The sequence below is a fragment of the Odocoileus virginianus genome, chromosome 5 (assembly GCF_023699985.2).
Source record: "Odocoileus virginianus isolate 20LAN1187 ecotype Illinois chromosome 5, Ovbor_1.2, whole genome shotgun sequence".
Lineage (NCBI taxonomy): Eukaryota > Metazoa > Chordata > Mammalia > Artiodactyla > Cervidae > Odocoileus > Odocoileus virginianus.
In genome coordinates this window covers 87,503,507-87,575,595 of record NC_069678.1, presented here as the reverse complement: position 1 = coordinate 87,575,595, position 72,089 = coordinate 87,503,507, and the positions used below count along the sequence as shown (strand labels likewise).

At 44.8% G+C, this 72,089-nt stretch overlaps 1 pseudogene; it reads right to left on the bottom strand.

Moving 5' to 3' along the window:
• Positions 1 to 60,464: 60,464 nt before the first annotated feature.
• Positions 60,465 to 61,397, bottom strand: LOC139035093 (RNA-binding protein FUS pseudogene; annotated as a pseudogene).
• Between the last annotated feature and the right edge of the window lie 10,692 nt (positions 61,398 to 72,089).

Below are 72,089 nucleotides of genomic sequence, written 5' to 3'. Positions count from 1 at the left end.
TTCTTTGGAGACTTCCTCTTTCAGTAGTTAGAGGTCAGGGGAGAAGGACTGGGGACACAGGAAACACAGCCTCACCAAGAGGGGTCAGTGGGCCCCAGCAGGTGGCTGTGTTTGGGAACAGAGAGCATCTCTCACACCAAGAGATAACATAATTAGCTCTCTACTGAGCACTGGCTATATGCCCAGTCCTGAGCTAATGCTTTACCTGCAGTTTCACACTTAATCCTCACAGCATCACTAGGAGGTGGGAACTATTATTATTCCTGTTTTACAGACACAGAAACCAAAGTTCAGGGAACTTGAGTATGTTGGCTGAGATCAAGATGCTGCTAGCAAGGTAAAACACAAGATACCATTACACAGCCATGGAACGGGACAATTAAAAAGACTCACCATACCAAATGTAGGTGAGGGTGTGGAGCCCTTGGCACTCTTGCACACTCTTGGTGAAAGTGTAAAATGGCACTACCACTTTAGAAGACTGGCAATTTCTAATAAATTGAAATATACACTTACCCTATGATCCATAATGCCACTTCTAGGTTTTTACCCAAGAGAAATGAATGCATATGTCCATAACAAGTGGACAAGAATGTTTATAGCATCTTTCCTCATTAGAGTTCCAAACTAGAAAAGTTCAGATGTCATCAACAGGTGAATGGATGAATACCTTGGGTATGAACTACAGGGAAAGGTGCTCTGTAATAAGAAGAAGCAACATACAAGTGACCACAATGTGGATGAATATGCTGAGCAAAAGAAGTCAGACACAGTGCAAATACTGTGAGATGACGGTGACAGAAGGGGCAGGGACCGATGGCAAAGGTGAACAAGGATGAGGGAAATGTCCTGTATCTTGATGGTAGCAGTAGTTGTGTGGGCATATACATTTGTCAAAACCCATCCAGCAAACACTTAAAATGGGCTTATTTTATTGCATATTTATTTTTATTTTATTTTATTTTTTTGCATATTAAAATCTCAGTGGGCTTCCTTGGTGGCTTAGATGGTAAAGAATCTGCCTGCAGCTCAGGAGATTTGGGTTTTATCCCTGGGTCAGGAAGATCCCCTGGAGAAGGGAATGGCTACCCACTCCAGTATTCTTGCCTAGTGAATTCCATGGACAGAGGGGCCAGGTAGGCTACAGTCTATGGGTTGCAAAGAATCAGACATGACTGAACGACTAACACTACTACCAAGGCTGCTTTTAAAAAATCCAAAGTGCTCATCATGCCTATACAATCTGACCCCACGTTTCTCTCCTCCATCTCTCCCACGTCTCTACCCCTTATCCTGCTGAGAAAAGACTTCTTGCTACTCTTCATGTCATTCAAGTGCATTCCCATCTTTAGGCCTTTGTCTTTGATGTCTCCACTGCCCACAGTGCTCTTCCTGCAGATATCCACATGACTCACTCCTTCGGATCTCTGTTCAAAACCTACCTATGATCATGGCCGATTCTGGACCCAGCACCACCACCCAACACACACACACATGAAATAATACCCACCCCATAATCCACTGGAAGGGCTGATGCTGAGGCTGAAGCTCCAGTACTTTGGCCACCTGATGCAGAGAGCCGACTCATTAGAAATGACCCTAATGCTGGGAAACATTGAAAGCAAAAGGAGAAGGGGGTGGCAGAGGATGAGATGGTTGGATAGCATCACTGACTCAATGGAGGTGAATCTGAGCAAACTCCCAGAGGTAGTGAAGGACAGGGGAGCCTGGTGTGCTGCAGTCCATGAGGTCACAGAGTCAGACACGATTGAGCAACTGAACAACAACAACATAATTCTCTAGGCCGTCAGCCTTTTTCTTTTCCATAGCACATATCACATCCTGACATGTTACACTTTTGTTGGTTTACTGTCTCCCTAACTAGAGTTAGCCCTGTGACACCTGGGCCTCCATCATGATTGACATTTCTCAGAGGTCTAGAACAGCGCTTGGTGTGTAGTAGACAATCATTCTTTATTGAATGAAAGAATTAGATCCTTCTAGCAAGATTTCCCCACTGTTCTTCCGCCCTAAAAAAGAGAAAAAAATCTGTTAATATCAAAAAGTTCTCTCCCAGAGCTGTACCCACTCTACCAGGGAAGTCTTTTCTTCTGAAAATTAATAATAATAATAGAATATTTTACTTCTGAGTTTCATCAGTTGCCTTTGGGTATTTCCCCCAAACTCAGTATTAATCCCCCCACCCCAAGACTACTGGATATTTGTCCTACATTTGTGTAACTAAAGAACCTCCATTATGGTTTATCATTATATTGGTTGGTTGTTGGTTGGCTTGGTTGCTAAGTCTTGTCCAACCTTTGTGACCCCATGAATTGTAGCCCCCCAGGCTCCTCTGTCCAAGGGATTACCCAGGCGATAATAGTGGAGTGAGTTGCCATTTCCTACTCCAGGGGATCTTCCCAACCCAGGGACCGAACGGGTCTCTGTATTGCAAGTATTTTCCTGCATTGCAGGCAGATTCTTTACTGACTGAGCTGCCAGGGAAGCCCTATATTATTGAATATAGTTCCCTGTGCTATATAGTAGGACTTTGTTTTTTATCCATCAGATATCCTGTGATAAACCATAATGGAAAAGAATATAAAAAAATAATATATGTATAACTGAATCACTTTGCTGAACAGAAGAAAATTGATACAACATTGTAAATAAGCTATATTTCAATTAAAAATGGAAATAAAACAGAAAAAAAGAACCTCAGAAAAACAGAAAAAAAAGAACCATTTTTCCAAGGTGACTTCTGTCTTTGACACCAGAGACTGGTAGAAACTTAAAACCTGCAGAATCTCTCTAAAGTATTTTTGTTCTGCCTCACTGATCACCCTTCTTTATGTATATTTACTTATTTACATAATTGGGGTTTTATAGCATGGGGACATAGAGTTCAGTACCCTGCATTTTCTCATTTAACATTAGAGAGTAAGTATTTTTCCATGTCATTAAAAATTCTTGAAAAATATAATTATTAAGGTTAGGGAATGTTGTATTATATATAGGTGTGCATGCTAAGTCACCTCAGTCGTGTACGACTCTTTGCGACCACGTGGACTGCAGCCCACCAGGCTTCTCTGTCCTTGGGATTCTCCAGGCAAGAATACTGGAGTGAGCTGAGCTGTCATGCCATCCTCCTGGGATCTTCACGACCCAGGTATGGAACCCAGGTCTCCTCCCTGCATTGGTAGGCAGGTTCTTCACCACGAGCACCACCACTCTCTTTATTTAACCACTCTCTTACTGTGGAATATTTAGGTTGCCTCCTTTTTTAAAAAAAAATTTCAGTTATAAATAATGAATGTCATTGTGTATAACTCTTGGCCTGAATTTCTGAGTATTTCCCAGAGACGAATCCTAGCCTGGAAAGGGGTTTCTTAAGGTTTTAATATAGTCCCAGTTTGTATTTTAAGGTCTCAATACCTAGTCCCAACTTGTTTTCCAGAAAAGAGATTCCAATTTAAATTACCTACAATAGAATATAAGAGTGCTGCGTTGCTTCATCCTTGCTGGCACTGGGCATTATCATTTCTTAAATCTTTGCTGATTTGGTAGGAAACAGTGCTATTTTATCTTAATTTCTATTTCTTTGATTACTGGTAAAGTGGAACATCTTTTCACATGGTTATTGACCATTTGTGTTTTAATCTTCTGTGAATTGCTTATTTTCCCATTTTGTAATTGAAATGGTAGAATTAACGACTCGTCACAGCTCTCTATAGATAATAGGGGTATTAATTTTTTAAGTTACACTTGGAAAGCTTTGTTTTTTAGTTTGTTTGCCTTTCAGTTCAGTTCAGTTCAGTTGCTCAGCTGTGTCCGACTCTTTGCGACCCCATGAACCACAGCACGCCAGGTCTCCCTGTTCATCACCAACTCACGGAGCCCACCCAAACCCATGTCCATCGAGTCTGTGATGCCATCCAAACATCTTATCCTCTGTTGTCCCCTTCTCCTCCTGCCCTCAATCTTTCCCAGCATCAGGGTTTTTTCAAATGAGTCAGCTCTCTGCATCAGGTGGCCAAAGTTTTGGAGTTTCAGCCTCAGCATCAGTCCTTCCAGTGAACACACAGGACTGATCTCCTTTAGGATGGACTGGTTGGATCTCCTTGCAGTCCAAGGGACTCTCAAGAGTCTTCTCCAACACCACAGTTCAAAAGCATCAATTCTTCAGCACTCAGCTATCTTTATAGTCCAGCTCTCACATCCATACATGACCAGTGGAAAAACCACAGCCTTGACTAGATGGATCTTTGTTGGCAAAGTAATGTCTCTGCTTTTTAATATGCTGTCTAGGTTGGTCATAACTTTCCTTCCAAGAAGTAAGCATCTTTTAATTTCATGGCTGCAATCACCATCTACAGTGATTTGGGAGCCCAGAAACATAAAGTCAGCCACTGTTTCCTCTGTTTCCCATCTATTTGCCATGAAGTGATGGGACCAGATGCCATGATCTTAGTTTTCTGAATGTTGAGCTATAAGCCAACTTTTTCACTCTCCTCTTTCACTTTCATCAAGAGGCTCTTTATTTTGTATTACATATTTATTTTTTTGGCCACACGACACAGCTTGTGCAATCTTAGTTTCTGGACCAGGGATTGAACCAGGGCCCCAGCAGTGAGAAGTGCTAATTCCTAACCACTGGACCACCAGGGAATTCCCCGTTGCTTCTTGAAATATATAAACCTTTAACTCTCTTCACTGTTGCAGATGTTGCTATGTTTTAGAAGTCCTTCCCTGTCCCAGGATGGCTTAAAACTCTGCTGAGTACCAGGAAGATTGCATAAACTATCTCCTGCCACCCTCACTCTGTTACTTTATATCATGAAAAGTTTTGAACATATACAGGATAAGAGAAAATAAGTATATTGATTTTAGGATTTGCTTCAAGTTAACCTGGGGTGGTTGTCATGTACGGATGTGAGAGCTGGACCAAAAAGAAGGCTTATCACCAAAGAATTGATACTTTCAAATTGTAGTGCTAGAGAAGATTCTTGAGAGTCCGTTGGATGGCAAGGAGATCAAACCAATCAATTCTAAAGGAAATCAACCCTGAATATTCATTGGAAGAACTGATGCTGAAGCCCCAATACCTTGGCCACCTGATTCAAAGAGCTGACTCATTGGAAATGACCCTAATGCTCAGAAATACTGAAGGCCAAAGGAGAAGGGGGGCAGATGAGGTGGTTAGATAGCATCACCGACTTAACGGACATGAGTTTGAGCAAACTCTGGGAGATAGTAGAGATTACACAAAGAGTTGGACACAGCTTAGTGAGTGAACAACAACAGCAATCTGGGGCGGGGGAGTACAGGGGAGATCACTGATCCAGTGAGAAGGGCCATGAGCTAACGACCATTGTCACTGGAGATCCTTTCTACTTTTCTAAGATGATATAACTTGGTTGACACCTTAGCAGGCCAAAGGGCAGACATTTCTTGGCCCCTTTCCTGAGAGGCACCACGTTCTGAGTCTTTATCAACCCATTGATCCCTACAACCACCCTTGGAGGAAGGACTCATTAGCCACATTTGACAGTTGAGGACATTGAGACTCAAATGAATGAATTATTCAAGGTCATGTGAGTTGGAAGTGCAGAAACAGGATCTGAACTCAGATCATCCAGACCCAAGTTTTGTGTTTTTCCTACTGGGCTATCCTATGTCCTTGTAGGCAGGTAATTAAATGGAAGGGAAGATGGACTTTTCTAATAGAGTTTGGCTTACTCCCAGGTTCCTCCTAAGCATACTTCCAGAAGAAGGGTTCAGATTGTAAATTAATCCAATTTTTTAAGAATAAATAGAGTTAGGGTCATTCTCCCCCGCCCCCTGCCCTTGCGGAGGGGCTATAGAGCACTTCCCCCATAATTTTTGTAGGTCTTGTGAGATAAACAAGACTAACAAAAAAAAAAGAATAAATGCACACAGCATGGTGACTATATTTAATAATATCATATATTTGAAAGTTGCAAAGCTCATCGCTAGAATGAATGAGGGAAGTGAGGTGGAAAGAGGGAGCTCATGGAAGGCCTTGAAGGCCTGGAGGAAGGGTTGGAAGTTTCCTCTGAGACCATCAGAAGACCCTACATGTTCCTCAGGGGAGTGTCATAATCTGAGCCCCTGTGGTCCAAGGGGTGCCAGCAGTTGGCACTTTCCTGCAGGAATTTCCCAGCTTCCATGGGCAATGGAAGTTGTGGTATTTGTTCTTCCAAGCAGCACTGGCTTGGAAGCCATACAATAATCTAAATCTACTTGTGTGTCTGTGTGATAGTCATTCAGTCATGTCTGACTCTTTGTGACCCCATGGACTGTAGCCCACTAGATTCCTCTGTCCATGAAATTCTCCAGGCAAGAATACTGGAGTGTGTTGCCATGCCCTCCTCCAGGGGATCTTCCTGACCTGGGCATCAAACCTGGGTCTCCTGCATTGCAGGCAGATTCTTTACCAACTGAGCCACCAAGGAAGCCAAGATCCACACGAGTGATCCCCAGTGATGACAGCAGTGGGCACTGGGGCTCCAGCTGGCGTGCCGGCTGCCCCAAAGCCATTGCCGGTGATTCTCCACCAGGCGAAATTCTTTGCAGCATCGCCACCGCTTGACAGCTCCTAAAGGGCTGTCCCTTGCCTCAGCCCCAGGAGGCAGCCAGGCCAAGGCCATCCATCCTCAGTCATGAGGGAGGAAACCAGGAGGCCACAGAGGGATGACGTTTGAGGCCAGAGTCACAAAGGCCTAGAGGACACCAGGAAAGGAGACTTCAGGCCACAAACCCTGTGTTGTCTGACCCCTTTCTCAGCTCCCATAGGAGACACCATCCCAGGGGAGCTTACCCCACACTAGGCACTGTCCTGAGAGCTTTATACATATTAACATAAAAATGAAGATTATCCTCATTTTACTGACACCTGGAGACAGTAAATGACTTGCTCAAGGTCACTCGGAGCTAGAAGGTGGCAGGCCTAGGTCTGGACCAGACCCTCTTCATCACTACGCTGTGCTGCATCTGACACTCGTTTGTGGGAGAGAGGGAGGGAAGAAGGGGAAGTGGGGGGAGACAGGGAGAGAGGGTGGAGGGATGGTAAATGGAGAGAGGGCTGGATGGACACAGCCGCAGCGCACTACATGATATTGGTGAATAGCTTGTGCGTAGCTTTGCACAGGCAGGCGCACCGGAGTGCATGGACACAGGTGGATGTGTGCGCGGATCTGCCTCGGCACGAGGTTTTCGCCGAGTGCCTGCGTCGCTGCTTTTTATGAACATAACCACACAGGAGCCTCTAGCTGTGGCATTCTATGTGTCCTCTCATAAGTGCAGGCGTGCACCTGGGCACCAATGTACTTACATGTGCCTGTGCATGTGGATGGGCTGGTTAGCGGAGCTGGGCCTCCCCACACCCACGTGTCAGGGGTAGACTGGTATGCTTTCTCACTATGTATGTGTGACCTCGAGCATTTGACCTTGTGGATGGAAGTGGTTTTCAGTGTGGGTGCACCAGCTCATTTACAGTGTCTGTGGCTGTGCTGGCGCCCAGGCATGCACAGGCCCGCAGGGTCCGTTCTTCTCCGTCCTCCTCCGGTCAGGGTTCTACTTGGAAGACCTAGGGAGCCCCGGAGTTAGCAGAGCTGCCCTGCAGGCTCGCATCCTGCGCCAGCATCCTCGGGAACTCAGCAGAAAAGCAGTTTGGGAAGTGGAAAAATGACATGTTTGTTGCCCAAACCCTAAATGATTTCTCCCTTTGTTTTGGTGGGTTTGGAAGCTACCCGCAGCAGCTTGGAGAGATGCTGTGTGCAACCCAGGGCAGCCTGCGTGTGAGCCGGTGCCAAGGTCAGGGGAAGGTCACTTCCAGGTGAGCCCCTCAGAGGTGCCAGTCTGTGCAGGCTGGGAACTAAGGCTGCCTCCACCGCTGCCTTGGCGCTGGCCCTACCCAGCCTGAACCCAACTCTGCTGGCGGGCTCCAGGGACAAGGGAGGCAGGAGCTGCAGGGTGTGGGCCCTGGGGACGGGGAAGGAGGGCTTCCCCTCCCGGGGCTGGGAGGCCAGGGCCACGGTGAGGGCACTGAACTCTCCTGATCTCTTTCCTTTATTTATCTTTTCATTTTTTATAGATAGTAATTCTATTCATTTATTTATTTATTGGCTGTGCCATGAAGCATGTGACATCTTCCCAATCGGGGATCAAGCGTGTGGCCCCTGCATTGGAAACATGGACTCTCAACCTCTGAATCACCAGAGGAGTCTCTCCTGTTCTGTTTCAGTGGGCCTTGGGTTTATAATTCCACACCTGTTCTGAGTATCTCCAAATAGGAAATCCAGGATCATGCTGTCTTCTGAAGAGACAGCTGGTTAGACGGTATCCCAGAGGTTGTTCTGCCTCAGCCTACATAAATCCAGGGATGGGCAACTCGCTACCTTCTGAAGTCACTGGTCCCTTTCGGACAACTGTTAAGAAGTGAGGACATTCAGCATTTCTTGACCTGTAGTGTGATGTGCCCAGCACAAGGCCAGGTGTTGGGGTACAAAGAAGTTTGGGGTGAGACCTGCAGCCTTTTGGACTCGGCACAGCAGGGGAGAGGTCTGGCCCTGTATACTCCCTCTCACCCTGCTCCTCCTTTCTCAGCAGCTGCTGAGGCTCACATTCCTGCATTCATTTTACTGCTTCTCAAAGGCTGGGACATAGAGTTTTGTCTCCATTTCCCAGCCTTCCCCCTTTCCTGCTCTCCATCCCTCTGCTTCTCAAGAGACCCCTGTAGGCAGAGGTATTCACCCCCACAGGTTTGGCAAGGTTTTGGAATATAGGCAGTTCTCAGGTTCAAGAGGCCAGATACTGAGAAGAGAGGAAAGAAAAGTTCCCTAGACACTTTCTCCATGTCAGGCAAGGCCCCTGGGGCAGGCTAGCCCTCTCAGACTCAGGAAAGCCCTGGACTCTTTGCCAAAGACAGGACTTGAAGTCCCTGTTGCTACCAGTGTGAAGGCCAGTTTACAACAACAGGGCTAAGGCTCTGGCTAAAAGGATGATGGTGGGAGATAGAGAAAAAGCAGAAGGTTCAGAGGGAAAGAGAGAAACCAACAGAAATAAGGACAGAAGAAAAAATGTGCACAGGATAGACTGAGAGAGAGATACAGAAGAGGAGGGAGAACCACAGAAGTAAGAGCCTCCGAGAGACAAAGATGAGAGGCACAGAGGTCAGGACAGATGAAGATGATTCTTGAGACAGGGAGAGATGCTCATGGATTGAGTGAGTAGCTACAGAAGCAGGAAGAGGTACCCAAGACCCAGAAAGCGAAGGAGACAGACAGGCATGATCATGAAACACCTCTACCTCCTACTGCTCTCTTGCCTAATTAAAACAGAGATTTGATTTGAGGTCACTTGCAGTAAAAATGGGGCTTCCCATGTAGTGCTAGTGGTAAAAAAACAAAAAACAAAAAACACCACCTGCCATTTCAGGAGACATAAGAGACACAGGTTCAATCCCTGGATGGGAAAGATCCTCTAGAGAAGGGCATAGCAACCTACTCCAGTATTCTTGCCTGGAGAATCCCCATGAACAGAGGAGCCTGGTGGGCTATACAGTCCATAGGGTTGCAAAGAGTTTGGCACAACTGAAGCAACCTAGCATGCACCCATGCAGTAAAGATCCATGTGCAATAAATGGTGAGCATAGAAGTAAAAATTCAAAGGCAAACTATTATGGAAGAAAGAAAAAGAAAAAAGAATGATACCAAAGACCTAGATGTATAAATTATTGGTTGAATGTTCTGCAATAAGCCACTCAGTTTAACACCCTTGTGAACCTACCTCCTCTTGATTCTGGGCTGGCCCCCTCACCTATTTGAACCAGTAGAATCAGTTTAAGTGCAAATTCAGAACCTAGGCAGAAGTCCTAGCAGCTTCTGTTTTGGGGCACTCAGGAGGATACCTGTCACTGAGTGAAATGTCTGAGTATACTGAGGCCAGCTTGCTACGGTGATGATGACCCAGCTGACCACGTGGAGGACAGAGGCACTCAGACCAGTCAGAACCAAGGATCATGAACAAACAGTTGTGTGTTAAGTAATTACATTTTAGAGTGGTCTATCATACAGCAGTGATAACTGAAATACTGGGTTAATACAGCACCACTAAGTCAATCCAGTGTGTTCCATCCTTCTCTGGCTGATGGATGATGTGAGAGACTTAGAATATCTCTTTCTGAAGAATCTATCTGAAGAATCACAAATGAAGCTCCCTGACGGTAAAATCAGCAAACTCAAAAGAATATAATCACATGCACTCACTTGCTGGAGGATGGAGCTGATGAGGATGCTACTGAGTGCTGATTGGTTGACGGGAGATACTGAATGTCAGAGCCACATTTTTTATGAGCACTTACCATGTGCCAGTTTATCCCATTTTAGAGACAAGAAGACTGAGGCTCAGCAATGTGAAATGACTGCTTGAAATTTTATAGCCAGCACTCATTAGTGCCAGGATTTGAGGCCAGACCCCACATTTGGGCTGTTAGTGTTCAACTAAATTAAGCAGAATAAACAAATCTGCACCCAGGAACACTGAATTCAGAGCCAACTTCTGCTTCACAAAGACTCAGAAGCCGAAAGGCTCACCAGACCCTCCTGTCCAGGGCACGGAGGAAGGATGGGCAGTCCTCTCATCCTCCCTTAGGGTGGGCTGACTCCTTGGTGGGGTCCTTTATCTGGACCAGACCCCTGCGGTGGATGAACACCCAGGTGAGCCTCCACACCAGGACCTGCCTCCATCCTGGATCTCAAGCTATTTGTCAAGTATACCAGCAACCCCACGCCTGCTGGCTTCTCTGCGAGGCCCAGAGGAATCGCTTGACTCTGAAATTGGTTCCAGGAATGCTTTTCCTCCCATTATTCTACTGCCTTCCCTGACACCCCTTCCCCTCCCCCAGCACTTTTTTTTATACTAAACTTTCTCTGAATTCACCTGATTTTTCCCATCTCCTTTACATTCTTTATGGCAATGGAGAAATAATCACCGCTTCTCCGGCAGGGTGATGGGAGTGTGCAGTATTAACTGTAAATCAGGCAGAAATTGGTGGAAGGGGAAGGGTTTGATGAGGTGCAGAGACATTATATCATTTTAAAGCGCTTTTCTGGTCTCCAATAATCCCCATGTAAATGAAAAGGAGGCTACGTGCGCTCTCGGAGGCTGCCTTGAAGAGCACGGAGAAAATGCTCCTAGCAGAACATGGGCAAGAGTGAGGTCGGCTGGGGCCTGACAGAGCAGGGAGGCAGACCTGCCTGGGGCCGGGCCCCCAACCCCTCCAAGCCGGGCTGGGCACACCCCTTGGACCTGAATAATCCTGGCAGTGCCGGGACTTCTTGGAAGATGAATACGAGAGGCTACAGAGCCGGGAGGATGGTGCTGAGTCAGGCAGGCCAGAGTCAAACCCTCCACTTCCTGTAGAAAAGTAGACTCAGCCAGGAGTGGTACTGCCTTCCAGGGGCGTCTGGAATGTATGGGGACTTCGGAGATTTTGTCTGTTGTTGTCACGACTAGGAGGGACCAGAGAACTGGGTAGAAGCCATCGATGCCAGCATCCTGTAATGCACAGAACCCTCCCAGACAATGAAGAAAGGCCACTTCTGAAATGCCACTAGCTCCCCCTAACCTATGCAGTCCTCGTGTAAAGAGCAGGATTTTCCTGAAAAATGACTATCAAGACCCATCTCCACAGAGACCATCTCACCAGGGGAAGGTCCATGACCTCCTGGGTTCCTTTTAATGTAAGTCAATCAGTCTGGGTTTACTGACTGCTGGCTTAAATGAATTCAACTACCTTGTTTCATCCCATCTAAGATGTCACTGATCATAAATGGAATCATTTCTTCCTATATTCATGAGAAAGGAAAAATAAAAAAATTGGAAAACCCAAAAAATTGGGTCTTGCTGTGACCCAATGCTTTATTACCACTTAGATTTTTTACTTTCTACTATTGAAAGTGTTACTTAATACTTATTGTATAAATATATATATCAAGAAATATTAATATATATATTGATACATAAATATATATCAAGGAATATTATAAGTGCCAAGAATATTATAGGTGCCATGAATGCTCTGGTGTTCCTAACCTTTCTATTCAAAGTCCACCTCACTAGATCATGTTTCAACTCTGAGTCGTCAATGTCCATGTTTTCCCATCCAGGTTACCCTCTGAGACATCAAAAGTGTGTGCGATTTCTTCAAAGAGCATTCCACTAGAATCTCTGGGATTTTCTTTGAACTTCTGAGCTGTTGACCCATTTTGCCTTTGTAATGCTGGCTCTTTCTTGACCTTCTCAGAAGGTGTCAGTGGAAGGTTTTCAGCCAATAAACAACACATTTCCTTCCTCAAATGGTCTCAGACTATGTTGTCGACTGGCCCACCTAGGGGCTGGCTGCTGGGGTCCAGTCAGGCCTGCTGCCCTACGTGCTGAGTGAGTGACGGCTATCTCACCACGAGTGCCCCAAGATGGGACCCCATTATAGAGATGCTAAAATGGGAAGAAGTGGAAGTCTTAGATGCTATCTATGAAAGGTACGATATTAGAAAGTCAGTTGGCCTGTCTGCATGGACACATGCCCAGAGCTAGCCTCTGTAGACACGCCCCGGGGAAGCTGCCTCAGAGACGTGCCTGGGATGCCTGCTCAGGGCGGTATGTGTAGATGTGCCTGTGTGGTAGGGCTGGCAGATTCAGCAAATAAAAGTATATAGGACACTCAGTTAAATTTGAATTTCAGATCAAAAGCAAATAATATTCAGTGTAAGTCACAAATATTTCATGGGAACATTCTTATACTAAAAAAATGGGGGTGGGGAGTTATCTGAGATGTATCCTGTATTTTATCTCAAACCCTACTATGGTGTATCATGCAAAGCCCATCAGTCCAGGGCTTGGGGTCCTGCAGGACTCTGGCTGTCCCACTGGCTCTCCCTTCGGGTATATGAGCTCAGGGCGTGGGTGATGCAAGGAGCAGATGGTCTCGCCTAAACCCTCTTGGCAAGTTTATAACAGCCTAGAATCAGCCTCAGGTTGGCTCGTTTGTTGCTCATACTGCACTTGGTCACTGATGAGGTTGGGATAACAGGGAGGAGATGGGCCAGGCCCAGGGACCTGGGGGTCACAACCCAGTGCAAAGACAGACCTTGACAACCTGAGATTTGGCTCCAACAGAGACAGCCGGCATGAGGTGGTAACTGACTAGTGGGGCTTGGGAAGGTTTCCCAGACCAGGATGTAATTTGGACAAGCAGAGAAGTGGAAAGAGGTTTCCAGGCAAGAGCATGATTTGTGCAAAGCACTATAAACATGAAGGTGCCCATGACCTCTAGGAAAGGAGGGAAATCCGGTGTGCCTGGACTAGGAGGTAACTTGGGAGGAAATGTAGAGGGAACTGGGTTGGCCCCCTGGCTTTGTAATTTCATATCTAAGTGACCTTGGACAGTTAGGTACTGCTTTGGGCCTTGGGTTTCCTAAACATCAAACAGACAAGTACTCAGCCTCAGAACTCCTTGGGCACCAAACACTGTGTTTGAAAAACCACTTCTGAGGGCATGAGGATTCATGAGGCGTTTCAGACATGAGATGCCCGTGATTGGATCTGTTTTAATAATCATCATAATAATAGATCTACCTACTGATGGGATACTTAATATATGTTAAAGTGAAAGTGTCAGTTGTTCAGTCACGTCTGACTCTTGCGACCCCATGGACTGCAATCTGCCAGGCTCCTCTGTCCATGGAATTCTCCAGGCAAGAATACTGGAGTGGGTTGCCATTCCCTTCTCCAGGGGATCTTCCCAACCCAGGAAATGAACCCAGTTCTCCCGCATTGCAGGCAGATTCTTTACTGTCTGAGCTACCTGGGAAGTCCCACTATTTGCTAAGAACTTTGCTATTATTAAAAATGATAACAGAAGCAATGGGATAGGTGCCACATGCCATAATAACATGGCATTTGGTGCCAGATGTGGTGATATGCAAGCATTTACTTGCATTATCTCAACTGGTCTCCACACCATCCTTCCACATCTGGTTTTTATTATCGCCATTGCTCAGAGAAGGAAACTGACATGCAACACAATGACCAGACTTGCCCAAACACTGATGGCAGAAGCCAGAACCCGAACCCAGACCGCTGACATTTAGCCCCAGTTGCCATCTCTTCCCCAAGTAACTGAAACTTTTGAAAAGCTTCCAAGGTTCCCTTCTAAAGCATATTCTGCAGCCTTCCCTGGGAGGAAGCAGAAGCCTGGTCTCCTCAAGCACAAAGAGGCACCAGCATCAAAATTCCATGTGCGTCATAATTTCTGTGCATATTTTAAATGACAAATCAGGCTGTAATTAGAAAGCCCCTAACCCAAATTCAAGCCATATACAGACAGGTTGCGATCGACATCTACACAGGGGTCGGCTCAGCTCAGGGAATCAAGTCGCTGAACTGGAAGTCCCCAGGGGATGCAGGCTAAGGGACGAGAGGCAGGCGCCTGATTTCTCTGCCAAGTGCCTGCAATTACAGCAATTCTCTCAGTGCCGCAGACTCCCAGGAAAGAGTCATCTGTCGTCCCGTTAAACTGATTAGGAATCACTTTCTCTGTTTCAGCATCATCCCTGAATCTCAGCAGTGAGTACATTTGCTGGTCAGACTTCCAAATCAACATGGACCTTAACTCTTCCACAATCATCCCAGATGCTCTTGGCAGTCCTGGGGATTTTGTCTCTGCCCTCTGCCCCTCTGAGCATGTTTGTCCATGGCATAGTACCTGGATAACAGTAGCATCTACTACTTTCAGGTCTCACCTTAGGGATGTTCTGAAAAAAATATTTTAAGACGTTCAGAGTTGTGAAGTCCCTGTGAAGTTTGGGTTGGCCTGGGTGGTGGAAGGAGGCAGCCCCTGGGGTGTCCATGATTGGTCTGCCACTAGATGGGGCATCCTGCTGCCCCTGGCCTTGATGGTGTGAGGGGTCTTCTATCACACCCAGCTCCTGGACCCCTGCACACTCCTCATCCTTGGCCCTTTCCTGGTTGATTCTCACTTTCATTGGTATGTTCATCAGTCCTTTGTCACAAGGCAACCTCAGAATCGCATTGGTTTACCACAACACACATTTGTTTTCAAATCCATCTGTCTACAGGACAAACTAGGTGTGTCTGAGCTAAAGTGAGTTCACACAGACCAGGCTGGGACCAGGCTGAGCCCAGGCTTGGGGTTGGGTTCTAGTCTCCTGGGCAAGTCTTCTGGGGTCCAGGCTGAAGGGACATCAGCTGCCCAGAGTATGCTCTTTCCATAGCAGATGACAGGGACACAAGAAGGCTGAGGAGAAACAGGTCTGTGCCCCAGATCTCAGCTCCAAACTGGCATCTGATCACTACTCTCCATATTCCAATGGCCAAAGCAAGTCATCTGACCAAGTTCTCGGATCACCAATGGGACAGAGAACTATATACTTCCCACTGTGATAGCAGAAATGGCAAAGTCACTTGCCAAAGGGTAGGGATGTGTCTTTCTAACCTGGGGAGGGACTAAGGAACTGGAACAACAAAGACAGCATCATTTGAGTTCCTTCTGGGACATCCATTCTTACATTTGCCACAGAATATCCAAGCACACCTGAGATGAACAGTGAGCCTGACAGCAGGGCTGTGACTCTGTGCACATCTGGAGCTGCCTTGGGAGTGGGGAACAGGGCTGTGATTTTTCTTTTTTTTTTTTTTCCAGAGAGCACATGTGACCCCAACTGTGACCCAGTGACCTGTGACCTTCCTGGAATCATTGAAACAACAGAACGTGAGCATCTGGATTTGCAGGACCAGTATCTGTGTCCCAGGTGTCTTGACTTGTCCAGGAGAACCTGGTCTTCTGGGGGCAGGTTTAGACCCTTGTCTTTCAGGCCTGGGAGCCTCCAGAAGGACTCAGATAGCTCAGCATCCCAAGTGGCCCACAGCCCACCTCACAGTGGGTCCTAGTCCAGAAACCCCGCCCCAGGCTGGGAAGGGAGCCTACGGGGCCTCTCCTTGGGTCTTGTTTGTGAGAAGATGGGTAAACTGAGGCCCAAGCACCTCTGAGGGTCAGTGGCAGGCTCCCGGTCGCCCACCTCAGTGCTTTCCCAACACCCCAGCGAGCCCAATGGCCCCAGGGCCTCTCAGTTCCCCCTCCCTCACTTTGTCCTCCACTGACCTTACTCTGTCCTGACTTGGATGCTTCGAGAATCCTGGCAGAACCTGCCGGGCCAGGCAACCTGTTTTTGCTTGAGAGGAATGGCATCTTCTCAGGGAGGACGAGTTGGTGATGAAACAAGGGACAGTTCGGCCCAGAAAGCCTGGGCCTATACAGGGGCTGATGGAGAGGTGTCTGGGTCTCCGCATCCAATTAGCATCCTCTGTGCTTGGAGCTGCTAGCTGAGATGGCTGCTGCGCAGCTAGAAGGGAGCAGGCTGGCCGGTCAGCTGGTGAATGAGCACTAATTGGGTGTCAGGCACGCCAGGGCCCACCGGCTCCCCTCAGCTCCCCACCAAAGTCCCGGAGACCACCGCAGAGAGCCGAGGGGCAGAAGGCAGCTAATTGGTCTGGCCTGCCCGGCAATCCCTCTCTCCACATTCTGACGCCCTGTCACTCAGCTGCCTTTGTCTTCCATTTCAAGAGCTTGGAGAAAATTGCCCACATCTGCTGAGAAGTTTCCTGTAAACCCTGGGGTGGGAGGGGAGCTTATTTTGAAAGAGGCTTTGAGCAGGGACATGTTGGCGTGTTTCCCATAAGTGGCCCCAGTTGTCCTGACTGTGGAGAGCTGCGGGGACAGCCCTCCTACACATTCCTTCACACTCCTGCTCATCCATATTTTTAGACAAGAGTTTCCAAGTCACCCGAAAGCTAGTGAAACACTTCTTGTTGCCTTTTGCCTGGCAGCACCACTGTTCATTTAGTGGGGGAAAGAAAAACTATTAATAATACTTTCCTTCCACCGTTTAACTAGAAGAAACCAAGTTTGTGCAGATTTGAACAAGCGTGTGGGCACACACGCACAGCTGTTCTGTGACCCTTGTTTCAAGTACACACGCCACACAGAATGTTGAACCTGGAGACATGGTGAAGGAAGGCTAGAATTTCTCTAACAGGTGTGGCTGAGATGATTCTTTGAGCTACAAATCTATCCAATCTGTGGCTTTGCTCTCCTGTATTTTCCCAGCTCACTTCCTCTCCAAGCAAGTGGTCTGCACGGTGCTCAATGCCTCAGGGGAGAGATACAGCCAGGCAAAAAGACAAATTGCCTGCAAATCTCTCTGGCCTTTGTGTATCACAGGGAAGGGTACTCCTCTAGCCTGGACAAGTGTCCTCGATAGAAGTAGGAGGAGAGCTGGGCTTTATCCCACCTCAGAGGACCAGACGGAAACCCCATATGCTCCCCACCAGGGCATGGAGGAGAGACAGACAGGAGAAAGGAACACCTGTTCTCATCAGCCCCTCCAAGAGGGTCGCCCAGGCAGATAGAACTCTGAACAGCCCGTTAATCATTCCCCCATCTCAAGCAGAAGCTTCAGAAATCCACTGGACCATATAGGAAGCCAGAGAAGAGTGCTGTAGGGACCAATGACCAGAGCAAGAGGCCTCTTCTTTCCCCCTCCCTCCTAATGCTTAGGCTATGCCTAAGAGCCCAGGCAACTCTTTCCTGCAAAATGGAATCCCAAAGGAAGGTTGAGGTTGATTTCTGCCCCCCTTAAGTTCTATGAAATAAGGGTTAAAAGTAAAAAACTCCATTTAATAATAGAAAAAAAAAACTTTTAAGGTGATATGCCTTATACACATAAATGGCTAGACATGCCATCTGTGACCTTAAGATTTTTAATTTCTCAAAATAGTTTATTTATTCATTTTTGGCTGTGCCGGGTCTTCATTGCTGCATGTGGGCTTTCTCTAGTTGTGGCAAGCAGAGGGCACTCTCTATTTGGGATGCACGAGCTTCTCTAGTTGCAGAGCACAGGCTCTAGAGTGCAAGGGCTTCAGTAGTTGCAGTGCACGGGCTCAGAACTGTGGTAGGCAGGCTTAGCTGCCCTGCGGCATGTGAGATCTTAGTTCCTAGACCAGGGACTGAACCGGTGTCTCCTGCACTGGAAGGCAGACTCCCAACCACTGGGCCATCAGGGATGTCCCAAGATTTTTTATATCACCCTCTCAGAGGCCTGCCTTTGCCACCCTCTTTAAAATAGCCCTCATCCCCCATTCAGTATCTATCCTCTTAGCCTGCCCTTTCTTGCTGGCATTCATCATTGTCTGATATTGCATTCGATATCCAGCTGTTTGTTTAGTCGTATCCTTACTCATTAGGGCAGGAAGTTGTCTGTTTTGTTCACTGTTGCACCTGTAATGTCTGGAAGGGGGCCTGGCACACCTGTCTCAATAAACATGTTGAATAAATGAGTATATTGTGTGCTCAATGGTGACACCTGCTGGTAAACTGGGTATTGCAGCCCAACTCTACAAAACCTTATCATTCCTTAAACAAAAGGAGGGAGGATGCTTTTCCAGATACTTTCAGTGATAGGATTGGGAACTGAGGGCAAGCAGGGGCTTAAAATAACCAAATTTATTCTCTCACAGTTGTGGAGGCTCAGTTCAGTTTAGTTCAGTCGCTCAGTCGTGTCCGACTCTTTATGACCCCATGAACCACAGCACACCAGGCCTCCCTGTCCATCACCAACACCCGGAGTCCACCCAAACCCATGTCCATTGAGTTGGTGATGCCATCCAACCATCTCATCCTCTGTCATCCCCTTCTCCTCCTGCCCTCAATCTTTCCCAGCATCAGGGTATTTTCAAATGAGTCAGCTCTTTGCATCAGGTGGCCAAAGTACTGGAGTTTCAGCTTCAACATGAGTCCTTCCAATAAACATCCAGGACTGATCTCCTCTAGGATGGACTGGTTGGATCTCCTTGCAGTCCAAGGGACTCTCCAAGAGTTTTCTCCAAGACCATAGTTCAAAAGCATCAATTCTTTGGTGCTCAGCTAGTTGTGGAGGCTAGAAGCCTGAAATTAAGGTGTCAACAGGGCCACACTCTGTGAAGGCTCTAGTGGAGAATCTTTCCTTACCTCTTTCAGCTTCTGGTGGCTCCAGGCATTCCTTGGCTTGTGGCTGCATCACCTCAATCTCTGCTTCTATCTTTACATGGTTTTCCTCTGTGTGTACTCTCCAGTTCCATCTGTGTCTTCTCTCCTTAAAAAGACATTTATTGCCTTTAAGGCCCACAGGATAATCAGGATGATCTCGTCTTGAAAGCCTTAATTTAATTGTATCTGTAAGATGCTTTATTAAAATAGGGTCACATTCACAGGTCCTGGGTGACATATATTTTGAGGGGCTACCATTTAACCCACAACAGGTACATAGGAGAAATTTTTCTGGACCTAAGATACAGACTTAAGAGACAACCTGGAAGTGAGGGTAGAAGAGGGGTAGGAATGGAGCAGAGGTCTAGTGAAGAAAAGGGCAATTCTCATTGCGTTTAGGGCCCACCTGGATAATCAGGATGATCTCATCTTGAAAGCCTTAGATGGGGCTGAGGTGGGGCCTTTGACCCTCAGAGTGTAGCCATGAAGCCTCACATTCTGCAGGGCAATCACCTGTCTTCAGTTTCATTCTCCTGTTCTTCCTCTTATTTTTTCAATTCCCTCCCCTCAATTTTTTATTGAGCTTAAGCATGGGACAGTTGCAAGAGAAGTATGAAGCCACCCCAAAGGAGCTTAAAAACTAGAGTGAGGAGATAGAACATATTTGTCTTGACCTTCACCTCCTCTGAGGACTTTGAGGCTTGCAAAGCACTTTCCCAGTTATTTCTTTGTTGGCTTGCCCTGGCAGTCAGAAAAGTCATGCAAGCCCCATTTCATAGATGATGGAAGTTGAGCTCAAGGAGAAAATGATTTCTCCAAAGCACCTCCATCCCCTGCAAAGAATCCTGGCAGAAACAGGACTCACACCCAGATTGTCTCTGATCCTAGACCTTCCAGTGTTTGAGTTTAGTGGTCTCCCACTGGAGAGATGAGACATTCAGCTGTGAAACAAGCAGAAGACCACATTAGAACATCAGAATCTGCAGAACTCTGGGACCCACGGACAGAAGGGCTAACCCTATACTCTATAAAAAGTTTTCACTATTATTACTTCCCCGTGAATGATATCACTTTATGGCTGAAAACTAGAGAAAATGGGAGCCGTGAGTTTCTCCTGCTGGGGCCAGAAAGCCAGGTCCTCCCCATCTGGGCATCCACACCCTGGTCTGCTAAGAGGAAACCCCTGCCAGCACCCCTGGGAATGTTTGCCCCAATTCATTATCAAACCAAGTGCAATTATCAAACTGTGCTCCCTCCAGCTGACCTTTAGCTGGGGAACAGTTATATTTAGAGAAAACCAGCCCTTTGTAATTACCCCCACTCAGATTACTTAAAGGTCGGCTGCAGATGTGACAGTTTGATCCGTGGGAAGGGCTGTTTCCAGGATCCTTGGATAATTATTCAAACCAGACAATAATTAGCAAATGTTTTCTGCATATGAAACCATCCCTGTTATTCATCCCCAGAGGCTCACCAGGCCAAAGTTGGTCCCTATGGATATAGTAACGACAGTCCTCTTGTGCACATCCATTTATAGTGTACAGAGAACTTCCTGTCTCACTTCATTTACTCCTTACATCAGCCCTATACAAAATATACATTCCTACTTTACAGATGAGGAAACTGAGGCTCAAAGGTTAAATGGATTTGCCCAGAGTCACACAGATGAACAGAGACTTTTAAACACAGGTCTTCTGACTCTAGCTCTTTCCTAAGAAAAATCTCTCATTTGACAGATATTCACTGAGCGCCTACTTTGCGTCTGGCCTTGTAGTGGGTTGCAGAAAGGAAAGGAAGACCTCGACTTTGTCCCTCGTGTTTGAAACTCAGGATGCTGGAGGGCATGGGGCACATATGAGCCACTGGAACCCTAGAGGTGACAGCATCTCTATCAGGTGCTCACAAAGCTCCCTGCAGGAAGAACCGCGGACATCAGAAATTATGAGTCAATCCATTTCAATGAGAATGAAGGGGGTTTTTGGTGTAAATCAACAAAAGACAATAGATGAAGCCTCCAGTTTGGGAGGGAGAAAAAGCATGAAAATGAAGTCAACTGATATCATCAACTAGTTCATTTAAAGAAACAAAGTAATGAAATGAAACATGTCACCTGGCTACAGTGTGTAAGAAGAAATCCGGATGTGAATGACATTCCTCCAAGCATGATTTTCTTCATTTTAAAGGATGCTTCTGGAGCCCAGGGCTTCCAAAAAACCTGTGGAAGAATATATTGGCCAGGGAAGGTCTTTAAGTCCCACTTTCCCTTCACCCAGAGGAACTCCATTTATATCCATTGTACATTTGAGTTTCTATTAAATAAAGGAGTCCATGGTTTAAAAAAATATTAAAATTATTAGTTTATAGACTTAAGCATGGGCATGGTATATAAAGATATTCATGAAGTACTATGGGTATCAAATTCACAATTTTTATTTAAAGAAAAGATAGTCATCAATAGTATCTCAATTAAACTCATCTCAACTGATCAATCATTGTTCTAAAAAGATCAAATAATTATATAAAATAAGAATGTTAATGTTGATCATCAACATCTGTTTAGAGTTTACTGCATGTCTAAGTACTTCACAGGCATTAATTCACTTGCTTGTCCCCCCAGGTAGGTACAATGTGTCCTAAGCTCATCCCCATTTTATAGGTAAAGTCCCTGAGGCACAGAGTCCACAGGAGGTGATTCACATGGGGTCGTGCAGCTTCAGTGAGCAAGACTAACTTCCCAAAAATGGGTTGGTGGGTCTGCCAAGAAACAGCAGCTGATGTGAAAGAGGCATAGGAGTTTTGGTTGACTCCCTGCTCCATCTCAGTCGGCAGAGGGATGAAGGCCACCAGATGGATTGGAATCTGGACAACTGCCCTATCTGACTTTGACCCACTGATGACGTGAGCCGAGAAAGATGGGCTTCGAAGATTAGCTTGAGTGCCCTCTGAGTTCCCTTCCAGTTCAGAGATTTTATCATTTCCCCGATGTGCATATGAAGATGGCGGGTCCTTTTGTACAACCCAGGCTTTGGGGTAGAGTTCACAAGAGCATAAAAAGGTGGGTGAAGGGTAGTAACATGCTACATGATATCACCAATTAAATCACCAGTGGAGGATGGCAGGGGTGGAGATAGAGAAGAAATATGGGCAATCTTCACAAACTTTTAGGATAAACTCCATCATAGAGATAGTATATTTATCTTCAGGGAAGATAGCATTCATTTCTTTACAAATAGTATTTATTTTTCTATTTGTTATATCCAATTTTCTTGATTCTATTCAGTAATGTAAATCCCCCAAGACCTGCCCTGGCTGCAGGCCCTTCTGTCAGCTGATGGCTTCTTAGTAGCATCCTAGAATCAGGTCCTAGGTGAGGCTCTGGAGACCCAGTGGGGAAAGAACGGCTTGGAACTCACAGTCTATATCTTCACTGTACCTCTAGGTATTTAAATTTAAATTTTAATTAATGAAAAGTAATTAAAATATAAAATCTGGTTCCTTAGTCAAAGCAACCGCATTTCCGGGCTTGAACATGCGGACAGCAGTGTGTCCTGCAAAACACAGGGCAGGCATAGAACATTCCCACCATCGCAGAAGGTTCTGTTGGCAGCACTGGGAAATGAAGCAATGCCCATATGGAGTGGGAGGTCAGCTTGCTTTCATTGCTAGCTATTCTGTACAGTAATGATTGCCTGTCTTTCTAAATAGTCAGTAATTCTGGGTTTTAGACCACTTTACTCTGCCTCAGCTGAGAATGAATGAATGAATTAATGAGGTAGGGTAGTTCTCAGATACATTTGGACACCAGGAACAAGAGAATTTGGGGAGGGGACATAATGTGTGGTCACAACCAGACAGCAGTGCGCAGTGCCCCTGCTCATCTGAGCACATGCATGTACACGTGGACTCATGTGCACATTCACACACTCCTGCATGAATCTGTTCACTTGGAAACATACACATAGACAAACACACAAACAGCGGCATGCACAATCATTCACACACACACTCAGATTTGCACACTCTTAGGCACACATGCACTCCAGTACTCTTGCCTGGAAAATCCCATGGACAGAGGAGCCTGGTAGGCTCTTGTCCATGGTGTTGCTAAGAGTCGGACACGACTGAGCGACTTCACTTTCATTTTTCACTTTCATGCATTGGAGAAGGAAATGGCAACCTACTCCAGTGTTCTTGCCTGGAGAATCCCAGGGACGGGGGAGCCTGGTGGGCTGCCGTCTATGGGGTTGCACAGAGTCAGACACGACTGAAGTGACTTAGCAGCAGCAGCAGGCACACATGACTTTACACGCAGTCAAATCCAACTCTGGCAGATCCACTCTCTCACACACACACACAGAGTGTTGTACACAAACGCATCCTGCGTTACTGCTAGGTTGTCACACATGATTGAGTTGGCTATGGTGAAGTTCTGTAGCTTTTTGCTACCCTGATATAATACAGAAACAGATGGGCCAATTTTTCTTGCATTTTCCAGATTCAAGATAAATGCTTGGGAGCTCCACGGTAACCCTGTCCTTGGGCTCCGTCCATTCATCCACTGTTCAGCAAACATTGATTGAGGGCCTAGAAATTGACAGAATCACAGGGGAGGTTGCTAACTAAACCACAGAAATTCCACTGTGAGTATCAGACTCGGATCAAGGAGGGAGAGGGAGTCATCTGACAGAAGGCAGGGTGCCCAGGCCCTACCCTGGGACCAAAAATGCAAACGGTGGTCCCACCAGCTCCCTCTGTGTCCCTGCCAAGGATGCCAGGCTGTTGTTGAATTGAGGATTAAGTCTCTAGATGGTATGGATTCAAGAAAAGAAGAGGTAGAGAAATCTGCCAGCTTTAGTCAAACTTGCTCCTTCTTCTTGCCTGCACCTTCGAGCCCACCCTCATACCCAGCACTTGCCATCAGCGCACATTTTCTCTTCTTCAAAAATTGCACTTTATTTCACAGTCCTGATTCCCAATCTGCAGCTGTTGTCTAAATTGTCTTAGTCACAGCAAAACTCCCCCCCACCACCCAAAGAACTATCGACCCTCACCTCCTTCTCTTCCCGGTGCTCACTGATTCTTGAACCCACAGTAACACAACTTCTGACTCTGCCTCCATGAAACTGCTCTCCCCCAAACTGTCAGTGGCTGCCACCTTGTCAAGTCTGATAGTCACCTTTTCATTCCTCATCATATCAGACACTGTGCCCCCCTTGACATGGCTGGCCAGTTTCCTGGGCATCCTCGCAATTAAGCTCTGCCATGTGCCTAGCACCAGAGTGGACACAGAAAGGCATGAGTCTCAGGTCCTACTGTCCAGGGACTCAGGGTTTGGTTACCCCTCTGGGGAGGCTCTGCTATGATGCTTTATGATGCCATGAGCATTATCAGTTTAGGAGGCAATTCTGTCCTCCAGCAAGGAAGGGTCGAGCATCATACCATTTACCCTTGTAGCTGAATCCAAAGTTGAGTTCTGCTTTCTTGACAGACTGAACCAAGGCCACTGGAAGAATTAACTGATGGGTTCAGATAAGACAGATGGAGCTAGGACTTTATAAACCCTTATTCTGGTTTGAATTTTGTTCCCAAAAAGATACATTAAAATCCTAGAATACCAATACCTCAGTATGGGACCTTATTTGCAAATAAGGTGGTTGCCAATGTAATTAGTTAAGATGAGGTCCTAGTGGTGTAGGGCAGGTCCTTAATCCGATGTGACTGGTGTCCTCATCAGAAGACAGCTATGTGAAGACCAACGGTGAGGCCAGCATGTGATGACAGAGGACTGAAGTGATGTATCTATAAGCTAAGGAATACCTGGGACTACAGGAAGCTGGCAGAGGCCTGAGCTCTCAGAAGGGCCCAGCCTTGCTGCACCTTGAGTCTGGACTTCCAACTTCCAGAACTGTGAGACAATACATCTCTGTTGTATTTAAGCCACTCAAATTGTGTATGTTGGTAGCGCAGCTCCAGGAAATGAACGAAGTCCCGTTTTCTAGTTTCTGAAATGGAGATAATCAGGGTGAGGCTCCACGGGGACATCTGCCTGAGTCTGCCAGCTCCCTGCACCAGTGACCAGAGGGGGACACACAGAAATGAGCGTGCTTCGACCTCTGCCAGACCCGAGTTCAAGTCCTGCCTCCAGCATGACCCAAGCACCTGAGCTGCTTCACCCTCTGAGACTCAGTCTTCTCATCTATAAAGTGGGCTTCGCGCGTGGAATCCAGAGATACCTTACGTGTGATCTCACCAGCCGTTGATGAGAAAACAAGATCGCGTTGGCTATCATGTCCAAATGATGGCGGCGCCAGGCCTCACCAGCTCACTGGACAAACATTAGTCTACCCAAAGAGTCCCCCAATTTTTTTTCCTATAATTTGCTAGAGGGAATCTCACACATTCTTGCAAAACCGGACGGCCGCCCTCACCACCTGGTATCAGCCCTGTTTCTTGCCCACTTCAGCTCCCCCGTCCCCCCTCCCTACCCCCAGCACCATGAAGCTACCTGGGGCATGCCAGCCACAGGAAGTGAGGTCAGCAGCTGCCTCAGCTCCTTCCGGGACTGACTCAGAAGCTTCACTCTCGTCACCCTTCCTACGGGCAGCCTGTGCTAGGTGGGGGGGTGTGGGTGACCATTCCTACCAGATACGGACACTCCACTGAGCAAACTCATCTCAAAGCCCCCATGGCGATGGCCAAGGCCTGACTGGGCTTGCTCCAGAGCTGAGCCGCTTCCCTGCCCACCCCCTTTCCCCACCAACACACACACTCCCTCTCCTCCAGAGATGCTGGGCCCTCAGAACATCTCCTTATCAGCCTCTGCTTCTGGAGTCTTCTACTTTCAACAAAGGCCTCCCCCACACACTGTCCATCATAAGGGAACTCTTGTCTGTGCCCCCAGGGCTGCTTCTGGCTGTTTCCATAGCCACCCACCTTTGGGGTCCAGGCAGAGGTGGGGAGAGGTTCACCCTCTAAAGCCACTTTGCCTTGCCTAGAGCATCACAAAGCCTCCTTGGATTTCTGTCCGTGTCTGTCCGGGATTTCGGACCCAGAATCTTATCAGCTATCTCCTGAGGAAAGAGTCTGTCTATTCCCAGCCTTCACCTCCTGGCCAAAAGGTTCAAACCCAGACCACACAAGGGACTAGATAGGAAAAAATGTGTGTGATCCTCTCCAGCCTGGTGCCGAGAAGAGCCCTCCCCAGCTCTAAACAGAAGCTTGTGCTGTAAATCAGTGGTTATGGTCCAGACCTGGGCTGGCAGAGGAGGCTGGAGAGAATGAGGGCAGGAGCAGGAGTGGGTCCCGTTCTGCATGGAAAGCACCTAGCCCTGAGCCGGGTCCGCAGCGAGTGTCCAATAAATGACAGCTATTATCGTCATGATTATTATTATGAACCACGAAGCTATCACCAGTAGTCGGTCTGCTGGCAGCAGGAGGCCGCCCAGGCTGGGCTGCTCCCTGCTCCAGATCACTAACCCAGGCTAAGTGGTGGTAATTATGACTTTGAGGAATACTAGTCACAGTGCCAAGTTCCAGAAGAGCCGCCACAATGAGTGGGGAGCCCTCTGGTTCAGCTCCGTGCTGCAAGGCTGAGCAAGGCTGTGCAGATTTGGCCACATGGCGTGGTAGATACAGTACAAGGACGCTGTGGGAAGACTGGCCCCCCGGCATCCAGGCGAGGAGAGCTCCCCGTGGACACACAGTGGGAAGGGGCCAGGCACCCGCATACAGCAGGGCCACCGGGTCCCGAGCCTGTTGCGGCAATCCCTGTCCCAGTACCTGGGCCCCGTGCACGCGCTTCTGTGTTCATGAAGGGTCTCTGCCAGGGCCTTGTTTCACAGGGAGTGAATCTCCAGGCAATGTGGTCCAGCCCCCGCGTGGGGCTGCATTCTGCTGCCAATTATTTTGCCGTGAAAGCTCCACCACTGGACAAGGGCTCATGGGAATCGCTCAGGCTCCCTGCACAGGGGTGCCAGAAGCCCAGTTACACAAAAGGCTTCTGGCCCAAGGAGTCAATGTCTTCCTTTTTAGAAAAGTGATTCCTTCTCCTCTCCCTCACTGAAAGTTTGCCCCTGCTTTACCCTGAATAACCAATGCAAATAGGCCCAGTAAATCTCAGCTGCTGAGTGAGTAGCTAAAATGCTCTTTCCTGCAATTCTCTTTGCCTCCCTTCCCCACCACAGCTGACAGTCCCAGGGCAGCAGGACCAGACAAGCAGGGCATGGCCCAGCGGTGTGCTTAGACAGCCCAGCACCCAGCTTCTGTCTTCTGTCCACATACAGCTCATCAGCTCCCTCTAACTGGAAAGTGAAAAGGGGTGGCCTCCCCCAAAATCCTCCTGGCCAGGGACTTGAATTTGTGCTGAACACGTTTGTTCAGAGGCTGGAACAAGTCTCCACCTCCGTGTGATAAAGCAGTGAGGTCTTTATCACTGGCTTCCATGATCAGTTACTTCTCTCCAAGTCCATACCCCTTGAGATACAGACTCACTGGACCACCAGCCTCTTCCTGCCTCCAAGCTTCTGGCACATGTTGTTCCTTCCCCTGGGAGGCCCTTCTCTCCCATCCTCCTGTGAGCTCCCGGCCCTTGGCCAGTGCCCATCTCAAGTGTCACTTCCTCTTTGTAACACTGCCACCCCACCCGTAATAGCCACTGATAATCATCACTCCCTCCTCCACACTCTCACCGCCCCTGGACCTTCCTCCTAACTTGGCAGTTCACTCGTCTGTCTCCCCTCCAAGCTGCTCCACAGCAGGGCACCCTGCCCCTTCCATCTCTGCTCCTCTGGTATCTGTCAACTGGAAGGCATTTCTACTTACTCATTTCAATCATGTAAAATGAATACAGGTAGAAGGAAAGGTCAGATCAGTGGAAAAAGAAAAGAAGGGACTCAGAAGGAAGTGGAAAAAAGACAGAGAAAGAGAGAAGGAAGGGGGAAAGGAGGGAAAATGAAGGGAGAGAAAGAGAAGGAGAGAGAGAGAGAGGGAGAAGTGGTGATAGAAGTGGTCACTCGTAGACCTGACCCTTTATGCTTTCTGTGGGAAGTTCCTTGTGCCCTGTGCTGCTCCTGAAGACCTGGGAATCCCTGCCTTGGGGGACACCCAGGTGGTACTAAGAGGCACAGGTTGGAACTCCATAAAGGATGTACCTAGAGAACGTGCGATTGGTGTCAAGCCAACCCTGAAGTCAACTACCTGTCAGATTCTAGCAAAATCCCTGGGTTGAGCTCCACTTATTCTCAATGCTTTATTCTCCCTCCTTCCTCCAGTCTGCCCCACTTTGGCCCTGACCCTGACCCTTGACCTCTTACTCTTCTGTCTTGCAAGAGGTATTCGGCCTTTCTTTCATCCTCTAGCCTACATTAGAACCACACAGAATATTCTCTTAGTTCTAGTTCCCTCTCTTTCTCCCCAGTCATGTCTAGCTTAAGATATTGAAACTGTAAATTTGGCTAGAGTGTAAATGATTACAAGCTGATTCCTAATTAATTGTTCTCTGTATTGTCTACATGCACTCACGTGAGAGTCATACCTTGTTTTCAGATAGCTGGAAAATGTGACCTAAACCTAGATCCTCATTGTTAAATGTGACTCTAGATGGTAAACTTCAGTGCTTTTTAACTTATTCACAAGTTTTTATGGCCACATTTCTCCTGAATTGCCTCTCTAGGATGGAATAGCAGGGCTAAACGATTTATGACGTGCACTCAGACCTTGCCCTTTGATTCACAGTCCCGGTCCTGGTTCCAGTTAGATGCTGGGAGAAGTCGCCACTCTCACAGAGTCCTCACATTCTGGAAATCTTCAGGCTTTTTCACAGTCAGTAACTTGAGTCTGAGAATATGCATGGCAGAACCTCCCAGAGATGGAGCCTGTTTCCCTGACCTGCACATAAGCCATAGAGGCCTAGCAAGTGACTACCGAATGAATAAAACAAATAAATGAAGTAATGATTGAATGGATGTGTGTGAAAAAAAAAGTCAGTGAATGAAAGCATGAATGAATACATAAGTGAATCAGGAAACGGAGGGACGCATTGAGCCCTCGAGGATTCTCCAGACATCCAGGAGCCATGCCTGCAAAATCAGCCCCTGGGAAGCTGCATCACAGTCTTTATAAACACTTCCTTTTTTATTACAAGCACGATCTGCCCTTTAGAAAGACATTTAAAGCTTATAACAGGAGATAAGAGCATTGTTCCTTTCACTTTCATGTAAACCAGCCAAGACTTCAAGATCAATTTCTATCTCAAACCTTCAAGGGCAACCTGGGATTTGAAGTTGGGACTGTTTAGCACCAAGGTGTCCGATGAAGACACCAGATCCTGCATCAGGGACTGAGCTTGCCTTTGATGGGGTTTGTAAGTAGATTCTGGAAATGGTGAAGGTGGTCCTCTCCTCTGATAGGCGTGGTCCCTTTCAAATCTGAGTTTCTCTTCTCTCCATGCAGGTGGGAAATTGTCACCCAGGTCCTCCTCTTTAGCTTTCCGCTTTGGGTGACAGTACTTGATAAAAAAGAAAGCATTTAGTAAGCAGTAGCTATAAGTCATTCATCTGTGAAATAATAGACTGGATTCCCAAGCATAAAAATTCCATAGCACCCCCTAATGACTTATCATAGTAGCACTTTAACACATATATTTAGGAGAATTTGATTAAAGTCAAATTTGATTTCCCCAACTAGGAAATTGATATTTCTCATCTTATTTTAGGAAGCAGTGTAGTGTGGTGGAAAAGTGCATGAAGTGAGTTTATAATCTGTCCCTTCTACCTATACTATTTAACCTTAATCAAGTTACTTAACCTCTCTGTACCTCAATTTCCTCATCTGTGTAACTGATGATAGTACCTCCTTTATGGAGTTGCTGTGAGTGTTAAATGAAATAGTTCAGCAAATGCACTTTGAACAGTGCCAGACATGTAGCAAGTAATCAGTTATTATTTTAATGGCTTATTTTTAGAGAAAAACTATAAGGTCACAATTATTTTTCCTCAGAATTTTATAAATATTTTTCATTATATTTGAGCACCATTTGAAGATAAATCAGACAACAACCTGAGTCTCTTTTCTTGTTGCTTTTTCTGTCTGACACTTGTAGGATAAACTGAAGTTTTGAACTTCCTTCATTGTTTCTTCCAGATCCTTGGTGCATATTTTTATATAAAGATGATTTTATGTTTTTCAACTCAAGGACATTTTCTTCTAGTGTTTCTTAGATCATAATTTCATTTCCATAAGCTCTCTGCTGTTGGGATTTCCCTTACATCCTTTAAAGGGATGGTGAATTTCCTGGATCTAGCTCTCTGTGCCAATTTTTGGCTAACTAGTCCCATTCTTTCTAAAGTTCTTTCCTTTTCCTTCAGTGTTTCTGTTCCTCCTTCACATAATCATTTGAGTTTTTGGAGAATTTCTCAAGCTGGTTTTCTAATTAACCAGGTTGGTTTCTGAAGTTATCATTCAGCTATGTACAATCTTGATGGAAAAAAAAGGAAGTTGTGCCTTTTCAAGAACTCTTTATTATTTTAAGATTGATCTTTTAAAATCAACATAACAGCATCCCAACTCTCACTAAAAATATAGTTAAAGGCTTTTTTAAAGTTCTCCCACTTCCTAAAAATATTTCTTTTGCTGGGTGTTATTTGTGCTGAATGTTCAGATTGGTCCTTCAGTTCCTCTCTTTGAATCACTAAGTCTTTTCACAATACTAGCAGCTTTTCACCATTTATTCATACTTGTTGATGATGTTTGTGGTTGGTTTGCTTTGGATAGTCCATTGATGATCAGTAAATCACTATATCTTCTTCCAAAAGTGAATGAGGGCAATCAGCACTAGGGTTTATAAATCAGAATTAGCTTCAGCTACAAATGACAGAAAATTGAAAGTAGGAGTGATTTAAAGAAGATACAAGTTTATTTTTCACTCAAGTGTGGGAAATCCAGAAGCTGTCAGATTTGCTGTGTTCTACATGTCAGGGTTTCTGGTTTATTCAACCTTGCTGATCCTCTTTTCTCAGCGTATGGTCTCTACTTCATAATCCAAAATGAATGCTTCAACTCCAGCCATCAAGTCCATAATCTAGCCAGCAGTGGGAAGGTGAGGGAAAATAAAGAATATTTTCTGAAAATGACTCTCACCACTTCTATTCACCTTCCAGTGGCTAGAACTCAAATCATATGGCTATACCTAATTGTAACGAATGACAGGAAACTTAAATTTTATTCTAGATGGCCTCTTGACCTGCTTAAAGTTCTACTGCTATTAAAAAAAAGTGGGGGTGGGGAAACTAGGTAATAGGATACTAATGGAAGTTTCTTTCTTTCTTTTTTGCAGTCTTGGGCATAGCTGTAGGAAAACTGAGCCCTGATCCTTCTTCTCTTGCCAGAAGTTTCTGACATCGAGATTTTCCCTTCTTTAATTCCATTTGTACCAAGGAGAATTAAGGGGCTGAAGCAGAGTAGATGTACTTCACTCACTCCGCCAACCACTGAATAGCAGAGCAAGCCATCAACAGCCTCCCTCTGTCAGCATTCTCCCGCTTCATTTGGTTTTTTGGCTGGACGAGGTCTTCGCTGCAGTGCACGGGCTTCTCTCGTTGTGGAGCACAGGCTATAGAGTGCAGGCTCAGAAGTTGCAGTGTGTGGGCTTAGTTCCCCAACCAGGAATCGAACCTGCATCCCCTGTGCTGGAAAGTGGATTTTTAACCACCGGACCACCAGGGAAGTCCCTCTCCTCCTCCATTAAAAAAAAAAAAGTTCTTGCAAAAGTTATCAGATATTTCAGATAAATGACTAAGATCACTTAGTGGTTTTCAGAAATCATGTAGAATGTCCCTGTTACTTTGGTAGTAGCACTTCAGCAGGAATGATGAGAAGAAATAAATTTGAGAACATGATTGACATCTTGCTTCACAGATTTGATCCTATGATTCCACTGCTTACAATCCTGTCCTCAAAAAGCACACAAAAGATGTCTATATGATTAATCTTTCAGGTCAGTTCAGTCGCTTAGTCGTGTCTGACTCTTTGTGACCCAGTGAACCGCAGCACACCAGACCTCCCTGTCCATCACCAGCTCCCGGAGTCCAGCCAAACCCATGTCATTGAGTCAGTTATGCCATCCAACCAACTCATCCTCTGTCATCCCCTTCTCCTCCTGCCCTCAATCTTTCCCAATATCAGGGTCTTTTCAAGTGAGTCAGCTTTTTAGGGTCTTTTCAAGTGAGTCAGCTCTTCCCATCGGGTGGCCAAAGTACTGGAGTTTCAGGTTCAGCATCAGTCCTTCCAATGAACACTCAGGACTGATCTCCTTTAGGATGGACTGCTTGGATCTCCTTGCAAGCCAACGGACTTTCAAGAGTCTTCTCCAACACCACAGTTCAAAAGTATCAATTCTTCAGTGCTCAGCTTTCTTCACAGTCCAGCTCTCACATCCGTACATGACCACTGGAAAAACCACAGCCTTGACTAGGCGGACCTTTGTTGGCAAAGTAATGTCTCTGCTTTTTATTTTTATTTATTTATTTATTTATTTATTAGCTTTCTGAATGTTGAGCTTTATTTTTATTTTATTTTTTTAATTTTTTTTTCCATTTATTTTTATTAGTTGGAGGCTAATTACTTTACATCATTACAGTAGTTTTTGTCATACATTGAAATGAATTAGCCATGGATTTACATGTATTCCCCATCCCAGTCCCCCCTCCCACCTCCCTCTCCACCCGATCCCTCTGGGTCTTCCCAGTGCACCAGGCCCGAGCACTTGTCTCATGTATCCAACCTGGGCTGGTGATCTGTTTCACCCTAGATAATATACATGTTTCAATGCTGTTCTCTTGAAACATCCCACCCTCTCCTTCTCCCAGAGTCCACAAGTCTGTTCTATACATCTGAGTCTCTTTTTCTGTTTTGCATATAGGGTTATCGTTACCATCTTTCTAAAGTCCATATATATGTGTTAGCATACTGTAATGGTCTTTATCTTTCTGGCTTACTTCGCTCTGTATAATGGGCTCCAGTTTCATCCATCTCATTAGAACTGATTCAAATGAATTCTTTTTAATGGCTGAGTAATATTCCATGGTGTATATGTACCACAGCTTCCTCATCCATTCGTCTGCTGATGGGCATCTGGGTTGCTTCCATGTCCTGGCTATTATAAACAGTGCTGCGATGAACATTGGGGGAAACTATAAGCAAGGTGAAAAGACAGCCCTCAGATTGGGAGAAAATAATAGCAAACGAAGCAACAGACAAAGGATTAATCTCAAAAATATACAAGCAACTCCTCCAGCTCAACTCCAGAAAAATAAATGACCCAATCAAAAAATGGGCCAAAGAACTAAACAGACATTTCTCCAAGGAAGACATACAGATGGCTAACAAACACATGAAAAGATGCTCAACATCACTCATTATCAGAGAAATGCAAATCAAAACCACAATGAGGTACCATTATACGCCAGTCAGGATGGCTGCTATCCAAAAGTCTACAAGCAATAAATGCTGGAGAGGCTGTGGAGAAAAGGGAACCCTCTTACACTGTTGGTGGGAATGCAAATTACTACAGCTACTATGGAAAACAGTGTGGAGATTTCTTAAAAAGCTGGAAATAGATCTGCCATATGACCCAGCAATCCCACTTCTGGGCATACACACCAAGGAAACCAGATCTCTGCTTTTTAATAAGCTATCTAGGTTGGTCATAACTTTCCTTCCAAGGAGTAAGCGTCTTTTAATTTCATGGCTGCAGTCACCATCTGCAGTGATTTGGGAGCCCAGAAAAATAAAGTCTGACACTGTTTCCACTGTTTCCTCATCTATTTCCCATGAGGCGATGGGACCAGATGCCATGATCTTAGTTTTCTGAATGTTGAGCTTCAAGCCAACTTTTCACTCTCCTCTTTCACTTTCATCAAGAGGCTCTTTAGTTCTTCTTCACTTTCTGCCATCAGGGTGGTGTCATCTGCATATCTGAGTTTATTGATATTTCTCCCGACAATCTTGATTCCAGCTTGTGCTTCCTCCAGCCCAGCATTTCTCATGATGTACTCTGCATATAAGTTAAATCAGCAGGGTGACAATATACAGCCTTGACATACTCCTTTTCCTATTTGGAACCAGTCTGTTGTTCCATATTCAGTTCTAACTGTTGCTTCCTGACCTGCATACAGGTTTCTCAAGAGGCAGGTCAGGTGGTCTGGTATTCCCATCTCTCCACAGTTTATTGTGATCCACACAGTCAAAGGCTTTGGCATAGTCAATAAAGAAGAAATAGATGTTTTTCTGGAATTCTCTTGCTTTTTCGATGATCCAGTGGATGTTGGCAATTTGATCTCTGGTTCCTCTGCCTTTTCTAAAACCATCTTGAACATCTGGAAGTTCACAGTTCACGTATTGCTGAAGCCTGGCTTGGAGAATTTTAAGCATTACTTTACTAGAGTGTGAGATGAGTGCAATTGTGCGGTAGTTTGAACATTCTTTGGCATTGCCTTTCTTTGGGTTAGGGTTAGTCCTCAAGGAAACACAAATGAAAACTCTATGAGGAAACACAAATTAAAACTCCAAACCACCACAAACCTACCAGAATGGTTCAAATTTAAAAGATGTAGAGCTCCTGATAGGAATACTAAGCATTACTAATTTGGAAAACAGCTTGATAGAAATTAAACATATGCTTATCATCTGACCCAACAATTCTGCTCCTAGGCATCTACCCAAAAGAAATGAAAACACATGTCCACAGAAATATTCACACATGAATGTTCATACAACCCAAATGTGCATCAACAGGTAAATAGATAAACTAATGGTGGAAACTGATACAATGAACTACTTATTCAGCAATGAAAAGGAACCAAGTAATGATACATACAACAACATGAATCAAACACATGCTGCAAAATTCTGAAATAAGCTCAACAAACATACAAGATGACAGAAATCAGATCAGTGGTTGCCTGTGGAGAGGGTGGGAGTGAGGACTGAGTGAAAAGGTACACAGGAACCTTGGGAAGTGATGGAAACATTCTGTGTCTTGATTATAGTGGTGTTTGCTTGAGCAAATACATTTGTTAAAATTCATCAAACTGTATGTACACTTACAATGCATATGTGGGTATATTTTACTGTGTGTAACATAATTCAATAAAATTGATTTAAAATGAAGAAAAAAAAAAAACTTGCCCTGCTTTCTATGTCCTAAAGGATAAGACTCAAACTCTCTTGAAAAACTCACAAAGTTTTTCATGATCTGGCCCCGGCATCCTTCTCCCAGCTTCAGAGAGCCATGGGATCACTATGAGAGGCTACTGCTCAAAACTCCAACCAGCTATGTCTTTGATGAAAAGAGTACTGTGGGAGGAGAAACCAATTATTGCTTAATAAATGCAGTATTCTTGGCAGATATTAGCCTTCAGGTCCTGGGATGTAGAGAAATAATGAAAGGAGACCTAGCTTGCAAGGAGGCCAGAAACAGCATAAAGGGGACTCTCTAAGTGCATGCAGTTTTAACACCTAGACATCAGCCCATAGATGTCCAGTGGCACTTACCCACTGCAGCAGTACACTCCTAAAATAAGTACTTTTTACAGGACAACCCTGTTCTTTTCCTGCTTGAGAACAAATTTTAAACTTAGAAGAGAAAAAACACCCTCAGATACTTTGTCACTCATTCCACACCGCTCATAATTTGTCACTCTGTCTTGAAATCTTCCCCTGCGTGGCTTGGCTTTAATGGGTTCAGCATTTAGTGAGCTAGGCAGTGGATTATGTGCAAAATGCATTAACCTCTCACATGATTGTAAAAATTGCCTTAATAAAATAGAGCTAAATCCTACTTAATAGCGATAAAACAGAAGCCACTATGTTCCAAGGATGCTAATGACCTGTGAGTCATTCTTTTTGATTTTAGAAGGTTGAACACTTGGAATTTTCCCCTTTTTATGAAAATTTTTAAGTGTGTTTAACTGTTGGAAAATTACACAAGTGAAAATAAGTTTCCTGCACTATAGATAACCAGAGCGCCAAGAAGTTTCCATCATCTTCTTAATGCTCCACTGTCCCGAGACAGTCTGAGATGTTGAGGGCACAGATGCAAATGACAAGAAGGAAAGGACTGATTATAATACCTAGTATTTGCCTAATGCCTTCCTGCTTACAAAGTTCTTTTTTTTTAACCTGTATCAATTGATTCAATTCACGTAACAGACTTGTGAAGTAGGTACTCTCATCTCCATTTTATAGATAAAGAAATTGAGATTTGAAGAGGTAAAGAATTTGCCCAAATTTCACAGCTGGTAAGAACTTGCATTTGGATACAGGTCCTCTGAATTTAAGTCCCACACTATCCCAAACTGCTGTACACACACACACACACACACACACACACACACACACATATAGATATATATATATATAGATAGATATTTAACAACCGTCACCTCCTAATGAAATGGAAGACAAGGATAGTGCTTGCCCAATAATGCTTGAATTTTATGGGTGCTGGAAAATGGCAATGCTTTGGCCTCCTCTCTTTCCCAACAAATAGATTTCCCATGCCAGTATCTGTTATCTCTTATCAGAACCATGGTTTTCTGCCAGTCCTTGTCATAATTATAATAATAAGGATAATTATTATGTAACAAAAATAATAACAGTAATCATAGTAACTTCCAATCTTATTGAACATTGCAACTGCTGACTTTTGGAGCACCTCATTGGGCACTGCTCATTGTTTTGCAAGTCTTGTATCATTTAATTTTCACCAAATGTGATATTATTACTACTCTCCATTTTCCAGATGAGGAAACTAGAGATCAGAGAAATTAAGAAACTTGACCAGTCACAGGTCTTCCCTGGTAGCTCAGATGGTAAAGAATCCACCTGAAATGCAGGAGACCTGAGTTTGATCGCTGGTTGGGAAGTTCCCTGGAGGAGGACATGGCAACCCATTCCAGTTCTTGCCTGGAGAATCCCTACGGACAAAGCAGCCTGGCAGGCTACATTCCGCGGGGTTGCAAAGAGTCGGACACAACTGAACCACTAAGCACAGCATAGAACAGTCATGAGGTCAATACAAGGTCAAGCCGTGGGTAGATTAATTACACAACTGGCTCCGACTTTGTCCCTCCTTGTAACAATGTGACTTTTTAGGACTTCTCATAAAGAAACAGGGATGTTGCAATATCTCTTGAATACAGTCTCCAACTTGCTTTGGCCAAGAGGATGCAACAAAGGTTCAGTTCAGTTCAGTTCAGTTCAGCTGCTCAGTCATGTCTGACTCTTTGCGACCCCATGAATCGCAGCACGCCAGGCCTCCCTGTCCATCACCAACTCCTGGAGTTTACTCAAACTCATGTCCATCGAGTCGGTGATGCCATCCAGCCATCTCATCCTCTGTTGTCCCCTTCTCCTCCTGCCCCCAATCCCTCCCAGCATCAGAGTCTTTTCAAATGAGTCAACTCTTCACGTGAGGTGGTCAAAGTATTGGAGTTTCAGCTTCAGCATGAGTCCTTCCAATGAATATTCAGGACAGATTTCCTTTAGGATGGACTGGTTGGATCTCCTTGCAGTCTAAGGAACTCTCAAGAGTCTTCTCCAACACCACAGTTCAAAAGCATCAATTTTTCAGTGCTCAGCTTTCTTCACAGTCCAACTCTCACATCCATACATGACCACTGAAAAAACCATAGCCTTGACTAGATGGACCTTTGTTGGCAAAGTAATGTCTCTGCTTTTTAACATGCTATCTAGGTTGGTCATAAATTTCCTTCCAAGGAGTAAGCACCTTTTAATTTCATGGCTGCAGTCACCATCTGCAGTGATTTGGGAGTCCAAAAAAATAAAGTCTGACACTGCTTCCACTGTTTCCCCATCTATTTGCCATAAAGTGATGGGACCAGATGCCATGATCTTAGTTTTCTGAATGTTGAGCTTTAAGCCAACTTTTTCACTCTCCTCTTTCACTTTCATCAAGAGGCTTTTCAGTTCCTCTTCACTTTCTGCCATCAGGGTGGTGTCATCTGCATATCTGAGGTTATTGATATATCTCTCCCAGCAATCTTGATGCCAGCTTGTGCTTCGTCCAGCCCAGTATTTCTCATGATGTACTCTGCACATAAGTTAAATCAGCAGGGTGACAATATACAGCCTTGACATACTCCTTTTCCTATTTGCAACAAAGGTTACCATGTGCCAATTCTGAGCTTAAGCAGTTTTACTGTCTCAGAACTCTGCTATCATCATGAAAACAAGCCCAGATTTACCCACTGGAGGATTAGAGACTGCATGGAGCTGAGCCGATTGATGTCCTAGCTCAGACCGCTCTAAAGAAGCCAAACCCCCTGCTGACCCACTATGTGACCACAGATCTATGAACAAACCCAACCAAGATCAGCCAAGTCAAGCCTATGTCAACAGAACCCTTCACCAACCTATAGACTAATGAGAAATTATAAGTTATGTTGCTTTAAGCCTCTAGATTATGGGGTGGTTTGTTACACAGCAATAGCTAACTGATACAAAATGGAAGCAGGACTGAAATTTAAGTGTTGCAGGTTCTGTAGTTTGGACTCTTTCTTATACTCTGTATGGATGTCATGTCCTTCTAAATATCCTCAGCTTGTAGGGTTGGGAAAAAAGTCAGTGTCATCCCAGGGAACCAGGATAAAATATCTTGTGTGCTGACTTTGGGCCATTGTCTATTTAGGGAGGAGAGTGGAAAGACTCTGGTAACCTGGGTTCTGAATCCAGCTCAGCCACTAGATCTGCAAAACCTTAAACAAGCCACTCATCTCTCTAATCTTCAATGATTTTATCCATCTGGTGAAGAGGTCAGGATGTCTTTGCTCAAAAAACTATTTGCCAACAGCTACTGTGTTAAGCAATGTGATACATGCCAAGGATACAAATCTTATGAAATTCCTATTCTCAAGAGCTCATAGTCTAATGGAGATATAGACAATGCAAACAAAAATGGCAACCTATAGGTCTTATGGAAGACAGAACAATGGGTCTCCCAAAGAGGTCCATCCTTTGGTCCCATGTCTGGGAATTTGTGAATATATTACCTTACATGGCCCCAATAAATCCGCCTGCAATGCAGGAGCACAGGTTGGATCCCTGGGTTGTCGGGAAGATCCCCTAAAGAAGGAAATGACAACCCTCTCCAACATTCTTGCCTGGAAAAGCCTATAGACAGAGGAGCCTGGCAGGCTACAGTCCATGGGGTCACAAAGAGTTGGACACAACTGAGTACATAAACTATTATATAATTACCTTACATGGCAAAGAGCACTTTGTGGAAGTGATTAGTTAAGGATCTTGAGATGGGGAGATAATCCCAGATTATCCAGGTTATTTTAATCACACAGTAATCATAAGAGTCTTTATAAGAGAGGCAGCAAGATCAGAGTCAAAGAGAGAGATCTGAAGACGCTACACTGCAGCCTTTGGAGGTGAAGGAAGGGATCATAAGCTGAGAAATCCTTCCTAGAAGCTGGAAAAGGCAGGGAAGTGGATTCTCCTGAAGAGCCTCCAGAGGAATGCAGCTCTGCCCACACCTTGATTTTGGGCAATAAAACTCATTTTTGGACTCTAAAACAGGAGTTTTTCATTTTAATTTTTTAATTTTTAATTTTGTTTTTAGTTTTAAATTTTACATTAGTGTTAAGTCATTATGTTTGTGGTAATTTCATTACAGCAGCCACAGGAAACTAACACACTGCGCGGCTGAGTACCCAGTTCTTACAACACCTCCCGGCATGTAAGAGGTACCTTCAGGTGCTTCTCTGATGCTGCTTCCAGTGTCAGGTCCTGGGGAGCATCTCAGAAGGTCTCCTTGGTGTGCTAAGTCCCATGGCCTCTCACGGGCAGACCTGGGGGAAGAACGTGGTATCTCTGACTGGCCACAAATTCCACCTCATCTTGGCCTCTGCTGCTCCTGTCCTGTCACCTGGTTGCTCCCAGATGAGGCAGAAGGACAAAGAGAGGACCAAGATGCAGTCCCTGCCCTTCAGAAAGGGAGGCACCTGAGAGCACCTGGGGTGTGTGAGCAGGCCCTGTAGCCTGGGGCCCTGGTGAGAAACGACTCCACCTCTCCCTTCCAGGCTTTGACTAAAGTGAAGTGAAGTGAAGATGCTCAGTTGTGTCCGACTCTCTGCGACCCCACAGACTGTAGCCCACCAGGCTCCTCTGTCCCCGGGATTCTCCAGGCAAGAATACTGGAGTGGGTTGCCATTTCCTTCTCCAGGGGATCTTCCCGACCCAGGGATCAAACCCAGGTCTCCCGCATTGTGGGCAGACGCTTTACCGTCTGAACCACCAGGGAAGCCCCACCCAAATAGATTTCATACAATCACCCAACCCACACACTTGTGTGCGTTTATGTATGTGTGAGTGTAGGACTATACTTAAGTCGTTGAGAGATAACACTTCACACATGTGACATGTTCTGATTATGTTTTATTCTACGCTATGTTTTACTATAAAAATGCCGGTGCCAACTTATTAAAGTGATTTTTCAACCCACTGCTTTTAGATGGTTGTGCCAACACCCCCTTACTGGTCTCTGTCTCTAGGCAGTGGTTCTCAAGCAGGTATTATAGTTGCCAAGCAATTTTTTTAAAAGCTCGTCCTCCAGAAATTCTGCTGTCACTGGTCTGGGGAGGAGCCCAGGCATCAGTATTTCTGCAGATTCTCAGGTGAGTCGAGCCTGCAAGCAGGACTGAGAACCACAGCTCAAGAACCACGGCTCTAGGCCCACACCCACCATCACATGAATCTGCTGAAAGTTGATTCAAGCAAGGCCAAGTACCTTCTCAGAATATTTCACTGCAGCATACACAAACACACACAATTTCAGACCCCTTGCCTCTCATGAATAAGCCCCATCAGACATTTGCAGGCTTGTTCTCCCAACACTACACCTTTTGCCCTGAAGCATTCTGAAGATTGTTTCCCACTGTCTGCTCCTAGAATGGAAAAGCCCTTCCCTGTGTCCTTCAAGCCCTGACTCAGGTCACACCTCCTCTCAGTAGCCACCCCTACGTCACTATTTCCCTCAGTCCAGCACCAAAACTCAACCCTCAGCCATCGTGCTTAGGGATCACCTATTACCTACCTGCCTTCTTCACTTGTGTATTAACTGTGCTTGCTTATTCTCTGTATTCTTGATGCCCTGACATGAAGGGCCTTGCTCACCAGGGAAAAACTGCCTCTCCCAAGGGCTTGCTAATTACCAGAGACAGTAAACGACTTCCCTGCAACTGAGGCTTTCAGATCAAACCAACCAACCCAAACCTATCCTCGAACCACTTTCGTTATTGGACTCTCTCAGGGCTGTTACACTCTGGGGCCAGAATCACCCCAGGGCCATGTACCAGACAATTTAGGACAGCCCTGCACCCGCCGAGCCTGCTGAAATTATCCAAACTAGCCATTCTGAAGCCTGCCTGCCTCCCTTGCCCTGTGCTCCCCTTCTCTGCTCATGCCTCCTGAATAACCTGGTGCTTCCCCATTTGGTCTTGCAGGGTGTAACCTGCCCTCCCCCACCCCGCATCTCCTGGGAACTGCGAGTAACACAGTCTTCTCAATGGTAATTGTGTGCTGATCTGTGGCCCTCACCACACCTGAATAGAAGTAAAGTCTACTTTTTAAAAACAACTGGTCTCTGAACTCCCCAACCCCAACAGACTAACACTGTCTGGCATTGAGTACTCCCTGAATCACAGGCTCTGCACTCAGCCTTTTCCCTGCACCATCTCATCTGTCCTCAGCAGCCTAGTGAGGCAGGTACTGACCACTCTCAATTTACACCAGAGGAGCAAAGCCAGCCACTGACAAAGCCAGGATTCAAACACAGGTCTATCGGGCTCCCAAGTCTGTCAGCTCCAGGTTCTGCGCTACAGGAGTGGTCTCACACTCAATGTCTCCAATCTCAACCACAGGATCTTTGCAAACAATGCTGCTAGGCACAGGTGTGCAGTGTTCACAAAGGGCCTGGTGTGGAGCAAAGGGACAAGAGAAATCCACCTGCTATTGCTGCCCACACCAGACATCCTCAGGCTGCTTCCTTCCAGAAAGGGCTCCAGAAGGGTTTCCCACCCAGGTGCCATTTAGACTAACCTTATCTAAGAACCATAGCCCATTAATGCCCCCTGTTCTCATTTCTCTGTTGCATCATGTGGAGAAAACACACTCTGAAGGGTACCTACCGCAAACATCAGGCTGTCACAGATGTGTCAAACCAAGGCTCCAGGCTTCAAGCACCGAGATCAATCCTGCCCCTTCACTTTAATTAATTCTCTCATCTCCGTTGTGTTTAACATAGACTGAGCCTGTTCCTCAAATGAGTTCATTTGGCTCTGCAAGAGGGGATTCCCAGACATGCTTTTTTTCTGAACAAGCCGTTTTGTCAGTGTAACGTCTGTGAGTATAGCTTTCCACTTGAGCTCTGTTATAATACCAAGTGGTCCTTGTCCTTCGAAACTAGCCTTAGGAGTTACAAATGACACCCTGGTGAACAGCTTAACCCTGCCTACTATGAGGCCATCCTACCCCTCCTGCCCCATGAGCAAGTCACTTACTTATTGTGCTAAAAGGGAGACAGGGTCCACCCGAAACAAAGTTCAGAGCTCTTGCCTTTTAAAATGCATATCTCAGCTCTTCCACAAGAATGTCATTCTTTAAAAAAAAAAAATTATTTATTTTACTTGGCTGTGTCAGGTCTTAGTTGCAGCACATAGGATCTTTAGTTGCGGCATGCGAACTCTTATTTGCAGCATGTGGGATCTAGTTCCCTGACCAGGGATAGAACCTGGGTCCCCTGCATTGGGAGCGCAGAGTCCTAGCCAATAGACTACCAGTGAAGTCTCACAAATGTCCTTCTTATAGATGATATCTATACACAGTATCACTTCCATGGACAACCTCCAGAGGAACTGTGGGCATTTAGTGGGGACCCAAAGATGGCACCAGAACAAGGGTCCTTGTTGCCCCAAATCCCTAACCACAGGAACTCCTGAAGTCACCAAATGATGCCATCGGTGCCCTGATATCAGAGTGTGAAATGTCCCCCCATAAGCGAGGGAGCCCCATAGTCTCACCTGGGAGCTCAAAGGCTGGCGGCCCCTGTAAAGAGGCTCTGCTGACCCTGCTCTGGTCCAGAGCCTCATAAGGCTAGATCCACATGGCTTCAGAGAGGGCTGCTGAGGGGCAGTGCCCTGAAAGTTATAAAAGGAAAGAAAATGTGTTTTAGCAACCATGGGGTGCCATATACAATGGTCAACAAACACAAGATTCCATTGCTGGCGTGACCCTTGGCCAGGGACCTCTCCACCCTGTTTCCTACCCACCCCACCCTACTCCCATCCCCTTGACTAACTCTTTGCTCCAGGATTGGGTGCAGGGTGGTTTTCATTCCAACTCCTCCACTTACTGATTGTGTGAGCTTAATCACATTGTTCAGCATCCCGAGGCCTCAGTTTCCTAATTAGTAAATTGGAGGTAAAAGTAGTTCTTAGCTTATAATATTATGAAGGGTTCTTGAATGTAAAACTCTTAACTCTTTTTAAAAACATAGTGATAAATGCATAAACCAGCCTCAAACTTCCTGGCCTTCAAGTATGTTCTTCCCTCTGCCCCAAATTCCCTTCCTTCTTCTTAGCCTGGAGAATTCCTACTTTCCTTTCAAGGTTCACCCTGGATGATACTTCTTTTAGGAAGAGTTCCCCATCCCCCTCCAAGCTGTCCCCATGGCTTCCTCCATGCTCGCACACAATAGTGCTTCCTCACCAACAACAGTAACCACACTCAGGTACCATTGTCTTTTCACAGTTCTCAGTGAACTGTGACATCCTGAGGGCATAAATTATGGTATCCATCTTTGGAGCCCCAAATTATGGTTCCACACTCAGTAAAAGGTGGCTGATTTAATTTACGTAATGGATTAGTTATGCTCATTAACGAGGGAGAAGCAAGGAAAACACACAGAGGAGTCCGACAACCACTAAGGCATAGTGGGATTCAGCATCTCTTTGAGAAGTGTAAATAATAAACTCTACAGCTGTGATGTTCTACCCTATTGATTTAATTCGTCTGTAGTAGGACCGGGGAATCCAATATTTTTTAATGTTTCATATGTGATTCTGCTGTGTAGCCAGATTTGAGGACTACTACTCTCCCATCCTGTCCTAGGAGTTCAAAGGAGAGGCAATTCCTAGGACTTTCCATATCCACACAGCCTGGCCACATCCCTCTAGGAGTGATGTCCACCCACAGGAGCTGGCCTGTTGGCTCCAGTCTGGCAGCTAACCATCATGTGAAAGGTAGACCAGGTTCAGAAAAATGGGCTGTACTACGGAGAACAGTATGTGCCGTGCCGTTCTGTGCTTAGTCACTCAGTCATGTCCGGCTCTGCGACCCCATGGGCTGTATAGGCCACCAGGCTCCTCTGTCCAAGGGATTCTCCAGGCAAGAATACTGTAGGTTGCCATTCCCTCCTTCAGGGGATCTTCCCAATCCAGGGATCGAACCCAGGTCTTCTGCATTGCAGACAGATTCTTTACCATCTGAACCACCAGGGAAGTCCACAAATACTGGACTGGGTAACCTATCCCTTCTCCAGGGGATCTTCCCAATCCAGGAATAGAACTGGGCTCTCCTGCATTGCAGGCAGATTCTTTACCAACTGAGCTATCTGGGAAGCCCTGGAGAACAGTATGGAGGTTTCTTAAAAAACTAAAAATAGAGCTACCATAAGACCCTACAATCCCTCTCTTGGGCATATATCTGGAGAAAAACACAATCCGAATGGACACATGCCCTCTAGTGCTCATTGCAGCACTATTAACAATAGTTAAGATGTGGAAGCAGCCCAAGTGCCCACCAAAAGAGCAAACGTTTAAGAAGATGTAGTGTATCTACCCTGTGGAATATTATTCAGCCATTAAAAAGAATGAAATAACATCATTTGCAGTAACATGGATGGACCCAGAAATTGTCATACTGGGTGAAATCACAGAAAGAAAAATATTATATGGTATCCTTTATGTGTGGAATCTCAAAAGAAATATGCAAAAGGACTTATTTTCAAAATAGATATAGATTCATGGTCTAGAGAACAAACTTATGGTTATCAAAAGGGAAGAAGGGGAGGAAGGGATAATTAGGGAATTTGGGAGTGAAATGTACACATGCTACATTTTAAATGGATAATCAACAAGGTCCAACTGTATAGCACAGGGAACTCTGCTAGATATTATGTGGCAGCCTGAATGGGAGGGGAGTTTAGGGGAGAATGGATACCTGCATATATATGGTTGAACTCCTTTGCTGTCCACCTGAAATTACCACAACACTGTTAATCAGCTACACTATATTTTATTTATATAAAATGAAAAGTTTTAAAAAAAGGAGAAGGGATGAACAGACAGGTGGGGTGCAGAGGACTGGTGAGAGGGGTGTGGACTGAGGAACAGGATCCAAGTCAGGCCAAACTCATCATCCTTCAAGACCCATGTCGACCCTCATTTCTCCTGAGAAACCTTCACTTGGGCATCTCCATGCCCTAAAGCTCTCTGTTGCTGCTGCTGCTGCTAAGTCGCTTCAGTCGTGTCCGACTCTGTGCGATCCCACAGATGTCAGCCCACCAGGCTCCCCCATCCCTGGAATTCTCCAGGCAAGAACACTGGAGTGGGTTGCCATTTCCTGCTCCAATGCATGAAAGCGAAAAGTGAAAGTAAAGTAGCTCAGTTGTGTCTAACTCAGAGATCCCATGGACTGCAGCCTACCAGGCTCCTCCGTCCATGGGATTTTCCAGGCAAGAGTACTGGAGTGGGTTGCCATTGCCTTCTCCTAAAGCTCTCTGCTGTTCTCTCCAACTCAGAACTCTCCTGTGTGTATCATCCTTGAATCTCGGGGACCTTCAGATAATGGGTGAATGCCAAGGTAAAATCAAAAGTCTCAATTACAAAACATTTTAAATTTTAAAAGAAAAGCAGGTTAGCTGCCTTCACATATAAAAAGGTTCTCCCACTAAAACCTAACAGATTGGACCCAAAGCTGCACAGAGGAATAGGAGAGTCATCTGCAATTAGCACACTGCTATATGTAAACAGCAGCCTCAGAGTAGTTGAAAATAGTTTGTTTGCTTGTGTGAATTAACATTCCCTTGCAATATTATGATAACAATGGTCTACCTTAGTTTCTCTGCACAACCCACCTAATCTTGTTTACACTCTTATTAATAGTGAAAAGGAAGCCTGGTTTTTACTGGCTTCAAATCATCCTAGACTGCAAACCACTGAAGTCTGAATTAATGAGCTTAAACTGTATGCATTTGCATCCTGAAGCTGTCTCAGCTCTCCTTACACGGGCTTTCCTTCAAGGACCATCTCTCTTACCTCCTTCCTCATGGCAGATTCTACTATGATCCTGTCTGCAGACAAAAAATAGAGGCACAGGAAGCTGATGCAAATTGCCTGAGTTGCACAGCATTCAGGGGAATCTGCCCTGGGATCTGTGTTCTGAATCATAAACATCCCAGTCCAGGGAAGAAGATTCAAATTCTAGCTCTGCCATCAACTGTGTTCTCTTGCACTAGTCAGCATGCCTGACCAGCCCTGGTGCTTCCCCCGTGTGGCCCTCCCAGACATGGTGTGCTCCCAGCTCTTGGAAACTCTTGAGTAGCAAACTATCTTCTCAATGACAATTGTTCCCTGATCTGCTGGGCTCACCGTACCTGAACCTGTGAAAGACGGATAATGTCGCTGACCTCTCAGGTTTGTTACAGGGATGAAATGAGATGATGCATGTAAAGCGCTTAATGTATCATCTGCTACTCAGTAAAAACCTAATGATAGGGAGTATTATCACTAGCCTTGTTCCCATTGTTTTATACTCTTTGCTCCTAAATCCCACACTCTACAGGTAAGGAAACAAAGACCTACAGATGTGTGGCATAGACATCCTGCCCAGGGTTATGTGGCAAGTGGATGAATAGGCAGCACTGGAACTGGGGTCTCCTCCAACAACCCCTTTCCAGTTGCCAGATTCTCATGCTGGGATCCTGCCTTCCCCTCTGCAGATGCTGTGAATCATCAGGACCAGTCTTCACACACACACACACACACACACACCCAACTCTGCTCCCACTAAGGAGGTCTTGCTTTTAAGGCACAGCTGCAGATGAAACCATCAAGGTTTTCCTATTCCTTTGCTGCCCAGTTTACCTAACATGCTTTTCAACATGCGGCACCAGTAACGGGAGATGGTGTGAGCCATCTTGATAAAGATGGCCTTGATAGCCACCTTGATAAAGCCTGTAATCAAAACCATTCAGGGGAACGAAGAGTGGGTTCCATCCGGGTCCACTTTTCTTTAGCTCTCTAGTTCTTTTCTAATTCTTCAAAGGGTGTAGGAGGGAGGGTGCCTCTACTTCTCCTACCTCCCCCAAATGTCATCAGCAGCAGCTGCCTGGACCCACTGCAGCACAGAACACACTGGAAACCTCCCAGAACCAAGAGTTCCATCCCTCCTCTACACCAAACTCTGTCTCCCGGCTGTGATGTCCTTTCCTGGGCCAGCACCATCCAACACCCAAGTCTTTCTGAAATTAAGACCCCCTGGATCCAATTTGAGCAACACAGTAATTTAAATAGTACTGGATTAGAAGCCAAAGTATAAAACAAATATCAGTGAGTCCATACAGAGATAAATAAAGGAGTGCATGAATTAATAAATAGGAGGAAGAGGCCAATCTCTCACAGAAGAATTCCAAATAACTTATGTAATGCTCTGCCCTCAAGAAGGTGAAGCTTAACTCCCCATGCGTACATGTGAGTTGTGACCAGTGACATCTTTCTGAAGAAGACAGTATAAGAGGGAGGAATAAAGAGTCACTTTTCAGTGGAGAAACCTGACCCACATGACCTCAGCCAGGTGATCAAGGTTCATATAAACATGATAAATCATGTGGATTGTATGTACCTTGATATGATGGGATGAGAATTATATCTCACCTCTGGGGTCATCCCTCCTAAAATTCATAACTCAGGCTAAGCATGAGAAAAATATCGACAAATCCCAGTTGAGGAACATTCTATAAAATACCTGACCAGCACCCCTCACAACTATCAAGGACATCAAAAAAAAAAGAATCTAAAGAACTATCACAGCCAAGAGGAGCCTAAGGAGACACGACGACTAAGCGTAACGTGGGATCCCAGGTGGGGTCCAGGAACTGAAAAGGAGCATTAGGGGAAAACTAAGGAAGTCTGAATGAAGCGTGGACTTCAGTTAATAAAAACGTATCAATATTGTTTCATTAAGTGGGATCAATCTACCATACTAAGGTAAGATATGATGATGGGGACCTGGGTGTGGGTTATATGGGAACTCTCTGTACTTTCTTCAGGCTTTTTCTCTAAACTATTTAAAATAAAAATGTATTTCAAAAAACAAAACCGAACAGAAGAAAATCTCTTTACATAGTCCAAGACAGACCTGCTTTTGTTGCATGACCTCGGAATCATGAATAATGCTGTTGATGGAGGGGGTCCTTTGTTCACCAGTCTCAGAGAGCCTCTCTCCCCTTTCCCACCAACTCCCTTTTCATCTGCTTTATGTTCTCACCTTTCACACAGCATTCCCAACGAAGCAAAGGATGTCTATGCTTGAATGAGCAAAAATGACTGACCTAGTCCAGACCCATCCGAAAATGTCCGGAGAAAGGAAGGGGCATCTTCTGGTAATTCACCAAGGGCATGACAGAGCTGGAGCTGGGGCCCCACAGGGCGGGCACCTGAGACCACCCCCCAGGTGTTGCCCAAGCTCTCACCTGTGAGCTTGGAGTTCCATGAGGCAGGGACAGTGCCTGGATCAGCTGTCTGTGGGACTCAGACATGGGACAGGGACACAGCAAGTCCTCAGGAATGACTGAGTGACACTGTTTCCATCATGTGATTGTTCCAAAATGCCAGCGCCATGTATAACTGAATCACTCTTTTGGAAACCTGAAACTAACATAACACTGTAAATCAACTATATTCCAATATAAAAATTTTTAAAGAGATGAACCCTCCAAACACCATTTTAGCTTTTACTAAAATGCCAATACCATTCAAACCTAAAAATTCTGCTGGCATATCAGAGAATTTCAAAGTTAAGGTCTCCCTGGTCTGTGTGCATATACCTGGTTTTACTAAAACAGTCTCTTCTAGCGAGCTTGTGTACTGGAGATCAACTTTAGACATTCATGCATCCATCCATTCATTCATTCATTTAAAAAGATTTATCGAGTATCTCCTACACATTATGAACAATAGCAATAATAACAATTCATACAATAAGCATTCATTGAGTACCAGCTCTGTGTCAGGCTCAGTCCAGACATGACAGCTACAACCCTGAACAAGAGAGACACATCACCTTTCTGCCTTAAGAGGGATCCTTAATTGTTATTCAATGCTTCCTGAGTGCCAGGCATTTGTGCTCAGAATTTTTCACTTAATCCTCACAATAGCCCTAAGAAGTCAATACTATTGATGTTCCTGGGTTTTTTCTTTTTTTTTAATTCTTAATTATTTTAAACAATTTTAAAGGTTACACGCTGTTTGCAGTTATTACAAAACATTGGTTAGATTCACATGTTGTACAATACATCCTTGAGCTTATCTTACACCCAGTAGTTTGTACTGCCCATTCCCCCACCCCTATTTTTCCCCTCCCCACCCCCACTGATAACTACTACCTTCTTCTCTATACCTGTGTCTGTTTCTTTTTTGCTATATCTGCTAGTTCTATTTTTTTTACTTCACATATAAGTGATATCATAACCGTATTTGTCTTCCTTTGTCTGACTTATTTCATTTAACATAGTGCTCTCCAAGTCTATCTATGTTTCTTTAAGTGGCAAAATTTCATTCCTTTTTATGGCTGTGTACTATTCCATTGTCTGTGTGTGTGTGTGTATGTATGTAATATATCACATTTTCCTTATCCATTTATCTGCTGATGAACACTTAGGTTCCATATCTTGTCATTGTAAATAATGCTGCAATGAACATTGAAGTGCAAGTATCTTTTTGAATTAGTGTCTTTGCTTTTTTTTTTTTTTTGGATATATACTCAGAAGTGAAATTGCTGGCTTATATGGTAGTTCTAGTTTTAGTTTCTTGAGAAACCTCCATACTGTTTTCATAGGGGCTGCACCAATTTACCTTCCTACCAATAGTGTACGAGGGTTCCCTTTCCTCCTTTATCAACATTTGTTATTTGTGTTCTCTTGGATGATAGCCATTCTGACTGGTGTGAGGTGATATCTCACTGTGGTTTTGACTTACATTTTCCTGATGACTAGCAACACTGAGCGTCATTTCATGCACCTATTGGCCACTGGCATTTTCTCTTTGAAAAAATGTCTAATCAGTTCTTCTGCCCATTTTTCAATAGAGTTGATTTTTTTATGTTGAGCATATGAGCTATTATATATTAATCCTTGTTGGTCATGTCATTTGGAAACATCTTCTTCCATTCAGCAAGTCTTCTTTTTGTTTTGTTGATAGTTTCCTTTGCTGCACAAAAGTTTTCAGTTTAATTAGGTCCTGTTAATTGACCCCATTTTTTCAGATGAGAAAGCAGAAGCCTAGTTACTTGTCCAAAGTCACTGCTTCAATAGGTAGTCGAACTGGGATTTGAACCTGGGCACTCCTTTTTGTGAATATTTGTCCTCAATGTCCACACAGGGACATTGTGGGAGTCAGTGTGGGTCTCGGGTGCCTGGCTGGTGAAGAAAACACGCCAGGCACCACCGTCAAATGGAAAATAAAGCAGCCCTTTATTCCCAGCAACTGGCCAAGAGCTGACGTCCCTTCCTCACCCCCGTACGGGCAGGACTACCGGAGGACGCTGAGGCTGGGAGGAAAGCTCTGCCAGGAGACCTGAGCAAGCTCCTTCCTCAGCGCTCCTGAGGCTGAGCCGGAAGTCCCTCCCCGCCGCCCCGACACCCCCACCCTCACCCCCGCGACTTCCTCCCAGCTCAGAGGCAGAAGCTGAGGAGACGAGGGTGGCGGGGCGGGTGTCTGACGGGATTAACAGGCGGAGGAGGTGCAGAGCCTCTGTTCCTGCCTTGAAGACACAGACACCCCACCCACTAGCACAGTTTGTTCAAGAGAATGTCCTTACCCTGACCAGATTATCAACACGTGATGAGAGGTGCTCAGTCAGGAAGGGCTGAGAGGAGGCCCTTCCCCGGGAGGGAGGGAGGCCCAGTGCTTTCTTATCTCTGAGCAGAGAGGAGACACAAGGAGAGGGGGAGAAACGTATCCTCACGGCACCGTGGGCACAGGTGACACGAGGAGAATAAGAGGTGGTTCCTGCTCCACGGTGACTCACACGAGGGTGAAGTCCGCTAAAACTTATCCATGAGTAATGATCCAGCAGGACTGGATGAGCTGGTTAAGGGGTGGGAGGGGTTTCCTGGAGGAGGCATCAAGCCTTCATCCCAGGTGGGTTTTGAAGGCTGTGTTGGGGTTCTCCACCCAGAGAAGGGGTAGGAAGAACTCAGCAGAGAAGGCACAGAAGCCCCAGTCTGGAGACTATTCTCAGGTGGTGGGTGTGCCTGGGGCATCGAGAGTCCTGACAGGAGTCAAGAAACTCTGCTAGGAGGGTGGCCTGGAGCCAGACTGTATGGGGCCTCGTGGGATGCTGGTGAGCTTGGCCTTTTAATCCATGAGCAGTGAGCCCAGGGATAAATTCTGCATTTCTTGGTTTTGTTAGGGGAGGGAAGAGTTGTGGGTTGGGGGCTTATGCAGTCCAATTTGTGATTCAGAAATTGATTCTAACAATCACTCTGAAGAATTCACCATCATTCAAGTAACTATGTGGCACCTACCATGTCCCACACTCCATAAAGGTCTGGAGATAGAACAGTGAACAGAACAGACATGATCTCATCCATCATGGAACCTATGGACTAGCAGAAGAGATAAACATTAGATACGTATTTTGTCCCAATTCTGACAGATCAACTGAGGGAAAACCCAGAGGGTGATGAGTACCTATATCTAGGGAACATATAATCTACTGGGAAGATGAGAAGGCTTCCCTGAATAAGCAGCATTTAAGGTAAGACCTGGAAACTAAGAAGTATCTGCTCAGGGGACAGAAGCAAAATGTTCCCAGGGAATGAAGGCCATGTGGTGAGAAGGAAGACAGCACAGCATAAAAAGCACAAAGTGGCCACGTGCCTGGAACGCAGTGAGCACCGGAGAGGGTGGCTTGAGATGAGATTGAAAAGAGAGACAGAACAGAGCCTCGAAAGCCAGGGTGAGGATTTGGGACTCTATCTCACTATCAGGGTCAAACCATTAAAGGGTTTTAAGAAAGATTGTGACAAGATTCCATTAGCATTTTGGAAAGAATTTTCTTCCTGTTAGCATTAAGAAAAAAAAAAATATCGAAAAGATGCTCAGTGAAAGCAGGGAGTCAAGAGGAGGATTTAGGGATTTCTCTTTTTAAGTGAAGAGGAAAAGGGAGGATGTGATTCTGAGGATCTGAGCTTGGAGGAAGGGACAGATGGCAACTTAGGATCAGGAGGGAGCCCATAGGAGAAAGAAGCAGATGTCGGCAGGGACCAGGAATGTCTAGGCAAGAATTCCTGCCACCCTCACTATTAGAGAACAAGAAAGCAGAGGTGAAACTTCCAAGAGGTGGGAGGAATTGGACTGGGGGAAAAAAAAAAAGACCCAGACAGGCATCCTAGCATCTCTAAATCCACTCCAGAGGAGCTGGCAGGAAGGGGCCAGGAGTCTTATAAGCAGCTGTTCTGACCCCCAAGGGACAGAAAACGTCCTCCCAGCTGGTGTGTGAAGCAGAACAAAGGCACAAAAGTTCCCCACTGGCTGACATTTTGGGGAGCTCACAGAATGGCGAGCTTCTCCTATCCAACCCCAGCACCAATGAGGAGCTGAAACATATTGTACCCATTAGAAAAGAAATGCAAATCCGAGAGTCAGGCATTTGTGTCCATGACAACAGGGGGAACGTATTTTGGCAAATCTGAGTTCATTTATATTCAAATAAATATTTCAGTCTATGACTCTGGCACTTTTTTGCATGAGATATTTCAGAACCATATTGAATGTTGCTCTCATGCTAAGAACTTGAGAATTAAAATGAGGGCCAATTTCAGAGTCTGTCAGGCTCCAAGATTTGGAGTTGGTTTTACCTCAAGGAATGAAAAGGAATGATAAACGAGGGGGGTGATTCAGCACATTTGTATATAAACTTTTTGAACAGGAAAGGCCGTTCCAGTATTGTCCCAGGCAGCCCCTTCTTCATAAAAATGGAACAACAGACCCAAGTGCAAATCCTTCTAGAACTCAGGGCTCCTGATTCTCCAGCCAGTGTTGTCTTCAGTCCACCCAACCAGTTGATGGAATAAGAAGAGCAGTTAGGCTAAGACGTCAATACATCATCAATTGTTTCTCTTTCAAGGTAGGTTGTTTTTCCTTAATTATAAAAGCAATCTATCCCTTTTGTGAAAAGTCTGTACATTACTAAAAACTCCAAGATATTATCTCTAGTAAACCCTGTAATTCCTCATAAAATCACCAGTCAGTTTTAACGTTCTGTTTCAGCCTTTGTTCTGTGTCTATATCTTTTACATAGTTGAAATGTTAGCTTGCCTACAATTTTGCTTCAGGAGCATTACTCTGAGTCATTAGAAACTTTCCATGTACAAAAAAAGTTAATGGATGAAGAACATTCCACCCCATAAATATACTGTAAATTTACTAAATCATTTATGTAATTCACTCTTGGGCATTTTAGGTAGTCTCCGATTTTTTTTTTTTTTTCCTTTACATAACACTGTGTTGGATACCTTTATGTTTAAATCCTTATTTACCCATCAGATTATTTCCTTGGACTAGATTTCTAGACATGGAATTTATAGATCTAAAGAGTATAAGCATTTTAAAGTCTCCTGGTGTATATTGTGTTCCAGAAAAGGTTGTATTGTTTGCTAATGGAATGTGAAATGCTAATCACACTATACTCTTACCCACAGTTTACCCACCACTGAGGTATCGTGGTTAAGGTCCAGTGATGGTAGGATGAGAAAGGTCCAGATGAATAATCTGCCACCATCACCAGAAGAGTAAGGAAAGGGATGTCTGTCTTTGCAATGGGAAAGTTTTCTTAATTAGATGCTGATTCTGCTGCTGGTAGAATCTCCCACATTCATACCTGTTGGTGACTTCTGACTCTGGGCTCTCAGAGATTCTTCCTTGTCCATTACCTTCTGTGGCCACATATGAAGTGGGTGTTGGAGAGTATTCACTCCTTTAAGCTTGTGCAGCTTTTGCAGCTGCTTTCTTCCTGTGCGGGATCAGGAACTCAGGAGTTGATTTAAGACTAAACAGTCAAATCTCTCTCAAGCTCATCTCTTTCTTTTAATACATTGACAAAGACAGGGAGTAAATCCAGCACCCTGTCACTTTGGCTCTCTCCAACTGTGTCCCCCAGGGCAACAGGCTCCATAGACATGTGGTCTGTCTTCCAGGTCATCATAGGTTACAGTTGCACCAAAGGTTTGGCCCTCTATAACATGGGTCTCCAAGATTCCCAGATGGCTCAGTGGTAAAGAGCCTACCTGCCAGTGTAGGAGATGCCAGTTCGATCACTGAGTTAGGAAGATTCTCTGGAGAAGGAAATGGCAACCCACTCCAATATTCTTGCCTGGGAAATCCCATGGACAGAGGAGCCTGGTGGGCTACAGTCCATGGAGTTGCAAAAGAGTAGGGGATGACTTAGCAACTAAACAAAAACAACCATGGGTCTCCATATTTTCCTTGCAATCTGTCACCTGATAAGCAATGAAATGCACATATTTCAGGTTTTTAAAACAGCCATGTCCTACTTCTGGTATCAAAGTCTGTATTAGTAAAAGTAATGCTTTGATGCTGGAGCATAAAAACCCTCAAAACCTTAGAAGATTAACAGCTATCAGCTTTTAAAAAATATAATAGTAATATTTTCAAAATTTTTCCTTGAAGTTCAGAAAGAAAGTCTTGATCCAACCCTAAGTGGGCTGCTCTCCTCCACTAATGACTTCATTTCCCAGGTTCTTTTTATCTGGTAGTTCTGTCATTTTCAGTCCTTGTCGTCTGAGGTCATCCCATTCATTGGTGTCAAGGTGGGAGAGGGAAAGAGCATGGGGAATTGAATGCTAGAAATTCTTGTGGCTGATCTGGATTCAGTTCAGTTCAGTTCAGTCCCTCAGTCATGTCTGACTCTTTATGACCCCATGGACTGCAGCATGCCAGGCTTCCCTGTCTATCACCAGCTCCCAGAGCTTGCTCAAACTCATGTCCATTGAGTCAGTGATGCCATCCAACCATCTCATCCTCTGTCATCCCCTTCTCCTCCCTCCTTCAATCATTCCCAGCACCAGGGTCTTTTCAAATGAGTCAGTTCTTCGCATAATGTGGCCAAAGGATTGGAGTTTCAGCTTCAGCATCCATCCTTCCAATGAATATTCAGGACTGATTTCCTCTAGGATGGACTGGTTTGATCTCCTTGCTGTCCAAAGGACTCTCAAGAGTCTTCTCCACCACCACAGTTCAAAAGTATCAATTCTTCAGCACTCAGCTTTCTTATAGTCCAACTCTCACATCCATATATGACTACTGGAAAAACCAAAGCTTTGACTAGACGGACCTTTGTTGGCAAAGTAATGTCTCTGCTTTTTAATATGCTGTCTAGGTTGGTCATAATTTCTCTTCCAAGGAGCAAGCGTCTTTTAATTTCATGGCTGCAGTCACCATCTGCAGTGATTTTGGAGCCCAAGAAAATAAAGTCTGTCACTGTTTCCATTGTTTCCCCATCTATTTGCCATGAAGTGATGGGAACAGATGCGATGATCTTAGTTTTCTGAATGTTGAGTTTTAAGCCAACTTTTTCACTCTCCTCTTTCACTTTCATCAAGAGGCTCTTTAGTTCTTCTTCACTTTCTGCCATAAGTGTGGTGTCATCTGCATATCTGAGGTTATTGATATTTCTCCCAGCAATTTTGATTCCAGCTTGTGCTTCTTCCAGCCTGGCATTTCTCATGATGTACTCTGCATATAAGTTAAATAAGCAGGGTGACCATACATAGCCTTGACCTGCTCCTTTCCTGATTTGGAACCAGTCTGTTGTTCCATGTCTAGTTCTAACTTGTCTCTTGACCTGCATACAGATTTCTCAGGAGGCAGGTCAGGTGGTCTGGTATTCCCATCTCTTTAAGAATTTTCCACAGTTTGGGGTGATCCACACAGTCAAAGGCTTTGGCATAGCCAATAAAGCAGAAGTTAGATGTTTTTCTGGAATTCTCTTGCTTTTTTGATGATCCAGCGGATGTTGGCAGTTTGACCTCTGATTCCTCTGCCTTTTCTAAAACCAGCTTGAACATCTGGAAGTCCATGATTCACGTACTGTTGAAGCCTGGCTTGGAGAATTTCTAGCATCACTTTGCTAGCGTGTGAGATGAGTGCAATTGTGCAGTAGTTTGAGCATTCTTTGGCATTGCCTTTCTTTGGAATTGGAATGAAAACTGACCTTTTCCAGTCCTGTGGCCACTGTTGAGCTTTCCAAATTTGCGGTCATATTGAGTGCAGCACTTTCACAGCATCATCTTTTAGGATTTGAAATGGCTCAACTGGAATTCCATCACCTCTGCTAGCTTTGTTCTTAGTAATGCTTCCTAAGGCCCACTTGACTATACATTCCAGATGTCTGGCTCTAGATAAGTGATCACACCATCATGATTTTCTGGGTCATGAAGATCTTTTTTGTATACTTCTGTGTATTATTGCCACCTCTTCTTAATATCTCTGCTTCTGTTAGGTCCATACCATTTCTGTCCTTTATTGTGCCCATCTTTGCATGAAATGTTCCTTTGGTATCTCTAATTTTCTTGAAGAGATCTCGTCTTTCCCATTCTACTGTTTTCTTCTATTTCTTTGCATTGATCACTGAGGAAGATTTTCTTATCTCTCCTTGCTATTCTTTGGAACTCTGCATTCAAATGGGTGTATCTTTCCTTTTCTCCTTTGCCTTTTGCTTCTCTTCTTTTCTCAGCTATTTTTAAGGCCTCCTCAGACAACCATTTTGCCTTTTTGCATTTTTTTCTCTTGGGGATGCTCTTGGGGATGGTCTGGATTGGTTTACATCAATTTCACAGACATTCTATTGACTAGAATTTAGTCACAGGGCCAAGCTAAACTGCAGAGGAAAATGAAACATGAGTTGTCTTTAAGCCAAGGAAGAAGACAAATGGCTTTAGGTGAATTCATAGTGGTGTTTTCCATACCTTTCAAGGTCCCACCTCACACCTGCACAGTTCATCTCATCCACCTCTCCCTAATCCTGGCCCTGTCAACAGAGTCCATCTTTAACTAACATGCTGATATCTTGTTCAACATAGATTTTTAAAATTAATTTTGACTTTTTAAAGTATTATTTGTCTTGATGACTGAGTTCGGGGCTTTTCTTAAATTTTGCATCAAAGTGGTTGTCTACTCAGCTCACCTAGATCCCAATCTTGCTCATGTTGTATAATCAGGAAGAAAAAAACTCACTAGGCACTAATTTTTTCCCCAGTTAGTGGGACTCATTTTCCACTTTTTTCTTTTCGAAAGAACAGCTCACCCATGAGGCCCCTCCACCATTTATTATCCCACATATCATTGTGGAAATAGCATTAGACATGGAGGCAAGTCCTAGCTCAATCACTGACCAGCTAGCCATGTGACCTTTCACAAGTTGCTTGACCTCTCTGTGTCTGCTTATTTATGTGTGCAACAGGAATCACAAGTCATGGGTCATGGGGTTCCTGGGCTAAATGAGAGAGCACATGAGAAAGACCTCCGGCCCAAGCTCATGGAGGCATTTAACAAATATATGCAAGATCTAAGTCAAGAATGTTTAATGAAAAGCCCAGTCTATGTTATATATGAAATACAAAATCAAATTTCTGTCCTTGTGGATTTTGTACCTTAATGAAGAGTCCAATGGAATCCTGTGTGCAAAGAACCTTGAGAAAGAATTAAACCATTTGCACATCCACAACCACAGAGAGGCCACGTTGTGGCCTCAGTGTCCTTGATATTTGTGGTTTTGAATAGACTGCTTGGTGGAGCAGGAGAGGGGAGCCTAGACTGCAGTGGGTGGTGACACAGCTTCGTTTTTAAGTACCGTGATCCCCCTAGCAACACCCATCAACCTGAGACTCCACCATGCCTTGTATCAGATACCTGCCAGAAGCTCTTCCCCAAAGGTTTCATAGTCCTTGCCACAAAACATTTTTAGCACATTTAAACCAGCATTTAGAGCATAGATTAAAGTGGTCCTGTGACATCATGCAGGGAATATATAGAAAACTTCCATGAGCGGAATATTTGATTTAGCTTCCTTGTCAACCACACATCTGTCTGGAGCAGCTGCAGGGCCAAGCACTATTCCTGGCACTGTGGGCAGAAGGAGAAGGAGGGGCATAGACTCTGCCCCTGAAAGGCTCACAGTCAAGGTGGGAAGGCAGGATAGACACGTGGAACGAAGGCACATCTTTGTTACGCAGAACTCTTTGGGCTGCAAGTGACTGATTCCCTATTCAAACTAGCTTAAGCAAGGAAGGAGTTGATTAGGATGGGGATGTCTCCAAGAACCTGAGGAAGCGCCAAAACCCAGGACTTGAGTGCAGCTGGACCTCTCTGCATCTCCCTCTCTTGCAAAACATTCTTTCATCTCCTTGTAGCCTGACTTTCTCCCCACACACAATGAAACACATGGTTGGGCTGCCAATAGCTTCAGGGCTTGAGATGTGGTGACCTCAGCTGTCCCCAGGGAAAGACGAATCTGACACCCCTGGTTCTGAATCCAAAATTCCTAGGGAAGGCGTTGATGACTTCTCTCGAGACAGATGCCACCCCTGAACAATCAGTTGTGTCCAAGGACAGAATTATAGTGCATCAACATGGCTCTTGTGATGGTTAAGTGGATGGAAGAGGGGCGGTTCCTGGGAAAGAGGGGCTGCAGAGATACCCGGCAAACCACACGATCCTCCAAAAATGTCTCCAAGAGAGGGACATTAACAGGAGGTCAGAGAAAGAAGCAAAAGACCTCAACCCCTTGGCTGTGGTAGTCAGGGATGGATGGCTTCTTGGAGGGAGAGGACCCAGCTGAAGCAACATTACACGGATTGCACATCGAGATACATTATATGAAAGAAGACGAAATACACTTGCCCTTTCCTCCCTTCTCCTACAGAGGGTGAGTGTGAAGGAGAAAGGTGATGAAGCCCTCAGAAGTCAGCCCAAATATTTTCCAGATACATGGTAGCTTTTACCCACATGATCTCAATTAATCCCCACAAAAAGCCTGTGAGGGAAAAATGAGTGCCCCATTTTACAGATGAGGAAGCTGAAGGTAGCCAAGAATAAGTAACTTGCCCCAGATCACACACTCTTAAGTGGAAGCGCCAGACTTTGAGGCAGGTAAGTGTGGGACCACCGGGCTTGGCTTGGTGCCCCTGCCTTGCTGCGTGCTCCTAATGCTTCCTGGAAGAATAGGTGCTTCAAAAAAAGAAAAAAAAGCAAAACACCTCTTCACTTTCTCTGGAACACTTTTAAGATGGTATGTTAGTCCAGGTCCTCTGAGATTAGATGTACAAAAATTTCCTAGGGAAATAAACTGTGAAAGAAAGTGGGAAATGTGCCAGGAGAAGCAAGGATATAGATCTCACCCTAAGTAAAGGAGAGAGGAAGGAAGCAGGGAATAGAGGGAGGGAGGAAGGAAGTTTTGGTGGAAACATCCAGGACTACAGTGAGATTTCAAGCCAAGTGCAGCTGTCAAAGAGTTCTCGAGCCAAAGTTATCCATAAGTGGAGACTTCCTTGGTGGTCCAGTGGTTAAAACTCAGTCTTCCAATGCAGGGAATGTGGATTTGATCCCTGGTCAGGGGATCAAGATCCCACAGGCCTCAGGGCAACTAAGCCCAGGAGCCACCACGAAGACCAACACAGCCAAAATAAATTTATAAATAAAATGCTGAACTGTTAAGAAAAAAAAACAAATTTACCCATCAGAAGGGTCCCATGTCTCCTAGAAACAAGACTGCCTTGGCATCCCCGCCATGTTCTGTCATCAGCTGGGGACAGCCGATAGGAGGCATGGCCTCCGGCAAATACATAAAGGATTTCAGAGCTCAGCAAAGGGGCTTCTGATCAGTGACATCCCCAGCTTCCAGAAATCTGAGCAGTGAACTCTCACAGCCTTCACAGAAAGGCTGCCTCAAACTAACATTCATTTTTTTTTTTTTTTAACTAAAATGATGGTTTTTAATGGGAACCAGAGGTATGGTTACAGTTACATAGTCCGACACAAAAAACCCGTGGGTGATCAGGAGGTGGAAGGTTACAAAATAATGAGGGTAGTAACACTGGGTACAGGAAGAAAGCTGCTCCAAGGCCTCAGGAGCCAGGCTAGTACGGCCTCTCCCTGCGATCCTGTTTGTGCTCACCCCTGGAGTCCATCTTGCCAGGGCCGAAACCACCTCTGTCCCCACCACCCCGGCCCCCTCGGAAGCCCCCACGGTCCCCTCCTCGGCCTCAGTAGCCGCCCCGATCATAGCCTCCTCTGCCACCACGCCGATCATCTCCGTAGTTTCCCCCCATGTGAGAACCTCCTGGTCCACCTCCTGGGCCATCTGGTTTAGGGGCCTTACACTGGTTACACTCGTTCCTCCAAGAGAAATTCATGTTCTCACAGGTAGGATTAGGACACTTCCAATCCCCTGCTCGCTGCTGTCCTCCGCCCCCGCCACCACCACTGGGGAATCCTCCTCGGCCGCCGCCGCCGCTGCCACCACCTCCATAGCCTCCACGGCCCATGGGTCCTCCTCGCCCTCGGCCTCCACGACCATTGCCACCACCCCGATTGAAGTCTGCTCGCCGAGTAGCAAATGAGACCTTGATAGGATTCCCAGAGAATTCTTTACCATCAAACCAGTCAATAGCTGCTTTGGCGGAAGGTGGGTCATCAAATGATACCGTGGCCTCTCCCTTCAGTTTGCCTGTTTCCCTGTCTGTGTACAGATTAATCATGGGCTGTCCTGTTTTCTTATTTGTCTTAATGATACCAATCTGCTTGAAGTAATCAGCTACAGACTCAATTGTAACATTCTCGCCCAGCCCTTGCACGAAGATGGTGTTGTTGTCTGAATTATCCTGTAACATTCATTTTTAATCATTGTCTAGAAGATACAAATGTCTTATTCCCATTGTAGGGGATCAATAAATGATTTAAAAAGTAAACGACCAACTCTTCAGTCCCTTTTTTCTTCCACAATTGGTGACTGTCATCCTGTTTTCCCATTTAGCCTTGGACAGTTCAGTTCTTTTCTAGCCTTTGCCTTCCTGATTGTGTTCCTACCAAATAATGCTACTTCTTTTTTCTATTTTTCTTGGAGGCTGGAGCCCTCTGATATTTGTTTCCTTTCCAGGTCTAGGTATGATTGTATATTTGATCCCAGAATGATAAAAACCACAAATGGTAAGACTTTAGACTTTACAATTTATTCCCTGTAGTGGGCATCCAAAGCACCCTGCTCCTCCTTCACCATAACAATCCTTGTGATAACTTCTTAAGTATAGCTCACATAGTAAGCTGCAAACTCCATCAAGGTAGGAGCTATGACTAACATAGTGTATCTCCAGATCCTTACTGTGGTTCTTGTCTCAATAAATAATTCTTGAACTAATAAATCCCCCAATATAGTCTAAACCTATCTGATGACTGACTGATTGGTTTTTTTTTTTTACCCAATGGACAATCTAATGATATTTCAACATTTCCAGATGATCAATTTCACTTAATAATGTGCTTGATTGCAGTTGATCCCCATTGCAAGCAATCTTAACTCTGTCTACTTTCTGGGTGATGACTCCAGGATCACCTGAGATGGTGTGATTTCTGCCATTCTTTATTCTACCACTGCCATCATCAACCCCCAACCATAACCACGACAAGGTTGCCTTTAGACTGAATAGAGGAAGCATCTTCTTCTACATCATAGAGAGCCTTTAGAGGTTTGTGCGTGGCCGGCTTCTGAAATGTGGCATCATCTGATTTGAGATTCAGCAAGCTACACCCAAAATCAAAGAGGCTACACCAGCTGATTAAATGTTAGTTTAGTAAAAGAATAGGGGTCAGTGTGGTGTGGTTTAAAGAGCCTGAACTTGGAATCAGAATTCAAGATCCATGACTTACCATTCTCTAATCATGGATGACCACATATATTCATTCTATCTTTTACCTCATTTGTAGAGGGTGGTGATGACACAACTCAAGATTAATAAAACATAAATGTGAAGAGAGAAAAAGAAGATACCAAAAACATGAGCCATAAAAGAAAAATTAATACACTGGACTTCATAAAAATTTAAAACTTTTGCTCTGTGTAAGACACTCATAAGAGAATTAAGAGGCAAGCTACAGAGTGGAAAGAAATATTTTCAAACCACATATCTGACATGAAATTTATATTTGAAATATACAAAAAATTCTCAAAATGTAAGAAACTGGCAAAGGAACTTGACTAGACACTTAACCAAAAAGGATATAATGGGGTCAAATTAGTATATGAGAAGATGTCTAACATCACTAGTCATCAGGGAAATACTAATTAAAACCACAGTGGATACCACTTCTCAACCTGTAGAATGGCAAAAAAAAAAAAAATGTTGACAATACCAAGTGCTGGTGAGGATTAGAAGCAACTAGAACTATCATAAATTGCTGCTGAGAATGCAAAATGGTACAGCCACTCTGGAAAAAGTTTGGCAGTTTCTTATAAAGATAAGCATACATTTGCCATATAGACCTCAGCAATCCTACACCTAAGTTTGGATGTCTAGCCTAGAGAAGTGAAAATGTATGTTTACACAAAAACCTGTACATCAATGTTTAGCAGCTGTTACGGACTGAACATTTGTGTCCCCTGCCTCAAATATTTCATGTTGAAATTAAATCCCCAATGTGATGGTATTTGGAGATGGGAATCTTGAGGGGGAAATTAGGTCATGAGGGTTGATCCTCATGAATGAGATTAGTCCTCTTATACAAGGAACCGCAGAAAGCTCTCTCACCTTCTCTGATGATACAATGAGAGGTTGGAGGTCTGCAGCTTAAAAGAGAGCACTCATTGAAACCCAACCATGCTGGAGCCCTCATCTTGGATTTCCAGCCTCCTAAACTGTGAGAAATAAATTTCTGTTGTTTGTGAATCCCCCAGTCTATGACAGTTTAGACAGCAGTTTTATCTATGATAGCCTAAATCTTGAAACAGTTTAAATCCCCTTCAGTGACTGAATGGAAAGAAAAACTGTGATATATCCATACATAGAAAACTATTCACAATAAAAAGGAACAAACTATCGATAAACACAACTTAGATGAATCTTATAGACATTATATTGAGTGAAAGAAGTCAATCACAAAAGCTTGCATACTGTATGACTCCATTTATTTGATGTGCTTAAAAAATCGATGGTGGGACTGGAAAATGGATGAGTGTTGCCAGAAATTATGGGTGGGGGAAGGTGTGATGACGAAGGGAAAGTCCGAGAAAATATTTGGGGGTGACAGAACTGCTCTGAAATCTGTAATGATGGGTACATGAATCTATTCCATGTGTTAAAGTCCTTGAAACTGAACATTATAAGAAAAAGAAAGTTAATTTTATTTTATTTTAAATTATATCGGTGGCTTATATTTCTATTGGACAGTGCTTGTCTAGTCTCTCAATAGAATGTTATATGTTTGCCTTAAGCCAGAGCAGAAATTGTCATCCTGATACCCTCCTCTCCCAATGTCTTTGCACTTCCCACAATGGTGATGTAATTTCATATGTAGCTGTCTCTCTCCACCCCAGACCACAAGTACCATGTGGGCAAAAATGTGAGCTTCATGCCCAGTTCCTAGAACAGAGTAGAAGCTCAGTTATATTTGTTGAATCCATCCATCCATCAATCAGTCAGCAGGCTGCATGCTTGAATTTTTGGAGAATTAAGATAAAATGTTAAATGTGGTTGTACATTCTGCTTTATTTAAAATGAGTAGCTAACAAGGACCTACTGTATAACACAGGGAACTCTGCTCAGTGTTATGTGGCAGCCAGGATGGGAGGGAAGTCTGGGGGAAAACAAATACATGTATATGTTTGGCTGAGTCCCTTTGCTGTCCACTTGAAACTACAACATTGTTCATCAGCTATACTCCAATATAAAATAAAAAGTTTAAAAAAAAACATCAAATGGGGTGCTTTTTGAACCCCTCCCATCCTCTGATTATCACAGGGTCCCAGGGTTTGGCCCATGGTCTTTGAGAGCTGAGGCTGGGGCAATAGTAGGCCCGATCAGCTTTCAGCTGACAGTCACAGAAAAAAGGAATTGATGCCCAAGTCCTAGACAAGGACAGCCGGGAAGCTCACCAAGGAGGTGGGAGGTGGGTAATAATAGGCTCTAGATTCATGGGTGAGCCTCAGAGAGGAGACAAGACAGTTCTGTAGATCTGAAAGCAAAACCTTCAGACAGGGAAGGAGTCCTGCAGTCCACAGTATCAGCTCACATTCCTAACACTGTGGTTTATTATTCTTTAGAAGGTTGATATTCCCAAAGTAAGTGGGGGAAATATGATGCGTGCTGTCACAGATATAAAGTGGCCATGTTTTCAGCGTGGCGCACTTTCCAAGGCAAATGAAAATTGTTATGAAAACAATTTATACCGAGCAGACATGCATGATTGCCCATGATGACCTTTTGCCAGAGAAAATGGGTCTGATAAAGAAAAAATGTGAGCTCATTAGGACAAATTAGAAAAAGCAAATGATTACTCTTAAATTATGGAAACTCCAAGACTGAGAATCTCGCTGTCCTTTTAAGACATAAAAACAATAAAACACAAAAAGAAATTGTTTATTCAGAGAAAAGCATTGCAATTTGTGTGAGGAGATGTAGTTTTGTTTCTTGGGCGGTTTGAAAATGAAGGTTTTCTGTAAACTAAATGAAATTTAATTGACTTATTAACTCTGCAATGAATTCTCCTTCCATAAATCTAGCAACAACTAAAAATAGAAGAGAAAAAAAGCATTGAGAATGAACAAAATGACCCTTAACTTTGTATAAATGCTATCCAAGGGATATTTCCATCAGTGCAACATGTCAGAATTGGGGGCACAAAATGGGTGCTTCCAGTAGAAGAATGTAGATACCTAGAATTGCAAAAGAAAGGTGGGAGAGCAGTGGGAGTGAAGACCTCACTCAGGGAAGTTTGAACATCCTGCCACTTCCCTGATAATCACCCACAGGCATATCACCCTTCGCTGTTTATAAAGAGCCTTCACATACATTACCTCATCAAACGCATGCAGCAATTCTTCTCATTCATATGCCCATTTCACAACTGAAGAAACTGAGATTGGACAAAATGAAATGATTTATCAGCTAGTAAAAGCCACAGGCAGTATGAGAATCTAAGACTCTCCATGCTCTCTCCTAAGCGATCCCCTACTCTCACTCTACTTTAGGTACCTTTGATGCATCTGAACCAGAATTTACTGATTCACATATTGCTCTGTAGGGAAAGTCAGGAAAGGAAGGAGCAGGGAAGAAGCCTTTTCCATACAAATCCAAGCAGGTCTCCAGAATAGTACTCAGAGAAGAAATATGTATCAGAAAAAATAACCTAATTCCGTAATCAGATGCCCCTCAAATCTCAGTGTTTAAGCACAAGAAAGGTTTATTTCCAGTCAGTGAGTGGGACTCTGCTCCAAGCCGTCATTGAGAGACTTGAGCTCCTTCCATTTGGTTGCTCCATCACCTCTTAGGGACTAAGCATCTTCCACTGGATCACTGCAAAAGCCAGAAAAGCAGACAGAAGGAGCATGTACAGTGTCTCAGGAGGGGTCGAGCCTGGAGGCAGCCTTATCACTTCCATCCCTGCTCCATGACCAAAATGAGTCGCATGACCCCACCTCCACGCCAGAGGAATATAAGCCGTGGAGGGAGGGGAAAACGCAGATATTGATATAGCATTAGCAGTCTCTGCCACAAATTTTTAAGTGTCTCTTTGTAAAATATTTATCCTGGTGCCCATGAAAGACCCTCTCTGTGAGCCCACAGGCAGACCCTCACATCTCTGGGTGATTTCCCAAGTGGGACCACCTGACTACACAAGGTTAGACACAGGACTTTTTTTTTTTTTAGGTTGAAGGAAGTGGACCTTTCAGGGTTATACAGCAAAATCTCTATATATATTTTCTTCCAACATAGCTGAGTGAAAGGGCAAACAGAAATTTGAAAGCGATGATTGCTTCCTTTGTAGGGGAGAAGGATACCCACTGAGTTGGGAACATATATGAATTCTGATTTGCAATCATTTCCACTATTTATGAGGTCACTGGACTTACTCCTGCTGAGTCCAATTTACAAAGAGCTTTGGTTGGATCAGGGAAAGGAATATTAGAATCCCGTTGACTTGGTGATGGCCAGAGGACGATGGATACCAAATGCAAAGAATGTATCAATGAACCGCAAGGGAGCAGACACCTCCACATCAGCTCCAACATCACAACCTGCTTCATCCAGGTTGGTGGGAAGACAGATCTCTCCAGGGAAACTATCAGGGTTGGGTGCACCAACTTTGCAATTTGACTACACACCCCAAAAACAGATGGAGAGTATTCTAAATTTAAAAAAAAAAAAAAAAACTTGCATGAAAAGATTCAGGAGATAACTGAAAGAGCTTTTCTTAACACCGTCATCACATCTCACTCCCAGGGGAAGCTATCATGTGTCACCTGAGCACTGGTCTTTCTGGTCCTGACCTCTCTCTGGTGCTGTACTGCCAAATCCCCAGTGGTCTGCTACAGTCTGCTAAAGTCCCTACATGCGTGTGTGCTAAGTAGCTTCAGTCATGTCTGACTCTTTCAGACCCTATGGACTGTAGCCCACCAGGCTCCTCTACCCATGGAATTCTCCAGTCAATAAAACTGGGTTGGGAAGCCATTCCTTTCTCCAGGGGATCTTCCTGACCCAGGGCTCAAACTTGCATCCCCTGCCTTGGCAGGTGGGTTCTTTACCACTAGCGCCACCTGGGAATCCCCAAATGTCTCACGGGCATGTCTGTTTCAGCACGTTCAAACCTGAACTCATCTCTCCATCCCAGCCCAGTCCCCATGCCTGCTCCTTCGCCGCCATCACCATCTAGGTAAACAGTGCCTCCCCGTACAGTCAGCCAAAGCACTGACCCAAGAGTGAAGGATGCCTCCCCCTTTCACCGATGGCTCCACTCAGTCCTCAAGTTCAGCCAGTTGTACCCTCCAGATGACTCTCAAATTATTCTCTCATTGATCCTGGAATAAAGCAACTGCCTCTTCTCTGAATTTTCTGACAGTGAATTGCCACTCCGCCCCACCCACCCCACTGCCACCAGAAAAACTCAGCCCACTGCAACACTCGCTTGCTTAAACCCTTCCAGGGAATTCCTTCATTTGCTTGTAAGGCTCCTTCTCTGTTTCTCCCCAGAGGTCCTCTCTGGTGTGATCTCTGCCCATAGCCCATTCAACCACGCTTTTACGACACTAGGTGACTTGCAGTTCTCCTGACTTTCCCCCTGACTCTGATACTTGCAATCATCTCTTCTTCACATGTTGCCCATCTTCCACCCATTCTCTATGGAGGTGCCTTTAACACAATGATCAACTCATTTGAAAGCCTAATTAGAATCCCAGTCTAATGTACTTGCTGATCTTTTGGAGTCTGATCACTCCTGTTCTTACCTCTGTGGTGGCACTTGGGATGCTGTGAGATCATTAACAACCTTCTTCCTTCCCACTTTGCTCCCCCCACCCCACCTGTGGGATCCTTGAAGTGGAAACACTGTTCCTTGAGCTCTCTGACAGTCAGTGCAAGGTCTAGGGAAGAATAGAGGCTTAGTACATGGCCGATTGCTGAATGATCATGTGAATTAGAAAATAAGTTATGTAGAAAGTGTTAAACCCTATTCAGATGTATTCATCCCCCAAGAGGGTGGAGAAAGGATGGTAACAGGCTGAGCTTGGGCGAGGACAGCTCAGACGAATCAAACAATCTGGACGGTTCAGTCACCACGTGCCCAAGAGATGTGTATTGTTATCAGAGAAATAAAACATATTCGCTCATCCCCAAAAACCAAACACTCAGTCACGCTGCAAGTACATGCTTTGAAAAAGATTCTGTAAAAATACAAAGCAGATGTTGTCACTGATACCGTAGTCAAACAGAGTAAACCCAGAGGCGAAAACAAAACCCTTTGTGAAAACTTCTGTTCTTGTTGAGATTGCCTAGTGCCAAGGATCAGACGCTCACGCAAACCAGCGTGAATCAAAAGGTGGCTTGAGGGTTTTTGTTTGTTTATTGTTATTGTTTCTAATGGTCCCAAAATAAGGTCGTGCAGAGATGAGAAGCACAGCTCCAGACGGAGACCCCATGGATCCAAAGCCAGTTCTGTCACTTTCTAGCTGAAAGACTGAGTTGGGAGGTCCCTTCTCTGAGCCTTTCCAGCACCTTCAAATAGGGTGGGATAGGAATAGAATTGAGCATAAGGTTGTCAGGGAGGTGACCTGAGATCACAGACGTAAAGGCTGAGCACAGTCAAGGCTTAATGGAGGTGATGTGAGATCGTGAGTAAAAAGGTTTATTTGCCAACACAAACAAATGTCTGTTCGCCAATAAATGTTCTAGTGTTTATCCAGGAGAATGTTCCAGAACACTCCTGGAGGAAGGAAGGCAAGTGAGGACATATCAGCAGCTACTATCTCTACCTCTGCCTCTCAGCTGATCTGCCCCATTTACCTCCCTCCTCAGACTGAGTTCCTCCACTGACAGTGTCTGTGCCCTGTCCTCAGCCTCGTTGGGTCTCTGGCCTGTCCTGGCCCTGACCTTCCCAGGGTTCCTAGCGAAGCAGCCCCAGGCAGTCAGCCTCCTTGAGCATCAAACATTCCTGGGAGAAAGACAATGTTTGGAACACAGGAGATCAGGTGTACAAACCTGGACCAGCTTTGTCGTGGTGGGGAAGGGCAGGGAGGAGGGCGGGAGAAAGAGAAGAGAAAGAACAGGGCTACCGCTCATTTTCATGGGTTTTAGGAATCCAAGCTCCATCACTTAGGAACTGTGTAAGCTGGACACACAACTTAATCTCTTTGAGTCTCCATTACTATTTTGTTAAGTGAAGATAATCCTTTATTTTTTCACATTTGAGCATCTTAAAATTGGGATGTACCCTACAATTGATGTTTGTATTTAATGTGTGTCCCTGACCTCACCTCAAAAAATTAATGAATGAATGGTGTGCCTTAGAATCAAGGAATTACAAACCAAGACCTGTCACATAAGATTGTACTGCAGATTGCATGAGCCAGTGTGAGTTAAGGGTTTGACAAAGTACCTAACATATGGGGAGATGTCCAAAAAGGGCCACCATGTTATCACAATCAGGACACTGAGACTGAGTGGGAGCCTGAGCAGAAGAGGCTACTTTTGGAAGGGTAGATTTCTGGGAAAGGCATGACTGGCATGTCAGACAGTTTCAACCAGATAGAAAGCTAGCAGCTTGAGAATTTGCTGAGAAATAACCACATGTTCAAGTGTAGTTTTATTTGAAACAGGGTTTGCTAAAAACAGAGGGGCTGGGTGGTGCAGTGTATGGAACCTGGTATAAGAGTAGGAGAACTGAGTTCCAGTCCCTTCTCTACCACTGCCTCATTGTATGACCTTGTGTTAGAGCCTTGGTTGGATTCTCCCAGAAGCAGATTGAGGGAAAGGGGTCCTAATTCAAGTGATTTGTTTGGAACATAAAAGAAACACTGATGGGGCATAGGGATATGAAACAGGGATGGGAAGGCAAATAGTAAAGTGTGCATTGCTGTTGTTTATTCATTAAGTCATGACCGACTCTTTAGTGACCCCATGGACTGTAGCCTGCCAGGCTCTTCTGTCCATGGGATTTTCCAGGCAAGAATACTGGAGTGGGTAGCTGTTTCCTTCTTTAGGGGATCTTCCTGATCCAGGGATCGAGCCCAGGTCTCCTGAATTGCAGGTGAATTCTTTACTGCTGAGCCACCAGGGAAGTCCTGAAGAGTGCATTATCGCACCTCTTACTGCAGTGGGCAACAGAGCTTCATCCCACTGCAGAAACATGGTGGTCAGGATAGACCTGCAGCCAGCATTGTCCCATCCTCAGAGAGCAAGGCGACTGGAGGATTTATGCACCCATTCCTGTTGATCATTGGTTGGGGACTGCTCAAGAAGAGCATTTAACTCCCTGGGCACATTTGTGAGCTACAGAGGTAAGAAAAGCGAGCTTTGACAACCAAGGAAAACCCTCAGACACAGAAATGTGGGTTCTGGCTGGTGTGAATTGATGTAAGTGGGCTGAAATGCTAAGGGCAAGGGGAAATGCACAAGGTACCAACAGCATCTGCTGCAGAAAATACATCCTCTTTAGTCTCAGAGTCTGTGAAATGGGGCTCTGAGATTGAAATTTCAATTTTTATTCTTTAATGTAACCATATGTTTGCAAGCTGGGTGTATTAATCCAGAGCCAATCAAGAGAGAAAATACAAACAGTAATTTAAAGAGGGAAAGTTTAATATAAAGAATAGTAACTATAGCAAGTAATATTACATCAAACTCGAAGGCTTTTGCAAAACAAAGGAAATCATCAACAAAATGAAGAGGCAGCCTACTGCCTACTGAATGGGGGAAATATTTTTGCAAATCATAGATGTCGTAAGGGGTTAATATCCTGAATATATGAAGAATTCATAAAACTCAATAGTAAAAAAAAAAAAAAAAACGGACAGAGGATCTGAACAGACACTTTTCCACAGAAGACGTGCTGACGGCCAACGGGTGCAGGAAAAGATGCCCAACGTCACTAGTCATCAGGGAAATGCAGATCAAAGTCACAATGACGTATCAGCTCACACCTGTTAGAACGGCTGTTATCAAAAAGACAAGAGGTAACAAGAGTTGGCGAGGCTGTGAAGAAAAGGGAACCCTTGTGCACTGTTGGTGCGAATGCAAATTGGGGCAGCCACTGTGGAAAACAGTACGGAGATGTCTCAAAAAGTTAAAAATAGAACTACCATATGATCCAGCAATTCCACTACTGGGTATTTATCCAAAGAAAATAAAAACACTAATTCAAAAACATATATGCACCCCTATATGTTCACTGCAGCATGATTTCCATTAGCCAAGATGGAAAAACAACCGAAGTGTCCCTCAACACATGAATGGATAAAAAAGATATGGTATGCATACACAATGGAGATGGAAATGGCAACCCACGCCAGTATTCTTGCCTGGAAAATTCCATGGACAGAGGAGCCTGGCAGGCTACAGTCCATGGGGTCACAAAGAGGCTGTCACAACTGAGCACATCAACACACACATACACAAAGGAAGATGTTGCTAATTCAGCAATAAAAAAGAATGAAATTTTGCAGTTTGTGACAACGTGGGTGGACCTTGAAGGCATTATGCTAAGTGAAGTAAGTCAAAGACAAATACTGTACAATCTTCTATGTGGAATCTAAAAAACAAACAAACCCAAGCAAATAGACACAGAGAACAGACTGGTGGTTGCCAGAGATGGGAGGTGGAGGATAGGAAAATGGGTGAAGAGGTCAAATGTACATATCTCCAGCAATAAATAAATCCTGGGTATATAATATAGTGACCAGCATGATGACTATAATCAATACTATATTGCATATTTGTAAGTTTTAAGAGTGTAGATTTTTTTCCTTTTTTTGTCAACAACAGAGGAGAGTAGATTTTTAAAGTCTTCATTACACACCAAAAAATTCTTTCTGTAATGTATGG